Source organism: Peromyscus eremicus, chromosome 3 (assembly GCF_949786415.1).
Source record: "Peromyscus eremicus chromosome 3, PerEre_H2_v1, whole genome shotgun sequence".
Taxonomy (NCBI): Eukaryota; Metazoa; Chordata; class Mammalia; order Rodentia; family Cricetidae; genus Peromyscus; species Peromyscus eremicus.
In genome coordinates, this window is record NC_081418.1 from 18,678,284 (window position 1) to 18,750,372 (window position 72,089).

Sequence of the window (72,089 nt, forward strand, 5' to 3'; positions counted from 1 at the left end):
TAATGGGAGGCACTGTACCAGGGATAAGTCAGAGGTATGTGGAGTGATGATATCCAGGGTCCGTGGTGGGCTGTAATGGGAGGCACTGTACCAGGGATAAGTCAGAGGTATGTGGAGTGATGATATCCAGGGTCCGTGGTGGGCTGTAATGGGAGGTACTGTACCAGGGATAAGTCAGAAGGTATGTGGAGTGATGATATCCAGGGTCCATGGTGGGCTGTAATGGGAGGCACTGTACCAGGGATAAGTCAGAAGGTATGTGGAGTGGTGATATCCAGGGCCCATGGTGGGCTGTAATGGGAGGCACTGTACCAGGGATAAGTCAGAAGGTATGTGGAGTGATGATATCCAGGGTCCGTGGTGGGCTGTAATGGGAGGCACTGTACCAGGGATAAGTCAGAGGTATGTGGAGTGATGATATCCAGGGTCCGTGGTGGGCTGTAATGGGAGGCACTGTACCAGGGATAAGTCAGAGGTATGTGGAGTGATGATATCCAGGGTCCGTGGTGGGCTGTAATGGGAGGCACTGTACCAGGGATAAGTCAGAGGTATGTGGAGTGGTGATATCCAGGGTCCATGGTGGGCTGTAATGGGAGGTACTGTACCAGGGATAAGTCAGAAGGTATGTGGAGTGATGATATCCAGGGTCCATGGTGGGCTGTAATGGGAGATACTGTACCAAGGATAAGTCAGAAGGTATGTGGAGTGGTGATATCCAGGGCCCATGGTGGGCTGTAATGGGAGGCACTGTACCAGGGATAAGTCAGAGGTATGTGGAGTGATGATATCCAGGGCCCGTGGTGGGCTGTAATGGGAGGCACTGTACCAGGGATAAGTCAGAGGTATGTGGAGTGGTGATATCCAGGGTCCGTGGTGGGCTGTAATGGGAGGCACTGTACCAGGGATAAGTCAGAGGTATGTGGAGTGATGATATCCAGGGTCCGTGGTGGGCTGTAATGGGAGGCACTGTACCAGGGATAAGTCAGAGGTATGTGGAGTGGTGATATCCAGGGTCCGTGGTGGGCTGTAATGGGAGGCACTGTACCAGGGATAAGTCAGAGGTATGTGGAGTGGTGATATCCAGGGTCCGTGGTGGGCTGTAATGGGAGGCACTGTACCAGGGATAAGTCAGAGGTATGTGGAGTGATGATATCCAGGGTCCATGGTGGGCTGTAATGGGAGGCACTGTACCAGGGATAAGTCAGAGGTATGTGGAGTGGTGATATCCAGGGCCCATGGTGGGCTGTAATGGGAGGCACTGTACCAGGGATAAGTCAGAGGTATGTGGAGTGATGATATCCAGGGTCCGTGGTGGGCTGTAATGGGAGGTACTGTACCAGGGATAAGTCAGAGGTATGTGGAGTTGCTGAGGCTGTCACCAGACTCAACAGCATCAGCTTCAGCTTTCGTTCCCATCAGTCAACCTGCTTGAAGAGAGGAAGTATGTCTTTAGGCATCCATTTTCCCATGTAAGCCTTGCTACCCAAATGATAACGTGAATTGATGAAAAGTGTCTTCTTTTGACATTACAATTACTGCCAGTAAGGAACAACTAATAACATTTCCAGATATTCCGCTTATAATCAATATAACCAAAGAGAATCAAGAATAGAATCAAGTGGTGCAAGAGGAGCGGAGGAAAAAAAAAAAAACACTATTCGGCCAGTGGTGGCGCATGCCTTTAATCCCAGCACTCAGGAGGCAGAGCCAGGCGGATCTCTGTGAGTTCGAGGCCAGCCTGGACTACAGAGTGAGTTCCAGGAGAGGTGCAAAGCTACACAGAGAAACCCTGTCTCAAAAAACCAAAAAAAAAAAAAAAAACCCCACTATTCAAGAGCAGAGAGTTTCAATTAAGAGGCATCAGCATGGTGGCTGTAACTATATATTTACTTATATTTTATAGTGTGTTATCTATTTCAGCATAACTGAAAGAGAAGATGTGAAATGTTATACATGTGAGTGCACAGTGCGTATGTACTAATGTGTGTGTGCAGATATATGTGTGTGTAAAACCGTGTTGAGAGCAGAGAACAACCTGTTCTTTAGGTACCAAACAACATTGTTTTGGAGGCAGGGTCTCTCACTGACCTGGAACTGGCCAAGCAGACTAGGTTGGCTGGTCAGTGAGCCTCAGGGACGTGCCTCTCTGCCACCCAGCACGGGGATGACAAACTTGTGCCACCATCCCCTGAGTTTTGTATGTGAGTTCTAGAGATCAAACTCTGTCTTCATTTTTGCAAGTCAAACACTGTATGGACTGAACCATCACCTCAGCCTCTTAAATGTTTTTATCATTAAGAAATGCTACATAATGAGTTGATGGTTATGTTAACTAACCTGCTTTGATCATTTCACGGTAAACATACATATTGAAACATATTGTAAACATCATATGCCATTATTGCATACAATGTGGGGCATGCTGGGAAACCTCGGACCTCAGACATACTTAGCACATACCTGATGCTCCCATCTTTGTGTCACAACCATATAATTAGATTTTCAATTTTTTTGAAGTTTTAGAAACAATTTTTTTAAACAAGCATCAAATAAATCAATAAATTTTAAAAAATTAGTGCAACTAGGTGTGGAGGAGATTTGGGGAGTTATAGAAACAGAGAAAAGTAATTGCCCTCTTTACTGGCCACCCCCATTCTTTCTTGTACTGTTCAGATCTACTCTCCACGATGCTATCGAAGTGATTTGTCTTGATCCAAGTATAACTGTAAAGTCATTCCTCAGTACTAGCAGTTTTCAACATGTTGTCTGATCATAATCGCCTGCTGGCTTTGTTAGAGCATAGATTACTGATGACCCAGAGTTCCTAATTTGCTGGGTCTGACATGGGACATGGACATTCGTGTTTTAACGAATTCTAAGGTGATGTCAATAACACTGGTCCAGGGACCACACTTGAAGAATCACAGCAGTAGTGAGAGGTTTTATCTCTCACAGCACTCATTTTTCTCCTTACAAAAGAATAGATATTCTTCAGGTTTTTGCAAGGGTTGAATATTTCAAAACATCCTATGCAAATGTTCAGTGCTGTTTTAGTTTAAAGGAAAGGGCCAAAGCCATTTGGTTAACACATCTACCATGAACTGGCTAGTCTCTTGCCCTCTCCTGGTTTCTCATTTATAAAATGTATCAATTTGTGTAATCAACACTATTGAATGACATCTGCATTTACAGACCCTTGTTAGAAACATGGCAGGAACAAGTCTTAACTATATATCCTGTATCTACAGTGATTTGGAAGATGTTGGAGTTACCCTCCAACCTTCAAGCATCTGTTCTTCATACATTTGTCTTAACAAAATAAAAGGTCAATAACATGTTAGGAAATAATTAGATGCTACTTTTCAGAACTAGCTTGATTGTGTGTGTGTGTGTGTGTGTGTGTGTGTGTGTGTGTATTAGTGTGTGTGTGTGAGTTAAATACTAAAAAAAAAAATCACTGACAGAAAACAGCTAGTATTTATATTGAACTCTATATTCTCCAGTTGTGTCCTGTCAAGTCATTCATTCTTTATTGGATAAATGTTAGTTGAATATCTTTAACTTAGAGGACACTTTGCTAGATCTAAGAATAGGTGAGTGAATTAAATGGGCAATTTTGTGTAATAAAAGAAGCCAAGCAATGAACAATTTATCCTTTCAATTAATCAATCAAGCAGGCTTGTGGTAGATAATAGGTACTAAATATTAGAAGAATGAAGAATCTTAGGAATGTGCAGTGCTGTGGGGAGTTGGCTCATCATGGCATATCAAGGAAGTTTGAGTCTCAGTATTTTCCCTCCTAAAATTGGAAATAACAAAACATACTCCACCAAGATTTAAATAATGATTGTTGATGGCTTCAGATAATTTAAAATTTCTACCACCGTACAGCACTTAGCATACAACATAATGGGTAGTTGTGTTGTTCATTATTAATTGGAATTTTAGACTTTAACAAGCTCATTGGTACTATCATTTAATTTGCTAGTTATTTTCAATAAAATGTGATTATAAGAACACTAAATGTGTGATAGCACATAAAATTAAATCCTTATAACTCTTTTTCTATGTATAATATATTAACCACAGAATATATATCTTCACTCATTCATGATTAAATCAATCAATTATTAACATTTAGACTCTTTCTTGCAACTGCAATAAAAGTCTCATTTTTTTCCCCAGACACTTGAAAAGAATTTTAAAATTAAGAGTCTGGAAATCAAGCCAACCAAAGTTCTTGTAAGTCAGAGAGGACATCCAGAATGCATCAGCATTCTGGGACTCTTCAATTGAAGAATGGCCCAGGAACTGGGTGAAGAAAGACAATCAGTATCTTCTCAAAAAAGAGGTGGGCTTAATTGAAAGTTAAAATTGGTGAGTCCCAGTGCATCCTTCTGAGTTATGGGGCTGAGTATAGTCAATAACAAGACACTGCAAAACAATAATTTCCATACCATCTGTGGACAAGCACACTCAGACATCAGCGTAAATAAAGAAGTAGTGTCTACTCCATATTTCTAAGCTTGAAAAATGAGGCACTGCAGATGAAACTGGAATCTATAAGAGGTGAGATAAATTTTTCTGTCTACTCATTTGAAAGAGATTTCACGAGAAACACTTGATTATTCATTCAGTACCAACTTGGAAAAAAAATCCATATGCACTTAAATGTCCCGTGCCTCAACACCAGAAAGCAAATGAGATTGTGTGAAGAAGCTGAAGGTTTCCCTGGAAGACTTTAAAGTGGGGTTTAGCATCAGAATTACACAGCTACTCCTGGTGATCTTATTCTACACAAGGATAATCCCCTTGCATTTTAACCCAACATTACCCTTAGACTACACCTGGTCCCCTCCAGCCACTGATGTAACTAAAATTCTATAGCTCATGGCTTATTGTCTCACTTCTCTCGCACTCCCGTTCTCCACCCTGAATTCCATTCCAGGAAAGCTCCTTCACCAATATCCTACAAGATGATGGTTTATATATTTCTGTAACCTTGATCTGGCCTCTCAGACAAATAAGAAACTTTTTCTCTTTTCCACCCCAACAACCTGTGTCCTGTAACCTCTGTGACAGAGACATCCTGGATCTCCTCCACCCAATGCAGTGAAGGCACGTCTTCCTCTTTATTCCTTTCCTTCAGTGTTGGAGCTTGGCATCCTTTTTCCCACTATTCTCCGATTTCCATATGCATATACAATCTACAGGATTTCCTACCAGGATATCAGGAATCTGATGACTCCTTGACCTATAAATCAAGACCAACATGAAATGTGTGCTTCAGACATATCTGTGAGACCTAGCCATTTGCATAGTCCATAGCTGGATGAGTCTGTATACGAACTGACCTGTTTGTCCTCTTCTCCCTCACCCTAATCATCCTCTTCTCAAATGTTCCCAATTAAATGGACCCTCACTTCAGCAGTTTCCATAGCCAGAAACCTGCTGGTGCTTCTTGAGTCCCCCTCCCTCCACCTCCGTTTCCACAATCAAACATCAGAGCAGTTTCCTTCCACCTGTCAAGTATTCCTGTAGTTCAATATCTACTCTCAATTCTAACAGCACTACCCGAGTCCAGGCTCCTCCAATTTCCTTCAAATTACTCCTCACTGGTTTCCCATCTCTACTTTGTTCTCCTAATCATCCCTTCAGCATGCAGCCAAAGTCCTTGCTTTTAAAACATTCTTTGATGGCATACTTTCTCCACTCAAAATCATCCATCCATATGCTCTCACAAGACTGAGAAAAACATGACAACCCAACAGCTTAAAAGTCCATTTTCATATGGCAGCTGTAAATCTGCCATCCTTAGCCCTGACTCCTTCCTCTCCTCTCACCTTCAGCCCTCACAGTCTCATCATGCAAAATAAAATGCCTCAGACTGCCAACATTTGTAGAGCTTCTGTAGCCTCTCCTTTTGTTTTCAGGCAGGACCTTGCTGTGTATCCCAGACTGGCCTTTGAATGTGAGACGCTCTTACCTTCACCTTCCAAGTGCTAAGATCATAGAGGTTAACCTCCATGCTGGTTCTCTATCCTCCTTATGAAATGTCTTTACATGGAGGCTTGATAAGGTACTGCAGCCCCAGAGAAGCCTAACTTGATTCTACCACCTAGATCTAGAGCTCCCATAAACTCAGAACTATTGTTCCCCGTATGTTTTCTATCCTCCAGCAGACCCACAAGCCCTCAGAGGGCAGTGCCTGGTCATTCCTTTTCTAGTGCTTCCAATTTTCCAGTGCCTAGCACAATCCTAGGCACTGCCTGAGTAAATGCAGCTCCAGTTCTACTTAGATATTCAATGAAAACTGAATATCCTACTTGACATGATAGATACCAGGAATCTCCAGGCCTTCCAAATAAATGTAACAGCAGAAGGAAGGCAGCCATCAGGCCTACTCAGTTCCCACCAGTTGCTGAAAGCTTGGGAGAGCTTTTCTCTCCTGTGAAAATGATACAGGGATATGAATACAGGTGTCAGTGGTCTAGCAGCAAAGTCATGGAAGGCTCTGATGATTCCCTGCTCCTTTTCCCACTTACTCCATCTTGGTTTCTTCCCTCTCCCTACATACCATCTGGACCTGGACAGTCAGTTCAGTTCAGCTGTTTGCCTCAGCTCTTCCAGTTCCCTCAGCCCCACTCCCAAACCCCAACTATAACAACAAAGAACTGACTTAAAAGATTTGTTATTTTAATGTACCAAGTATTTAGACAATGTTAAAGGCAAGCATTAGAGAATGTTAGAGGGAGTGCTTCCTTTTAGACAAAGACTTCATGAACTATAATCTGTCCCCAAAAGATGATCACTAAGAAGACCATCCAAATTATCCACAAAATGGCTAGAATTTTAGCCTGTCTCACACACACACATGAGAGAGAGAGAAAGAGAGACAGAGACAGACAGAGACACAGACTGTCTGGGGGCTGGAGAGGTGGAGGGAGAGAGAGAAACTGCTCTTTCCTCACTCTGGCTGCTCTGTCTAGGGCTTTCCACCAAGTGCTGACACAGCCTGCCACATCAGCAGGGAGGGAGCCCTGCAGCATTTGGTATTTGCATCAGTTTCCAGGAATGCTTTACAAGTTATCAGCTCACTCTCCGGCCCTGGGTGGAGGTATTTATATACTTGTGTTTGAAACCTGGTTTCTCTAATTCTCAAAAATCCACCTAGGACCTTTTTCTTTCTTTTCTTTATTTTTTTTTTCTAAAAAGGAAAATATAATCAAACTTTCAAAGGATGTTCTATTCTTGAGACTATTTTGACAATCACAGAAAACCACAGAGCAAAATGGAATGTTTAAGGTCTTCGGTAGCTATGGGAAAGCAAGTGATTCGGCCAAGATGACCCTAAAGAAAGTTACCCGATAACTTCCCTGAAGGACATTTAAGGAGTTTCCTTCATAAACCTGTTTTCTTACCCGAGTCTTTGGTTCAGAATTAGTATCTGATTTTCAGGAACAGAAGACAGAGGCACAAGTGACAGCAGGTAGAAACAAGCGAGCACACTGGCAAAAATGCTAACTTGTGCTTCTGATTAATGCAGAAAAAAATCAGATGTGGGGTTTGGAAGTTTTGCTTTCCTTGGTATGCTTTCAGAAATCTTTCACTCCACGTTATTTCAGAAACACATCCCAACTTGCCTCTCAAATCAATGTTTTTAATTGGATTAAAATAACTTTATTGAAATTTTTAGTTATTCTTTTCTTCTATTTCTAACATCTTCCTTTTAAATTTAGAAAGAGAAGCCCGTTCGCTATACCCGGCCCCTGGTTTATAGCAGCTGCTGGAGGAGTCAACCTACTTAGGCAGAAATTCTTCCTCACCAGGAAGCAGAAAAGGAGGGGGTAGGGAAAGAAAGGAGAAGGTTCCCAAGGAGCCCACCCATTTCTGCTTCATGGAGATAAAACTGGCCTAAAGATGCTGCTTGGGGCATGACTTCTGGAGCAGAATGAGACTCTGAATAGGTCTCTGCTGCCTCATGAGGGATGCTTGACAGGCCAAAAGCAGTCTGGGGCCCCCAGGAGCTTGGAAGACGTTCTAAGAGGCTTGGGGAAGGAGCACTGAGCTTGTCATAGCCACCATCCTGGACAGCCAAGGTCCCCTACTCCAGTGCTTCAGAATCAAAGTCTCATCCCAGGGAGGTGGGAGGGGAGTCTCCGGAGAGTTCACATCTGTCTGGAGAGGGCAGTGGGGATGTTAAGGAAAAGACTGTGTATACCCTAGGTGCCAAATAAAAAGTTTTAGCACTCATTTCCACATTTTCTCCTAAACAGAAGGAGGACAGGTGTGAGGATGAAGGCAGAAAGGTGTGTGAAAGAGGTCATGAATGGGCAGCAAGGGGGGCGGGGGGGGGGGCGGCTGGGTTTTCACTGATTTGTTATCTGGTCCAGGCTCAGAGTCCCGGTGATCCTGCAAAGGGTCTGTGAACAGGGCTGGAACTTGGAAGGGAAGGACTTCCCGGAGACTTGACCAAACCAAATTTAAGAGTGCAAAACATATCCGCTGGAGGGAAATGTCCACTGGTGCCTGCTCCCCTCCATCAACAGGAGAAAGAGGAGGGGGGTGGAGAGAGAGAGAGAGAGAGAGAGAGAGAGAGAGAGAGAGAGAGAGAGAGAGAGAGAGAGAGAGAGAGAGAGAGAGAGAGAGTGAGTTGGGCCCGCAGGCCCCAAAGCTGGAGAAAAGCTGGGGCGGGGGCAGGGTGGAGTCAGCCTGGGAGGGCAGCTCTAGATCACGCCACGCTGTCGCCCTCCTTCCCTCACGCCCCAGCCCCCTCCAGGGTGCAGATGGCCCACAGGGCACAAGGTGAGGCAGGACTGGACAGCTCCTGCTTTTTCATCTTAGGGCTCCAGGTCCCTTGACACCTGCCCCGCTGCCCAGAGATCTGTAAAGTGCCCACGTAGGTGTCCTAAAGTGGTTCCAAACTTGGCAAGAGCCGGAGAGGGCGGGTGGCTGGGGAGGGCGGAGGTATGCAGACAGAGTCAGACTTTCCCCTCGAAAGCCTCAAAAGTGTCCACGTCCTCAAAAAGAATGGAACCAATTTAAGAAGCCCCGTGGCCACGTCCCTCCCTCCTCGGCTCCCTCCCCTGCGCCCCCGCAGTCTCCTCCCAGCACTGTGGCCCGGGCCCCTGGCCCCAGCCCTCCCATTGGTGGAGACGTTTTTGGAGGCACCCACCGATCGGAGAAACTTTTGCCATATAAATAGAGCAGGTCTGGGCTTTATTATTTTAGCACCACGGCAGCAGGAGGTTTCGGCTAAGTTGGAGGGACCAGTCACGATTGCATGCCTGCGCTCGCCAGGTGATACCTCCGCTGGTGACCCAGGGGCTCTGCGACACAAGGAGTCTGCATGTCTAAGTGGTAGACATGCTCAGCTTTGTGGATACGCGGACTCTGTTGCTGCTTGCAGTAACTTCGTGCCTAGCAACATGCCAATGTAAGTGTCTTCCGCTTGTTGGGGGGGAGATGAAGCAGAGAGGCTAGCTAGATGGGTACCCTGATCTGTCAAGGGGAAACTTCTCCCATTTCCATATACAGCTTGTGAGGATGCTCTCTGGCCTGTGGGGAAACGCCCGGGCGAAGAGAAACAAGGAAAGTACTTTAAAAGACTGGAAACATAGAAGGCCTGACTGTTGCCAAGAGTTGGGAAAGTTTTCCCTTAAAACCAGACAGCTGGCCTGGATCTCCAGGTTGTTGATGCTCACAAGGAGGCAAAGAATTTTGCCTCAAGATAAGACAAACACTACTGACAGTGAAAGAATCAGAGGACTCCACTCTTCGGTCCCCAGAACTGTGCTCATGGCCACCTTGTGAACCTTGAGGCCTAGTTTAGAAAGCCCTTTAATGTAACAATACAAAACTCACCCGTCTCCATTTTCTTGTGGGCGTCAGAGTTGGTCTGGATGACGTTGATGGAGATAATGATGAAAAGGCGCCCCCTGGAGGGGGTAAGGTGAAAGTACAGGGACCGGGCCTTAAGCTAATGGACTTTCCAGTTAAAGACTCCCTTGGTCCATAGAGTGGTTGACACTTCTGGGCCATATGTGGAGGTCTCAGTCAGAGTATCTGGAGAAGTGGGGTGTCTAGGCTTCTACTTTGGTCTTTTGATTAGTTAAATTAGCTTCCCAGTTCATTGCATGGTCATAGAAATGGTCATTTTTAGCTACAATCAACTCTTGTTTAGTTAGCCCTCAACATGTTCCCACCAGTACTCAGACATGAAAACAGCAGATTTGGGAAATATCAACCTTGGCCTGAAATTCGAGAGCCTGGAATTCTTCCCATAAGTATCTTACTCATTTGCCGTGTGGCTTCAAACAAACCAACTGGGCCTTTTTCTAAAATGTGGGATGGAAATTAAATGTGCCAACTTCAAGACCACTTTCCGTTTCTAGCTTGTGTGACTAGACTTTGATGTCGAAAGAATGAAGAAAATCAGTCGGGTTTCATCTTGAAAATGGCTGCCTAATTTAACTAGACAAAGCTGTTGGCTTGATGAGGGTTGAGAGATGCCTGGCCACACCCAGCACTTCAAAAGCTAGCCCCACCCACATGCCACGTGTCTACCATTGCCTGATTTCTGATGCATGTATGTTCCCTCCATTCACTTTCATGTACCCACTGAGGATACGAAGGAGGAACTGCATTGAACACGTTAGTGTTACAAGTTAGCTTTATATGAAAACAGAGAGTAGAAGTGTGGACTCCCACAGAAAAATACGATAGACCTTGGGAAGGTGGAGATGTGATTGTCAACGTCCAACCACTGTGTGGAAAAAAGGTTGCCCAACACACATTGTTCAAAATGGTTCATAACTGAGTAATTAAAAAGCAAGTCTCCAAAGGCCGTAAGGCTGTAAGACTTCTGTTTATCAGTTCAAGCAAACTGTTCTTCCTCTGATGGACACAATAAACTAAACATAGCATTTATCTAATTTAACAGTAATTCTCATCAATTGCCCATAAATGTTAATGTTGGAGGCAGTGTACCCTCCCAAATGGTGACCATTGCAACAGATATTCTCATTCCAAATGACATACTTCTTGACCACCAAACTCCAGCAATTTTTAGGGGTGAATCATCCTGGAGCAAGTCTGACCACAATTATAGACCACATTAATCTATAATTATTATACTGTAGGAAGGTAATCCAATCTTTAACGTCGTATAGCAATTGTAGCAAGAAGGTATTTTTTTCATTATTTTTCAAGATCTTTTCAAGTTTTCTCTTTATACAAAATGATCCCTCTTAGGTAACAAATTCGATGCACGTTAATCAAATGACCTTACCTAATTTAAGTGAACTACTTAAAGCAAAAATCAGATTCCTGAATCAATTTGCTTTCATGTATGCAAATTAGACCTTTGGGGGAAAGGACTAAGTCACTTCAATGTTTTATGAAAAACCAACTCTGCTTTAGGGTGCATACTCTCCTAAGTGTTCTTAGATTCTTATGTATTAAAGGTGATCTAAACCATGAATTATTTCCTCATCAATCAATTGGCGTGAGAGACAGTGATTCATCTACGCCACTTCCCCCATAATTGCTGAGCATTAGAAATATCCTCCAGACACATTAATATTTCACAGCATTTATAAAATAGTAAATAATTAAGCATTTAATTCAAAATATATTTACATATTAAAACTGTAAACAAATCACCCTGCTGCTCCCTGGTATGTTTTTGACCTGAATAATTTGGAAGTCTTTAGGACATTCTTGAGAAGAAATAGAAGGGGTATTTTAATCAGGTTATTCAATCTTATAAACCAGTGTATCATTTGTTAATTACTGCTACTGATAATGAGATGATATCACAATTATTTCTTATTTTCTTCTTTCCTCTACAGCTTTACAAGCGGTGAGTAAAACTATTTTCAGAAAAATATGATGTTCATACTTTGATTGTCTTGATCACAGTAGTTAGTGTATTTTCTAGAAAGGGGAATTGGACAGTTTGGTTTCCCAAGGAAATTGTGAAAGGGTATAGTAGTCCAAACCTTTCTGGCTTCTACTGAAATACCCACCCCATTTTCCAAAGTGGGTGGCGCTACTAAGTAAGGCTGGTCTCATAAAATACCCATAGGGAGCAGAGAGTAATTGGGCCAGTTGAAGCTTGGGTTTCAGCATCAGCTACTCTGAGCACAAGATCTCACTGAGCTAAAGAGTTTCTTTCTTTCTTTTTTTTTTGTAATTTCTTTGGATTCATTTGCAAAGAATTAGGAATAAATTTTTAGCACATGAATTAAAATTGCAATATAACTATAAGTATATATATATATGGTTTTGTAGATAACATTTTGTTTATTTGTAAAATTTTACATTTTATTTCAAAATGTTAGATTAAGATAATAGAAAGAGAATGATGTAGTGACATCCATAGATATATTTGTATATAATATCAAAATATTAATCACCTTTAATCTATGGATACATACATAATTCTTCCCATAAAAGTCATTTACCTTCTCTAGGGATCTTCAAGAAAGGTAAGAGTCTAATATGTCTCCATAAATACCTGATATTACCAGAATGATTTACATTTGAATATGAATTATAGAAATAAAATACTTTAAGATTTTACCCATGAAAATATGTATTCACCAAACTATAAACTAAAATAATGTTAATGTTTGATGTAATGAAGTTTTGTTATCTTCCAGAAGCATCTCTAATTGCGTTTATGTCATATAAATTGATGATTTACGTACTACTACTAAAAGACTTTCTAAATATTTGTTTATATTCTGATGGGAGAATGAATATTATATTAATTATTAATAGTAAATCAAAGTTTACTTTAAAGATCTGACCTGTAAGTGTGCAGTAAAAATGTAACAACATGGTTGTTTTATCTATAACAACCATTTTACTAAAAATGCAATGGATAATATTGATTTGACCACTAGCAACTATAGCAGCCTCTAGTCCTATAATTTGGAAAAAAAATTACATACAGTTTTAACAAAAACAATGCACTGTAATCTATTGTTTTATACCAGGTCTTTTGGCTGTTGTTTAATAAGACTTTAGTGAGATCAGTCTGAACAACTAATTATTTTCCAAATAAGTTTGCCTGTTCGCTGTAAATTACTTAGACATGTGTCCTTTCTCTGTTTTTGTCTTCCTTTAGGGCCCCACTGGAGATAGAGGACCACGTGGAGAAAGGGTATGTAATTTTTGAACCATTAAAGGGCTTTGGCCCATATTTGAATAACTATGTATTGGAAGCTACAGAAGACTGACAATGTGTAAGAATATTATGTATTCAGATAATTATACCACCTTTTAAGTAGATAATGTCCTACAGAAGAAGTAAATGAACATTATTATATATAATCAATATCCTTTTTCAGTCAAGATTACCCTTTCATAAAAAGAAACACTATTATAGGCAGCCCAATTCTTTGCAAGCCTATCTTTCTTATTTTAATTTGACCTGCCCAATACATGTATAATGAAAATGTATCCCCTACCACATAAATCTCTTCATAACATGTTTTGTTCCTTTTGAAAAAAAACAACAACAACAAAAAGATCTTTGTATAGATTGGAATTAATTGTGGAGCGGTCGGCAGCAACATGTTTTTCTGTCTCTATTCATACATGTACAAGCCAGGCTGCTATTCTATTTGCTAATTCTTTGCCACATTTCTTTGATATGTGTAACTACATGATTTTGCATGGTTTGCATTATATAACGTTTTTACCAAAACACAAATAACAGTATCTTGTATCTGTCATGAAATGTGGACTTACACACATTCTACTCAAAATATTAGTTGTATAATTATATCAGTTAATTATCCTAACAACATGAATAGAGTTAAAGCAGTGTTCCTATCCTGTGATAAAATGATCTAATCAGTTAAGCTACTCTTCACAAATCACATACTGAAACAATTAATCTTCACAAGAGTCAGAAACTAGCATCAACCTACAAAGTGTCTCATTATATACCGTGAAACATGTGACATTCACAGAATCAGTTCCATTATGAATTAATATTCAGTGTCTACCCTGTGTTAGCTACTACTTGTTATTTTCACACATCAATCATTAAAGGTCCTTCTAAATTAAACCTATGTTGAATGTCAATCAATGACAGATACAGCGTATTATATTTCCACCCATTCACATCGACAAGTCTAAACAACTGACCTTAGCATATGTGTTCTTAGGTCTCTTTTCACACACTATACAGGTTTTGACAGGGCTATTCTAACCCTGCCCTAATTCCCTTTGTTTATGACAGGGTCCAGCAGGTCCCCGAGGCAGAGATGGTGCAAACGGTCCTGATGGCCCTCCTGGTCCCCCTGGCCCCCCTGGTCCCCCTGGTATCCCTGGTCTTGGTGGGGTAAGGTTTCTTAAGTAGTTTTTTAACTTATTTCTGACTTTAGTGTCTTGCTCTGTTAGAAAAATGTTAATTGTGAAATTTATTTTTAGCAGTTAAGGAAAAAATCTTCTACTTGGAAATTCGTATATTTTATCTCATTTCTTTAATTTCTTCGCTCAAGGTTCTGCTTTGCCTGTCCTCTTTTTGAGGCCTTGTCAATTACAGGCTGGGTCTTTGTGTTCACTGAAGTTAGCTGCAGCCATCAGCACCATTATTTAATTTGGGGATTTAATATCTTTTATCAGTAAGGCACAAATGAGAGGTGTTGCATTATTAAAGAGTTTGATTAGGCTGAATTACATAAGTGAAGCCCCTGATCTTAAGCAATTTCACAAACAACCGACGCTCTTTATTCTCCTTGGCTTGGAGTCTGCTGAACCAACATTCAAAGCGGTCTTAGGTTTAATTTGCTTGAAACTAATTTAAGAAAAGTACATTTCCCTTCTTCATTAATATCTTCTTCTAGCTTTATGTCTTTGACAATGGTATGAGTGCCAAATGGCCTCACGGCAGGAAGGAAAACATAGCTGCTTAATTGGTTAGCACTAGGAATCAGAATTCTGATTCTAATACCCAACTGTATGCCAGTAAAATAAGACCTTTCTCTCCCAAAGATCTTATTATGATTGCTTATCTACTGAGTGTATTAAAAAGCACCTTCTTTAATACAACTACCACTCCAAGGGAGATCTTTAACAGGGAAGTTATTACTGTGAACTATTTTTTAAAAGCTTAATCTTCTAAGGGGCATTTTAATTTTCCTATAACTTGAAGACTCTTTATATCCTTTTCTGAAACTCCAGCCAGAACAAAGAAGTGTCTTAGTGGCTTGTGGGCTAAGGCAGCAGCTGCCAGTACAGCCTGTTCCCCTGAACTCTGCTTCAGTTGTGAGGGTTCTGGGGGATTGTAAAGGTTTAGGAAGCCATTCCTCCTCACTCTAGAGGTAGGTGACAGCTGGGGGACTCTACTGAATTCTAAGTCATTTCTACTTAAAACATGACTCTCTTTTAACGCTACCAGGAAATTTATTAAAAGCAGAATGGAAAATAGAAGTGTATGACCATGGACATTTATACGTGTGTGTGTGTGTGTGTGTGTGTGTTTTATCTCCTCCAGAACTTTGGTGCCCAGTATTCTGACAAAGGAGTTTCATCTGGCCCTGGACCAATGGTATGCTAGTGTCTTTTTATCCTAGAAGGGGAAAAAAAGCTTGTATAGAAATTTGATGTTAAACTCCACAATGATAGTTAACACTCCATACTTAGATCAAATGAAAACAATTCCTTTTTCTACACTTAGATATCAAAATTCAAGTCAAGGTTAGGAGTTTCAATTTTCTCTACAAACATGTCTTATAAAAAGGTCAGCTTTTTGTGTCTAAGAAATAATCTTTGGACATACTGACCATAACTCAGGCAGATCAGTTCAATCAAAAGATTAACATCTACAAGTTTTTCTGTGTCTTTCCACATTCCTTAAACTGTGAAGCAGCACTGAGAAGCAGGGACTGACTATGCTCCATGAACCTGTTGGGAAGGGCCATCAAGTTCTGCTTCAACCCTTTCATCTTGTGACTGGAGAGTCTGGGGCTTTCTTCCCAAAATCACTCAAGTCGTTAAGGACAGACTTAACTATAGGCAAGATGCTTGAGAGACAACATATGGCTCATGTAGTCCTTGAATAGAACATGTCCTTTATCACAAGTATTTAAGAGGTGCCCCCAACAGGTTCAGAACTACACTATTCTTAATTTACTACTAAATTGATTTACTCAGCCAGCAGCAAATGACCTCACCCTCTGGCTCACCCTCAAGAACTTAATGATATAAAAAGTGTTTCTTTTTTTCCATTCTGATGAAAATTCTTTTTCTTGTCTAGTTATTAAAATCCAATATAGAAGAGAATGAGTCGGATGTAGCATTTATGTCATCAGCACACATCCTGTCATTTTTGTAACGATTTATGACCTAGCGAACAAATGAAGCTTCTACCAAACTATCACTGAGATGTAATAGGGAAAAAACAGACATAATCATGAAAAATATATAATAGTTTATAAGAGAGAATGAAAATGTCCCAGAAATAAAAACATTAGATTGATATTTAATATGCAAGCACACAACTTGGTGATTCTAATTATGTTTTCCAAAGGCATTTATCTGTTAGTTATCATGGTCTTTAAAATACAACTTTTACCTGGGCCCTACATCAGTGCTCTATCGTCACAAGACAGTCTTCTGAAGCTAATGGGCCGAAATAAACTAATGTACTATAAGGGCAAGACAATATTTTCTGTAAATTAAAACTCTCACTCGCGAAATAATGTAGCTTTAATTGATGACTTCCAATTTCCTGATTTTCCCGGTAATTTAAAATGTTCATATCTGAAATGAAAGATGTAAGCATTCTTTTGGCTTTGTTTATATTGGACATTTGAAATGAGTTGTTTCTTGCTAATGCTGGACATTACTCAGCTATAAAGTAGAACCCATTTCTCAAGAAGAGACAATGGGAAATAGAGCAGAAGTAGATGTCACTTCATTTTAAAAATTAAAATGGTGGACAAAAGCTGGAAGAAATTAATATGGATTACAGATTCTCTTGTCTTTAAAGCCTCTCTCTGGGGAGAATCAAGCAAAATATTTCACTTTAAAATATCAGTGACATATAATTTAAGTTTGTACATCTACACACTTCCACAGACATATGCAATCAACAGATATGTGTTTAACAAATAGAGAGGATAGGCAGCAATAAAGTGTTAAAATAATTTTCCATGTTGGAAAATCAATAACTACAAAACCCCATAGGGTCCTTTTCTGAATTAATCATAGTTCATCTTACAGCCTCCACAAAATAAAATATCCTTTATGTAAATGAAGTTGTTGCAAATACAGGGAAAGATGAATAAATATAATTAACAATTCATGATGTCAAAGAAAATTATACTTAATGGATACCTAAAAAATATTTTTATTGAAAAGCGACAGCTTCTTTTTAACACGGAAGCAATTTCTAAAATAAAATAAATAATTTTCATAATTAAAATAATGTGCTTCTTTAAATAAAATACATATTGTCTCACTACAGTCACTTAATAAAGTGGCTAAGCTCACTGCAGAATCCTCATGGTTGATATATTATGAACAAATTACTCAAAACTTGTGCAGGACGTATTTTGAGCTGTAGAGGAATGGGTCCTACAGTTAGAGGATACAATACAATACACAGGCATTGATTACTACAGCGGCTAAAGAAAAGCACATTTAGCTCAAAAGCTCATAATATTCTGTTTTACTTTACATTTGTGTTCCTGAAGAAAAAGGAAAACAAACTACTGTCATTTGTGTTATGTTTTCAATATCCTATGATAGATTCTTCCAATAGGCTGCCTCAATAATAATTGATTTTTCCTTCATCCCTCATTACATCCACTTTTGCTTGACATTTTCATCAGTCACCAACAGCCCTGAAAGGAGCTTTACGGTTATAATAAACCTCCTTTTAATCATTAAGAAGGACTTTTGATCCTTTTCAATTTGTGCCCCTGTGGCAATAGAAGTATCAATTTCTTAACTAAGTATGACATGGAGAGATGACATAGGACGAAGGGAACTAACTGAAACGATTTGTCAGCCATTATATCTTCTGTTCTGGTGCGAAGATCAATTCACCTCACTGCCCCGAACACTCTCCGGATGCCCAATTTCTCACAGCTTGAGGAACTTGTGGCTTCCCCCATACAATTCTCACAGAGTCCTGAAGATTTGGTTGGTAAAAAAAAAGAAGTGACGGACAAGAAAGGGTGCGGGTACAGGAAATTTGGGTTCTTAAATGCTTCTTTGGGAGGGAGGAAAAAAAACTATGAAATAACACTAGGATGGTTTTGCTCATCTGTCCATTGAAAACAGCCAGCAGCTCAGCAGTACTGTTTCTAAATCTAGTTTTCCCAGTTCAGCTAACGCTACTCCAAACAAGGACCTGAGTTCTTAGTACTAACGATGTGTATACTCTTGGCAGGGCTTAATGGGACCCAGAGGCCCTCCTGGTGCTGTTGGAGCCCCTGTAAGTACCAAAATCTTACAATCATTCTTACATAAAATACAAGGCTAAGCATTACTCTCATGAGATGGGGATGCTGCTCAATGACAAAGTACTTGTCTATCATGTGCAATGATCTGAGCTTGATTTCACAACTTCCAAATAAGTAAATAAATGTTCCTTCTCCCCTACCTTAGGGCCCTCAAGGTTTCCAAGGACCTGCTGGTGAGCCTGGCGAACCTGGTCAAACGGTGAGAACATTTTCTCCCTGTGTGAAAAAAAAAGTCTTTGCTGGGAGGTTTGTAAACACAGTCTTCACCTCACAATGTGTCTCCATTTCCTTAGGGTCCTGCAGGTTCTCGTGGTCCAGCTGGTCCTCCTGGCAAGGCTGGTGAGGATGTAAGTGTTTATTCTCAAGCTCTTCCAAAACAACTTTTTAATACTCCCATCTCAACAGAAGCATGTAAATCCAAATTAAGTTCCATGCTGAAGGCTCAATATACTTAACATGAGCCTCCCCATATGGGAAATATTACTTTAATGAAATACTAATTAACTTGCTTGTACTTGAGAGATATGATTGTTAATTAAACATGCATTTGAGCCCACAGTCTTGGGTGTACCTTTCTTCCTCACGGTTTGCCAAGTAAAGGCTGACCCTATGCTGCTTTCACGTTTTAGGGTCACCCTGGGAAACCTGGACGACCCGGCGAGAGAGGAGTTGTTGGACCACAGGTGAGGTCATTGACAACAATGTGTAGTCCAGAGTCAGTTGTAAGGGAGCATGCATGGTGGTACAGATGCCACTCACACTTGTGGCATGGATTAAAGGCAAGGGAAAGAACCAAGGAAAGAATGCAAACATATTGTTTGTGCCAGTCGATCAGACTATGAAAAGCTAAACTACGTTTTCTATAAATGCCGCCATCTTGGTTACTCATGTCATAGCTATTGCTTTGTGACTCCATGCTTACAACACACCAGCCTTTGATTCCAAACTTGAGCTTTGAGGAGAGAATTGATTTGGAAAGAGGAAAGCATTGCCTTTTAACTTCTAAGAAAAACCTTATTCACTTGGTTCTGAATTGTCTTTTTTCCCAGGGTGCTCGTGGTTTCCCCGGAACTCCTGGACTTCCCGGCTTCAAAGGCATTCGGGTGAGGACAGTCTCCGTCCACAAGAGAAAAAAAATGCTGATGGGGGTGGGGTGGGGGCGGGAAGAACTCCATTGTGTTTACATTCCTGGGAACAGATCCTAGTTTCCACGGCTCTGAATTTTGAAACTGCTAGAAATTAAAGGGGAGCCAAAACTCACCAAAAACTGAGATTGATGCAGAAAAACTGGGTAAATTACAGATTATTTTTAAGTAGTTAGAAGTATCTGAAAACCATAAAATGGTTAGGAGGACAAGGATGTAAGGAAGCTTGTCCAGCATCCTTCCCTCTTACCTGCATGCAGATGAAGTGACTGACCCAGGTTGGTGGAACCAGCTCACTTGAGCTGGGACATTGGACTCTGTTCTAATTTAGCAGCCAAAGGATCTGTCCAGGAGACATAATAATTGCCAAGATGGAAATTACAGCATTTTAAAAGTGCCCATTGCCTTTCAGGGACACAATGGTCTGGATGGATTGAAGGGACAGCCCGGTGCACAGGGTGTGAAGGTAAATACTGAGTTTGGGACACTGTTTATAAGCAATTCCTTTAAGTCTATCATTACTATCAAAAAGGCTGTTTTACTGATGACAACCCGCATTTCAAAAAATATCTTGTCTCCTCATCTATCCTTCAAATCCCTCAGTGGTAGAACACTGAGATCCTATGACAAAAGGCCAATTACTAATACTTATTTAACTTAATGTTTATTTAAATAATCAAATGAAAACTAGTGTTACTATTTTCTTCCCCCATCTCCTTTCCTCCTCTTGCAATGTCACTCGATCTCTGTAGCCAAAACAAAGGTAAATAAACATATGATCAAGTATTAGAGCATAGTGTGCTACTTTAAAGTGTAAATCCTCCCTTGCCTTGCACTAATTAGGTATGTACATTCATGTCACAATACATTTTTCAACCTCTTTCCTCTGATTTATCTGTGCACACTCAAAAAAATTTTAATTAGGTAATTAAAGTCTCAGAAGTGTGTTATCTCTGGGCTTAGCCTCTTCTCTGACAGCGTTTCCAACCATAAAACGTTCTCTTTCCTATTAAGGAGATAATGTGATATTAAAGTGAATACCAACGTAATTACAAATTAATGAGTAACGAATGCTAGCGGGGCCAGAGACGGACATGAATATGGAGAATCTGGTCTAGCTTCCCAGATGCCACACAAGTGGATAAGGTCAAACCCATTCTCCCACGAGCCCAGTACTATAGCTCAGACTACTAATCACAACAAGGTAAAATGTTAGAGCTGAAAGGTATGTTGTAGGTGTCCTCATTTTGTGGATGGGGAAAACTGAGGTCAGGTAGAGCTGGTGACTTGCCCAAAGTCATTCCTCTAGTGGTTAGAAAGGCAAACTCAAGAAATCCCATGCCAATCGTTCCTGAAGAACATTCTTCCCAGGGAATCTTAGACCTACAGCTGGGGAAACGGCTCAGTGGTAGGGCGCTTGCTTAGCATGTGCCAAGTCTTGGGTTTATTCCTCAGCATCTCTCTCTCTAAACTAGAATATCTTGAAGAAAAGTTCTTTTTCATCCCCCCAAATAGGAAACTACCCACCACTGCCTAGCACTCCCAATCAGAACCAAATTCAATGGCTCTAAAAACTATTATGATGCTTAGACTCTCCATATGTCTTAATGAAAATGATAACACTGAGCGTTCCAATATCATTCAAATATCTTTGAGAAAGGTAAATTTGGTTGTACAGAAAGAAAGAAAATGTATCCTTTGTCTTCTCTTTTTAAATAATATTCCTACTCTCTGGAGCTGCTTCCAAATGTATAGAATGTAAAGAGAAAATTGGAGAGGAGTACAACCGAATAATCACAACCTTTTGCATATTTAAATAGAACTCTTATATTTAAAAAAAAAAAAAAAAACCAGCTGGGCGGTGGTGGCGCACGCCTTTAATCCCAGCTTTGGGAGGCAGAGCCAGGTGGATCTCTGTGAGTTTGAGGCCAGCCTGGGCTACCAAGTGAGTCCCAGGAAAGGCGCAAAGCTACACAGAGAAACCCTGTCTCGAAAAACAAAACAAAACAAAACAAAACAAAACCATGTGTATGAGATCATTGAGAAACAATCTATATGTATAAAAAGGTGTTTTAAAATGTATGAAAGGCTCAAACTGACATAATAGGGTAAAAACTGCACAATCTAAATATACATACATATATATATATATATATATATATATATATATATATATATATATATATATTGGTATATATAATGAACACAGACTCAATTTTTCTTCTGCATGTAGGGTGAACCTGGTGCCCCTGGTGAAAACGGAACTCCAGGGCAAGCGGTAAGTATTGATCAGTTCACTGGAAACCCAAATGTGCACTCTCTGCATCTTGAAATGTCTTTCAAGTTTTTGCTAATTACCGTTTCCCTTGGCATTGTATCCTTGATATTTTTCTTACGTCCCTCTGCATATTCAACTTTTACCTGGTGTTAGAACGAGACTTGTATTTTTAGTGAATTGTTGTAAGTGTTAGAAACTGAGCAAAGTTACATGCTGCCTGTGACTTTATAAGATTCTGGATTTTCCTAACAGTATTTCTGCTTCTAGGGAGCCCGTGGGCTTCCTGGAGAGAGAGGACGAGTCGGAGCCCCTGGTCCAGCTGTAAGTGGTCCAGCTTTTTTCTTCTTTTTAAGTCTTCTTACAACACTGTCTAATGCCAGCTGCTCGACCTCCACCTGACTGTCCATCTTTTCTTCCTTCATAGGGTGCCCGTGGGAGTGATGGCAGTGTTGGTCCTGTTGGCCCTGCTGTAAGTTCTGACACTGGGGTGCTGAAAGGCTTGAAAGTGTGGGGCGGGAGCTATCTTCCCTAACTTTTATAAAGTGATATAATTTTGAACACTTTTGCCAAATGTTCCCTGAGGTCTTTGGCAGTCTCCATTTATAAGTAGCAGAGGCTATTTCAAATTCCTGGAGCTACTGAATGATGCATAAAGTAAAACTCATCCTATGTTTGGAAACCTCGAAGTCTCTCCTTAATAGAACTAACTTCCTGGTTGCTTTCCTCATCTACTTCAGGGAAATTTCTGCTTCGATTTCAGGGTCCCATTGGATCTGCTGGCCCTCCTGGTTTTCCAGGTGCTCCTGGTCCCAAGGTAAAAACACTGATTGCTGTCACCACCTTGATAGATTCTTTAGCATAATATGAAATATCAGTACTGTTTGCAGGAAGAGAGACAATTCCATAGCAATTCCCTAAATCAGCCTCACCCTCTTAAACGGGAACAAAAGAGTTTTCTCAGTCTAAGTTTGCAACACACCTCTCTGTTCCTGCACACTGTGTAAAGACAGAGCAGCAACCTGGCAACTGACTCCCTGTAGAATGTGCTTCCCAGGTTAGGGGGGCCTGAGTGGAAACCACTTACGTAGAGACCGAGTCACAGCTGAGGGAGGGATAATGCCAGAAGCCTGAGCTAAGCTTGCAAATTAGAAAGTCAACCCTAAACTTTGTGATAATAAGCCAGACAAGCTAAGTAGTTGCTATCCTGCAGAAATTCCCTAAAATTTGGTGCTATACTAACAGAGATGTGCTGTGTCGTTTATTGACTGCTAATTCCCCGCTGTTACTTCCATTCTTAGGGTGAACTTGGGCCTGTTGGTAACCCTGGCCCTTCTGGTCCTGCTGGTCCCCGTGGTGAAGTGGGTCTTCCAGGTCTTTCTGGCCCCGTTGGACCTCCTGTAAGTAGTCATTGACCTTAACGTCCTTGAGCAGAAAGACTGAAGGTGGGCTCAGAAAAGGTAAGAAATGCTCTAATTCAGTGATTTTTTGTTTCCTTTTCCTTTTACCCCTCACCTCCCTGCAGGGCAACCCTGGAGCAAATGGCCTCACTGGTGCTAAGGGTGCTGCTGTGAGTACAACTGGAGAATTGACCTTTGCTGCTCTGGGTTAGAGGCCCTTACCTAAGGCTGCCTCTGCAGCCGGCTTCCTCCTGACGGATGTTGGGTTTTTTTCCCCCCCACAGGGCCTCCCTGGCGTTGCTGGGGCTCCTGGTCTCCCTGGACCCCGTGGCATTCCTGGCCCCGTTGGTGCTGCTGGTGCTACTGGTGCCAGAGGCCTTGTTGTAAGTGGTCGCCACCAGGATGTTTATATCCTGAGATACTAGCTTTAGTGTTTTATATGTTCCTTGACTTTTTCTCGAAATTTTTTGTCTTCCTTCTGTAACGTTTTGCAAAAGTTTGTATTTCTTGTGTAGCTGCCTTGTGTTCCTGCATAGTCCCTCTGCACACACTCTCTGTCACCTTCCTTCTGCTAGCTTAGAAGCTTGTAAAAAAAAAAAAAAGGTAGATGAGGTCAAGACCATGTGTGAATCTTAACCGTTCAATACCATTTTCCTACGTATGGATTTTTCAGATGACTTTAGCTTAAACGTCCCAAGAGACTTGTCTGTTGGAGACTGTTGACACACTTCTGTCATTTGACCATTGTTTCTCTCGGATCTTAGGGTGAACCCGGTCCAGCTGGCTCCAAAGGAGAGACTGGTAACAAGGGCGAGCCTGTAAGTGGTTTCATAATCACAATTGTGTTCCTTGAGCCTCATCAGTTTTCAATCCAATTTCAGTTGCTAAATGTGATATAAAAATATTTTTCTACTCTTCTTATTCTTTTTTTATTGAATAGGGTTCTGCTGGAGCCCAAGGTCCTCCTGGTCCCAGTGGTGAAGAAGGAAAGAGAGGGTCCCCTGGTGAACCTGGATCTGCAGGCCCTGGAGGGCCTCCAGGGCTGAGAGTAAGTTCTGAATACTCCAGACAGACACAGCAAGACCATCATGCCTCCCCTTGGCTGGGAATTGGTCAGAATTTCTGTGTGTATTTCCTAGACGAAAGAGCATCTGCCTTCCATCTGTTTTATTAAATTAGTGACTCTCAGTTTGGTATGTTATTAAATTGGTCTGGAAACAATGTTGACCTATTTTTGCCAGTTGCTCATCTGTGCATTCCCTTGGCGTTTGGGTAAGACGCCTTGGCTTGGTGTGCAGTGATATCTTCCTCTTAGAAGAAATCATGCCTTGTGTTCGTAAACTCTACCCTGTGGGGTTCAAAGGTTTCTCTAATCCCCCACGTCCTTTCCTACAGGGCAGCCCTGGATCTCGTGGTCTTCCTGGAGCTGATGGCAGAGCTGGTGTTATGGTAAGTTGGCCTTCACTCATTTACCAGGAAGGACCTTGACAATGCTGGTGCACATGACGTCCTCAGCATTACATTACCAGCCCCCTTATTCAGCCCCTCTCCTATTAACAGGGCCCTCCTGGCAATCGTGGTTCAAGTGGTCCTGCCGGAGTCCGAGGTCCTAATGGAGATGCTGGTCGCCCTGGGGAGCCTGGTCTCATGGGTCCCAGAGTAAGTTTCAGATAAATCCTCATAAAGTCCTGTCTGGAATCGGTGCCTTCTTTAAAGGGCTTCTGAACACTGATGGTAACAACAAAAACCTCGTAAAGTAAGCTTATTAGTAGACTTGTTGATGTTTACTTTTTTATTTTACTTTATCAAAGCCCCATAGAAGTTTCTGAGTGTTTGGCTAGCTCATAGGTGTCCTGTGCATTACTTGAATCAGTGACTATGAAGGTTTTGGAAAACTAGATCTATTTTAAAATATTCAAATTAGTTTGGTTCTCTTATCAGCACATATCTTTTATCTTATTTTGTGACTTTTCTATAAGGTAGTCATGAAATGTATTAAGGCTATACATTATTAGTTTATTAGATTCATAAGTGAAACCATTTTTCCAGCAATCATAAAATGCTCTAATGTGTTCAGCATCATACCAGCTATAGAAGAGTGACATTTTGATCCAGATATACTCAAATCCATAGAAATGGAATCATTTTTTTTTGCTCCATTATCTCTTATGGGTGAATATCAACTGTAATTTCATACCATAAACAAGTAATAGGGAACATCAAATATAGTAATAAAAAAAATCCACCTTGGAAATTGCTTACCAAAAGTATTAGTTGTTTTTTCTCTTCCTATCATGGAGTGAATAGCATGATACATTTTGCCCATACTGTATGTTGCTTAACAGTTTCTTCTGATGCCTATAAATGGATCAGTTGCACAGAAATAAAATACAAAGGAAAACACACAAAAAAAATAGAAGAAAGATTTCAGAGTTCTTTTCGTAGTTTCCAGCAAGGCTAATATTGATAATGATTCACCCTCGGCAACAGACAAGAAGTGAGGAGATAGTGCTGTGTGAGATTTCAATTAATTTGAGCCTGGAGTGTGGGAGCTGAAGTACCAATATGAAAGGACCCTCCTTCATTTTACAGGGTCTTCCTGGGTCTCCTGGAAATGTTGGCCCAGCTGGTAAAGAAGGACCTGTAGTAAGTATTGCTCATTTTCCATTACATTTTCAAGAACACTTATTGCACCCTCATCAAGTCTATTTTTGTGCCTTATTTATCCATGAATACATTGAAAATAAATATCAGCCACCTCTACATCATCTGGGAACAGAAGGTAATAGATTCTAATTAGTGAGTCTAAATGGATGCAGGACCGAAAGCAGAGAAGGGATAAGGAACCATGACTGGAGAAATTGAAGCTGGTGACAGGGGGATAGAAAGGGAAGGAAGGGGGCAAATTGCATACATATGAGATTGAACTGCCTGTCTCTGCACTGACATCCTATTAAGAACAAGGAAATGGAGTCATAATTTATTGACACCTTATAGGGGAAGTTTCGTGCATTCAGCAAACTACCCTGTTCCATCATGTGAAAACATCCTAAGCAGGAAACCATAGGGATGATAAGTAGACTTTAAACTCTGGTTTCAGGGTCTCCCTGGCATTGACGGCAGACCTGGCCCAATTGGCCCCGCTGGAGCAAGAGGTGAAGCTGGCAACATTGGATTCCCTGGACCCAAAGGCCCATCTGTAAGGATCATGACTTCCCTCCCTCAATACCTCTTTACCCACATCTCAGCCACAGTCTCACATTTCTCTCCTGGTCCTCGGCAGTTTACCTCAAGGCAGATCCTTTCAACACAAGAAAGCTGTAGAGCACTCATTGCTTGAAAGCCTTACCTCCACTGTGGCCTCATACCCTGCTGGAAACCTACCTGAGTTGCACACCTCCACAAACAGAGTCCTTTCCGTACAGAGCTTCACAGTGTTGGAGCATGCCTTGGATAATAAATTCAAAGCTGAGAAATGTCAGAAAAATACACAAACAAGCAACAAAATCAACATTTCAAAATTGTCAGGGAACATTGGACGTATAATCTTTTCGTGTTCTGTTTATTGCACCAGCATTTTCTTCTTGCCTTCTATCCCTCCAACCCCTCCACTGTATCTGCCTCTGACTTGGTCCCCTCTTGAGATCATGGCATATATATATATGAAATTATATATGTGTGTGTACTTTTTTAATAGGGTGATCCTGGCAAAGCTGGAGATAAAGGTCATCCTGGTCTTGCTGGTGCTCGGGTAGGTATTAATTTCTACAGAGAAATCGCCCCCCAAAAGTGCTTTGTTTGAGGCTGCCTTCTGCTATCACTGTTACTTTCCAAAGTGGCACCCTAAAGGTCCTTTTACCATGCTCAAATGTCTTTATTTTTAACTACATGGAAAAGGCAGTGAACTATAACAAATCAGAACATATTGTTCAAAGATACAGATGCATCTGGTCTTTCTCGTATTCATATTAGGATTAAGAGGTTATGAATACGTGCTGATATTCTCTGTCCTTTGTAAACTGCCTCCTATCTGTGGACTTCTCTTAAACTACATCAAAAGTCAATAGGCACCATTTAGAACTTGGTGAAACTTACAATGGGTTGCTTTAATCCTAAAAATGATAAACTAGTCTTGAGGAATTAGCTTTCAAAGTGCTTTGAAGCATATTAGGCTGCCTGACTTGTGTGTAACCACCGGCCTTTCTATTTTATTCAGGGTGCTCCAGGTCCTGATGGAAACAACGGTGCTCAGGGACCTCCTGGACCCCAGGTGTGTACTTCTCCCTACTCCTTTCTAAAGCAAAGTAAGCCTTGTCCTTCAGAGCAGCTATTCTTTCCATAGTTACGGCAGCAAATTGACATCAGAGCTATCTCTTCCATCACTTACAACAATACTATCTGACTTTGTTTTATGGGACTATTGTTTCTTGAAATTAACTCTGGCCTTCCTACGTATGTGGTAACTAACAACGTAATAGGATACTCTGATTAAAAATAAAACATCATAACCATTATAGCTATGCTAATATGCATAGACAAATGAGTAGTTTTTCCTTCACATAACTGGACTCATGAATTTGGCTTCAGACTCACAATACCAACACATTTTTATGATGCCAGTAGGGCAGGCATTAACATCAATGCTGTCTCTTCTGTCACTTTCAGGGTGTCCAAGGTGGCAAAGGTGAACAGGGTCCTGCTGGTCCTCCAGGCTTCCAGGTGAGTCAACGAACATGCAAGACTCTGACTTCGACCTCACTGCTCCACCTAATTCACTGTGACATCACCACCACCAACCACCACCACCCAGAATGTATCTTCAGAACTCAAGCAAAAGCCACAGTTATTCAAAACAAACTTTTCTGGAGTAGTTTAACAAGACATAATAGTGTTCATGCTCATGATGTTATTCCCCTTACAAGCCCAGTTATTAGCATTAAGATGGCCATAGTATTGAGATTTCCATGTCTCTTCATTTAGGGTCTGCCTGGTCCCTCAGGTACCGCCGGAGAAGCTGGCAAACCAGGAGAAAGGGTGAGTAAATTACGTGATGATGGCTTGACCAAGTCTTAGCATTGCCTTCTTTTTAAATTCCCTTTTGCCATGTAATTACAATACGAAAATTTTATACTTCGCACACTAATTATAGCAGTCTACATTGTTGGTGTTGAACAAGGGAATGAAACAACTTATTTATATTTTGTTCAAATTGCCTTATTTTATGGACTGACTGAAACATCACAATATGAAAGCAAAACCTATTGAATATTTCATGTAATAGCCTTACTTTTTGTGTGTTCTTTGCTATATTAAAATACAAATTATTTCCTTCTCCATAGTGGAAACGTAAATGCACTGATTTTCCATCAAACCAGAGCCTGAAAAAAATTGCTTTTAATGTTTTTCTTGGCATTCAAACATTACACTGCTATCCACAATCAGAGCATGAGTTCTGAGTCATTTTCTCTAATTGTGATGAATGTGCCTCAATTTAGTTACATTCTGTGGCCTGGTCTCCTTTGTCAACAGTGGGCCACATTAGAGAGACAGCTGGTCAGTAATAAAAGAGATTCACATGGGTATACAATTAACTAGGTAATGTACAGAATATGATAATTTCTATTAAGAAGGCAGTCGGTTATATAGCTAAAATGTTCAATGCCTGGCTGTGTTTGTTACTACTTATCACATTATCAAAGGAGCTAGCCTGCTTTGTCACTTTTTAAAAAGATAGTAAGCTGAATAATGGGAAATGAGTTTTCTGACAGCAGATCTGGCTCGGACACATCTTTGATAGTAGTGCCAGTCTCTTTTTGTGTCTTTCTATCGAGGCAAACATTTTGTTATATAGTCTAGCCTGTATACCAAGCATTTATGTGAGTAGAGCCCATATAGCTTTATTTTGTAATTCAGAATATTTTAATACCTTAGCCACAAGTGACTGTAGGGACCACACATAGATTTCATGATTTACTTACTGTCCTGTTTTTACCTAGGGTCTTCAAGGTGAATTTGGTCTCCCTGGTCCTGCTGGCCCAAGAGTAAGTGTTACTTGGTTAAATTTCATTAATTTTTGACAACATGTTTTTTAAAAGAAGTAGTGCTTGTCCCTAATACCACTGATGACCTTCCTTAAAGGACATTCCTAACCTCCTCTGTAGATACCATTGGGCTTCTAAATTAATAGTGAAAATTTCTCATTAGTTGCTGGTATTTCCTATTCAATGACCTATGGTTACAAGAAACATAAATGAACAAATATATGCTATAATAAATTACTTAGACAAATGTGATGCACTTATTACAGCTGCTGATTTTGAGCAAAGAAAAGTAATACTAAGATGAATATTTATAGGATGTGTAGGTGTTGGGATTCTAAAGCTAAATTCATGAGTCCAGTTTTATGAATGAAAAACTACTTGTCTATGCATATTAGCATAACTAGAATGATTGGATAGTTTTTTTTTAACAAAATTATCCCATTATGTTGTTAGTTATCACATACCTAGGAAGCCAGAAGTTAATGAAAAGAAAAAATAGTGCCATAGAACAAAGTTAGAGCAAGGTCCTTTGATATAATTGCAATGTGAAACTATGGGATAAATATTCAGGACTATAAAATGTTATGTTGTGGTGATGTTTAGATTGCAAAGTCAGAGGTTCTCAGCTAAATAGACACAAATGAACACACACACACACACACACACACACACACACACACACACACATATATGACCTCTGTTGACTATCCTGTTACATCATTACTACACAAGGTTGTAGAGGGGCAGTAATATGAAAATATAATCTTATCTGTTTATGACATGGCCATTCAACTAAAACTCCATGATCTTCCCTTCTGACTACTAAGCATGACTGACATCTGATTTTGCCTGTGAGTGTAGCACAGAAAAGACCATCCCCTTAAAAGTAAATGGATTCTAAAAGTTGACTATAACATTTCCAAAGCAACAAACTGTGGAATCGCAGTCCCAGAACATCAGAAGTATATGATATCGTAAACATTATCTCACGCCTTCCCTTCATTATAGGAGGAGAAAAATGAGAAGTGAAAAAAACGTTAATTTGCTAAAATATGCAGAATTCAATCTAAAACTCTAAGCAAATAAGAATGTGTCAGAAGGTGCCTGACTTCTTTCTCATCAGAAAGAGAACGACTTCTGATTGCTGTCTTATAGGGAGAACGTGGTCCCCCAGGTGAGAGTGGAGCTGCGGGCCCTTCTGGTCCTGTTGGAAGCCGTGGTCCCTCTGGAGCCCCAGGGCCTGATGGAAATAAGGTAAAGCTATACTCTATAGATAGATGGAATGGGCCCATATGTTCAAGAATAAGTAGATCCAACGGAAGAGTGATTGTTTTTGAAAGTTTTTATTTTTTCTAGTTGTGTGGTGATTTCAGTTAATATTATTTATTCCAAAAGAAAACTTGGAGAGGGAGGAAAATCTTGGTTCTAGAAGTCAGCAATGAATAGTACGGTTTTGCCATTTTCTGATTACACTGTTTATGCTTTTGTTTAAATCTAGAGCCATCCTTTACTTTTTTAGAAAATAGTTTTTGCTTTATCAACATCCAACCCACCCCATACAGTAAAATTGCTAAAAAATAGTCTAAATTTTAATAATAAAATTTATAATGATTTAAGTTTTTACTCCAAAGGCACAGGTCTAGAAGTTTATGTTCCAAAGCAGATTTCTAGTTTAGGTTTTTAAAAAGATAAGATTACAAATCTCTGAAAACCAGGGGTCTTGTAAGTCTCCCAGTTCTTACCTTCAAGGGGGAAAAATATAAAGAGTAGTTTCAAAAAGCTATTTCATTACGTGGAAGAGTATAGAGGGGAAAATGGAAACAACATAAGAGGGAAGAGAAGAAAGGACCATGGTGACATCCAGCGATGCTTTCAAAGGGATCTATTCATCTCAGTAGCTAGCCAACAGGTTTTACGTGTAGAGAATTGTGAAGCTTAATATAAAAATGGAACCCACGGCCCTACTCTTATGGAGACAATCATCTCCCAGTTGATGAGGTCTCTTTCCATGCCACTTGCCTGGGCTAAGAGACTTATCATTGAAAAGGTTGTGGGCAAACAGTTCTCAATCTCTCCTTTCCATTGTCCTGTCTTCTTCTTTTCCGTGTCTGTCTTCCTTAAGAGGACAAGATGCAGGCCGTAGAAGAATGCCAGTCGCCCACTCTCCGCCCTCTTCTCTTCAGTCATTGTGGCGTTGATAGCGGCCCCCTGTTCCCCTTCTTCCTTTCAACGGCACTCCTTTGTGACTCTACACAGCCAAGAATGCCAGCTATTAAATGTTTCAATTGGAATTCTTCAAGAGTTTGCGTCTTGGCTTTCTTCTTTTGCTGCTGAAATAATTGATTTCACATGGTTTTGATTCCAGGGTGAAGCTGGTGCGGTCGGTGCTCCAGGCACTGCTGGTGCCTCCGGTCCTGGTGGTCTTCCAGGAGAGAGGGGTGCTGCTGGTGTACCTGGAGGCAAGGGAGAAAAGGTACCGCTTTCGGACCTTGATACATAGCGTCCATGAACTCCAAGGAAGAAGGCTGTGCAAGGATGCCAAGTTGTTCACCATCCTTAGCAGGTGGTCCAGTAGCATCTTGACATCTGTGTGCATTCCCCTCTGCCACCTAGCACCTACTCGTGTCTAAACTCACTAATCTGGCAAAATTCCTTGCTACCATGGAATTTCACGCAAGCAGATGGTGTTGAGTAATACATGAGGCTCATTTTAATGCCACTAACAATAATGCCTCATCCTGCCCTAATTAATGGAGGAAGCTACATTGAACAGCTGTCAAGCGTGCTATGGCATTCGTTATATTGTGAGAGTGACCAGGCACCACGGCCCACTGCCATGTTGCCTTGTTACTCCAGCCTCATCAATTTGAAACTTGCTTCATTATGAATCAGAGGGATATTTATTTTATAATCTTCGATAATAATCTGAAAGGGCACTTAAAAGATGAGTTTCATACTGTTTTCCTCATTCAGTGTTCTACAGAGTGGTAGGAAATTGAAAACACTAAAATCCTTAAATGATGGCAGACATAGAAACTTCTATAAAAGCTTTTACAGTTCATTTCCACTCAAAAATTTAGTCGGAAAGCAAAAAACGTGGCCCTTGCTTTGTACTTTCAGGGTGAAACCGGTCTCAGAGGTGAAATTGGAAATTCTGGCAGAGATGGTGCTCGTGTGAGTAGAACTTTGTTTTTAATGTTCGTTTGTGCTTAAATTCTGTTTTTATGTTTTACTCAGTTTGAATTCAGCAAATTTCCAAGGTAGAACTACAAAATAATTCAATTTTAGTAAGATTGCAATCCATTACTTCTTAGGTCACTAGTAATATCATTTTACATACTCCAAAAGAAAATTTAAACATGATACGCCTTGAAAATCACATCCTGACTTCCTTTCAACTGTCTTTCACATTCATTATGCTAACTCCAAGCTGCACACCCAGAGCTGTAGGTTCAGAAGAACACTGATTGCTTGTTTTAAGTGATAATAAGGCTTTTAGAGAAGCAACATTTTCTTACATTTTAAAAAGCCACAGCCCCCAACAGTGCCCTAGGCTTCACTTTTCTGCCCTAAGATTTGATCTAAGGGCAGCTTCAGAGATGAGCTGTGACTACCATAGGGGTCACAGATGACCCTGAGGAAGTATAATTATCTTCCCTGAACTGCCAGCACTGTGGAACTTCCTCCTTAGTTTGCTCTTAGTCACCTCTTCCTGCAAGGTGATAACCACTGCAACACATTCCTGGTATCCTTTGTCTTGAGTCACGTAGTTCCTGCAGTTCCAAACAAGGCTACTTATTTGCCTCCCTCCAGGGAATGTCGCAAGAGTGACAGAATTCAGAGCTCCCAAATCCTGCTCCTCTCTGGCCTTTCACATTTCCATGACCTTTGTCGGCTCTTTCCTCAGCTGTTCTGTAGGCCTTGCTTCCTGAGCTAACTTCTGGGGGACCGTGGTAAACAGCACCAACATGAATCCAGAGCCTTCTTTTTCTGTTACTGTTACAAACGTGTGTGTGTGTGTGTGTGTGTGTGTGAGAGAGAGAGACAGAGACAGAGACAGGGAGACAGAGATAGAGACAGAGAGATGGAGAGAGAGACAGAGACAGAGACAGTGAGACATACAGAGACAGACAGACAGAGACAGACAGACAGAGAGACACAGAGAGAGACAGAGACAGAGAGAGACAGAGATAGAGACAGGAAGACAGAGATAGAGACAGAGAGATGGAGAGAGAGACAGAGACAGAGACAGGGAGACACACAGAGAGAGACAGACAGAGGGACACAGAGACACAGAGACAGACAGAGACAGAGACAGACAGAGAGACAGAGATAGAGACAGAGAGATGGAGAGAGAGACAGAGAGAGAGAGAGAGAGAGAGAGAGAGAGAGAGATTGTGCATGTGCCTATTGAGTGGATATGTGCCTGTATAATAGCTAAATGTGGAGATCAGAGGACAAGAGATGAGTGTTGCTTGTCTCCTTCTTACGTGGTCATCAGGCTTGACTGCAAACACCTACTGAATCATCTTGCTGGGCCTTGGGAGCTTTCTTGATGTCCTACCATAGTATGCAGTGCGGGTGTTTGACACTTCATGAGGAGCAGGACAGAGTTCAGTCTGGATGCTGTGTGTTGTTTTCAGTAAGATTTGCTTCCTTTTTGCTTCTAGGGTGCTCCTGGTGCTGTAGGTGCTCCTGGTCCTGCTGGAGCCACAGGGGACCGGGTAAGCATGCATTCGAACTTAATTGTATACATTTTCCCTGAGTTGTAGTTCTCTGAGCTGATAGAACTATCTGAAATCCCCTGCTTGCCCTGGTCCCAAAGAGCCTCAGCTATTCATTTTTATAGCTGGGTCTAAAGCACACTTATTAAAAAAAAAAAAAAAAAAAAAAAAAAAAAAACTGGCTGGTGTGAAGACAGCAGCAAGAAACAAATGCTGCTCTTTGGTGTTTGCTTCCGAGGCCTATGGGTATGCCAGCTGTCTGATCTATACCATGATCCCTATCATTTCTTTTAAAGACTTTCCCTGTTGCCCATTAACAATATCCTAATGCACTAAGCCTTCTCAAAGCCTTCAATTGTAAAAAGGGAAAAAAATCAATAAAATACATAGTGTACCCATTTCACATCGAACAGTCCATTTAAAATAGACCTTATTTATTGTATTGCGAAGATTGCAGCAAATAGATCAGTCCTGTGTCCATCTAAAAATTAAAATGTCCTCCTCCTGGTATTATGGGGACTGATTTATAGTGTTTCTGCAAGTGAACAACAAATACCACTCCACCTTTTAAAATGAATCCAGCCTTAAGCAGAGGAAAAATTCACCTCATTTTAGTCTCTAAAATGTGCATTAGTCTCTTCCAAAGTAACTGCAAACTCTAAAATGGCCTGTCTGCTGCTCTTTTCTCCTCTCGTCATCTATGTGAGGTGCATTAAACAACTTATCTCTGGCCTTTGGTCCATTACAGGGTGAAGCTGGTGCTGCCGGTCCTTCTGGCCCAGCTGGTCCTCGAGGTAGCCCTGTAAGTAGAGATCAGAGCTTTCTGGATACTCAGATTTCATGGTTTACACACATTCATGAAACTGCGAATGTAACAACATCTTTCCCTTCCACCTAGGGTGAACGTGGTGAGGTTGGTCCTGCTGGCCCCAATGGATTCGCTGGACCTGCTGTGAGTATCCCTTACGGCAGATTAATCTGCCAACACCACAGTGAGTTGGAAGGCCGGTGCTCACTGCTCTTCTTCCCACAGGGTGCTGCTGGCCAACCTGGTGCTAAAGGAGAGAAGGGAACCAAAGGGCCTAAGGGTGAAAATGGTGTCGTTGGGCCTACGGGGCCTGTTGGAGCTGCTGGGCCATCTGTAAGTTAAATTCTCTACTGTCCAACGTACTCCAGCATTTTTGTAATCCAATACATGCCCATTAGGTGCCCACTGCCTACTAAGCATTCCAGATAAAACACCTTATTTTTAAAACTTCACATTTAAACACCACTTGAAAGTTTTGTAAATATCTTGTTTTCATGCTTAGTAATCTATAGTTAATACTAAGAAAAGAACATTTACTTCATGTGACATAGATAATTGTGTTTTGGTTCTAAATTTTCTTCAAGGATGGAGGAAATAGATGAGAATGATCTGTCTGAAAACAAGAGCAACATTTGTACGAGTTACTTGTTTTATGATTTCATGCCACTTTCTTTCCTTGCATTTAGGGTCCAAATGGTCCACCTGGTCCTATCGGAAGTCGCGGTGATGGAGGGCCCCCGGTGAGTGTTTACAATTGACTCGTCACTTTTCTTTCTTAGCTACATACTAGTGACAATTTGAAAGTTTGAAGATCTTGATAAATTTGAGCGGTGGTAAGGGGATGCTTGAGAGTCATGTTCATTCTAGTCAGAAAACGTATGAAGTTAAACGGTACTGAGATTAGAGTCAGCTACGTGGGCATTAACTCAACCCCCGAAGCAACTTAGGGCTGCAGATGGTACTACTATCTCACTCAAGGGAATGAGCACAAACCCAGGTAGTTTAATTGGGAAATAAATAATTTCTTTCCTACCTTTTATCCTCTTGTTAATGTCTCACTTCTTCTGACTGACCCTCCCCATCCTTGCCCTGGCTCATTTTTATACTTCTGTCTATAAACAGCACTGCTTTTTCTAGTATCCTTTCCCTTCTACCCAGCCAAGCGGTCAATAGATATTCACATTTCATAATGAAAATATCTTCTGCTCTCCCCTATCACTATCAGATAACCTGTTAGCATTTGAAAAAACATCACCAATCTTAATGTAAACTATGGGCATTACAACTATTTGCATACTGGTAAACCAGGACCCTAGTTGAGTGGCCCCCTACCTGAAGCTAAGTGCTACCTCTTCTGTGGTCCATCTCTAGTCCCATGATGATTTTCCAAAGAGAAAATGTTTATCTTATCCTAATTCTTGGAGTTGATTTGACCGTGGAGTTTTAATGTGCTTGATTCTTAGGGTATGACTGGCTTCCCTGGTGCTGCTGGACGGACTGGTCCCCCTGGACCCAGTGTAAGTACATCACTCCAAGTATATATCTTCATTTACACTTACCATAAGACCTGACCTCTAGTAGGAAATTAGAAAAAAACTATTAAAACAAATTATTAATATTTGCTAATGCTTTCCTGATTTAAAATTATCTTTGATGAATGATGAAGGCAAAATCATTACAAATTATATTTTAAAATATCAATTTTAGTAGCTGCTATTCATGTAAATACCTGCACCCTTTGGAATGCACAATTTCTTTTTAAAAGGAAAAAAACCAGAATCTTTGGTCCCATATCTGATATTTCTGTATCTAATTACCCTTTATAGCTACCATTCTGCCTCCATTCTCAAGCTGTAATTGTTCCTGAATTTAAAGGTGGTTTGGCCTCTAATTTAATTTTCATTCAGTCCCTCCTGTCAGGACTCAAGAGAATTTAATTAATTATCAAGGATTAAGTATTCCAGTTAAGGTTTCAGGGGGAAAAATATAGCAAAGATGTTGATTTCTTGGAATCTTTTACAGATTCATAACAGAAAAATCCTCACTCCTTGTAGGCATTTAATTAAACCTAGTCAAGAGCATATGCAGTTCCTCAGTTATGAACAGAATGCCAGAGTTGGCTTTGCTTAAGAAGAAAAGGGCAGAGTCTACAGGAATCCAAAGTCCCCTTCATTTACATCTAAGACTTAAATCTCTTCTTGGTTCTGATTCCAGTATACCAGGGTCCAAGTGACATAACATTAATTGCCTTAATCACTACTGACTCTGCCTCATCAATTTGCCTTGTTATAGACAGGAATTGCTTCTATCTATGAGAGTCTTAAAATTTCCAAAAATGGCTGGGATATTATTTTTCTGAGTGACATTGTTTGATTCCTAATATCTAGGAGCTGCACAGCTCTGCTCCAGGTCTGTAACAAATAGAAAATAAATAACTTTGTATATTTGATCACAGGGTATTACTGGCCCTCCTGGTCCCCCTGGTGCTGCCGGTAAAGAAGGGGTCCGTGGTCCTCGTGGTGACCAAGGTCCAGTTGGTCGAACTGGAGAAACGGGTGCATCCGGCCCCCCTGGATTTACTGGTGAAAAGGGTCCCTCTGGAGAACCTGGTACTGCAGTAAGTGATTTCAAATTCCTTGTTCTCAATACTTCAGTTGAGTTGGAATAAAGCCCCTTTACAAATCCTCAAGTGGAATATATCTACTAGTGAGTAATGCAGGCTCTCAAGTTGAGCTCGGTTGAGCCAGGAAATCTGTCCAGCACACAATAAGGTGTCATGGTGTTAGCAGACGCCCTGAAAGTACAAAATAAGAATGACGGAGGATGAGGAAATGCAGCTTCTCTACAGCAGCCCTTCCTTTCTCCTCTCAGGGGACCCAAGAATTAGAACAGAATCCTATTGCTGTGGCCATCCTTCTGTCAATTAATCAGACTTCGTAAGCTGCTGATTTAAACATTCCTGGTTCAGAGTCACTGCTGCTCTGCAAGGTGCCCATATCAGACCTTAGAAGTCAAGGTCAAAATTTGCTTCCCTGCATAGAGTCTATAAAAATTAAAGCCAGGTGGCAGTGGCACACACCTTTAACCCCAGCACTCGGGAGGCAGAGGCAGGCAGATCTCTGTGAGTTCAAGGCCAGCCTAATCTACAGAACGAGATCCAGGACAGGCACCAAAACTACACAGAGAAACCCTGTCTTGAAAAAAAAAAAAACTCTGTGAATGGCTCCCTTACTCTCAACTACACACACACACACACACACACACACACACACACACACACACACACCAAAATGTGAACTTACGGTGATCTTCAGAGAAAAGACATCCAAGGAGTCACTGGCTGTTCCTAAACGCAGGATTCTTCGTTTTCACAATCCTTGAGCTAATCTGTATTAGGAGATAGAGTCATACCAGTAATAACCAATAGGTTTTTTTTTCCTCTCATCTAGGGGCCCCCTGGCACCGCAGGTCCTCAAGGTTTTCTCGGTCCTCCTGGTATTCTGGGTCTCCCTGGCTCTAGAGGTGAACGTGGTCTGCCAGGTATTGCTGGTGCTCTGGTGAGTGTTTGACACCATTTTAGTTCTCATTAACATAATAAAAGATTTTAAAAGCTGCCACTTCAAATGTGACAGATTGATCACTGAATAACTCCACTTAAGATTTTTATTCATGGCATTTCCTTTATACAGATCACATGTCACTTATCTAGGAAGCTTGAATACCACCTTACTTAGACACACACCATAAAGACACAGTTTAACATTATGCAGAATGATTTTTGTTCTTTCTACATGCTTAAAAACGATATAAGCTCTAATTGCATTTACCTCTCTGCAATGTAAAAGGCTGGCATCGTTTATCCGGCAAGAAGAATGAGACTCTGAAAGTCCATGAATCATTCCATTTAACCCTATACACGACAGCAGCTAGGAACCATCTTTTATCCAGAAACTATCAACTACATGAATTAATTTTATGTGGGATGTTGGATGTCATCAGACCACCGCCTCCCTTGTACACAGCCACATCCACACAAATGACCCTCTAGGTGTAGAGACAGGGCAAGTATGATGCCCGTGGTGCTCACTACCATATTGTGGCCCATCTACATTCAATTTACCTTCTCTCTTAACTAGAATTCCCTGGGAGTTGTTTTGGGAGGGTGAGGTTAGCATTCTCTCTTATGATAGTGATGTTATTTTATCTTCTCTGCCACTCTAGGGTGAACCTGGTCCTCTGGGCATCGCAGGCCCTCCTGGGGCTCGTGGTCCCCCTGGTGCTGTGGGTAGCCCTGGAGTTAATGGTGCTCCTGGTGAAGCTGGTCGTGATGTGAGTGCAATGCTTGATTTGTAAATAAAACTAAGGAGAATTTCATTGTGTGTTAACTTCTAGTTGAGATGAGGCTTCATGCCCTGAGTTTCTAAACTAGATAATCTACTTCTCCAGATAGATTTTTCTTGGAGTAAAACTATGGGCATTACTTGGGTTTGAAAATGGCCTTTAACTAGCATAGTTTAAATTGGGGCCCACATATTTACAATACTTCTAAAAAATTGAACTGGGAGGTTCTTGCTCCTATTTTTTTAACTGTCTGAACACTGGGAATAAAGCAGAGTAGCAGAGACAGTGAGGCTAATGGACCACAGAACCTCACCAGGAGTCTTCATTTGCATGGTATTCTTCCTAGGGTAACCCTGGCAGCGATGGTGCCCCAGGTCGTGATGGTCAACCTGGACACAAGGTCTGTGTGCTTTTTCATCTTTCTCTAATTTGAGAGTGATTAACATACTGACAGATTAATGCTAAGCTTCACTTTTGCCTCTGGTAGGGAGAGCGTGGTTACCCTGGCAACATTGGTCCTACTGGTGCTGCAGGTGCACCTGGTCCTCACGGTTCTGTGGGTCCTGCTGGAAAACATGGAAACCGTGGTGAACCTGTAAGTATGTAAATGTTGTTACCCTTGTGGACTTCTCTCTGACTCCACATTTAGAGGCTGTGGGGCCATCAGGAGAAAGATCTTGGACCTAGCTGATGAGTTCTGTTTTTTTTTTTTTTTTTTTTTCTAATTCACAGGGTCCTGCTGGTTCTGTTGGTCCTGTTGGTGCTGTTGGTCCAAGAGGTCCTAGTGTATGTACATGGTGATAATTAACATTTAAGAATTAAGAAGAATAATTCCAAACCATCTGCTTAGACAATTGATGATATACAGGCTAGACTTTGGTATTTGAATCCATGCTGAGAAATGATTTAGATGACTTTATTTATCTTAAGTCTATTCTGCTTGTTTGTATTAGTTAGTCATAAGGATTTAGCCCTTTATGCGCTGCTCAGTTAAAGGAGATGGCCAGAGAACATGGCAGCCCAGTTAGACCTTTGTGTGCCTTAATTTTCCTTTGTAAATGAATTAAACACCCTTTGAAGAGAAGTGTTATTGTTTTGAAGGGGTAGAACCCATCTCTCTTTCTTTCTTTACAGGGTCCTCAAGGCATTCGAGGTGATAAGGGAGAACCTGGTGACAAAGGGTCCAGAGGTCTCCCTGGCTTAAAGGGACACAACGGATTACAGGGTCTTCCTGGTCTTTCTGTAAGCACACTCTGACCATTGTTCGTGAGTTCTAACTCACGAATCAGATATCCACTGCTAGCATCCTAAAACGCTCTGCCTCCCACAGCCATTCCAGTTCTCTAGCTAACTCCACCTCTCTCCAAGAGGAGAGAGGATGCTATTTCATATCCTAACACAAAGAGGTAAGGGTTAAAGGAGAAAGAAACATACATCTATTAAAATCTCCTGGCAACTGTGTCCTTCAACCCCACTTAAAATAAATATAATTAGAGGGATGACTAATACTGCACTGTTGAAATAGCTTGTGGAAAAAAAATAATTGAGCATAATAGATATAATGGGAGAAAAGAGCCCACTTTACATTTTCAATTTTCTCAATCCAGAGTCCATTGAAACTAAAGTTTTCCATTCAATTTGAGAAAAAAGCTATCTACTGACATGTGTTCTGAAAGTATGATTTTTCTCTGTTCTCTTTTTAAAGGGCCTACATGGTGATCAAGGTTCTCCTGGCCCCGTGGGTCCCGCTGGTCCCAGGGTAAGTGAATCCAAGTTAAAATTCATCTCTTGAACTAAAGAATTGTCCAGGCAATGAGCCCTGGGCTACTGTCACCTGTGGAGTTTTCCTCACTGACAAGCGCTTGGTACCCTTCTTCTATAGGGTCCTGCTGGTCCTTCTGGCCCTGCTGGCAAAGATGGTCGATCTGGACATCCTGGACCAGTCGGGCCTGCTGGCGTTCGTGGCTCTCAGGGTAGCCAAGGTCCCTCTGTAAGTATGACTTGGAGAGATAGCTTAGGGCATCCCCTGACCAAAGGAATGTTTTCTTCAGACTGTACTGAGGAGATTTCGATAGCTCATGGGAGTAGCTCCACCTCAGCTGCTCTTTGAGAAGTTTGTAAACAGTCTGTATGTGATGGGGTTGTTCAGTCCATCTCGGTGTCACTGAGACCAAGTTGTCTATTTTTATAAGCTTGTTTCTATGTCTCATTAGTAGGACGTGTTTTTACATGAAGTGCATGTTAAATTTTCCTGTCCTGGCTGCCTCTCCTGCCATCACCAGTTAAAACCCCCTCTCCCACTCCTACTTTCACAGGGTCCTCCTGGTCCCCCAGGTCCTCCTGGCCCTCCTGGTGTCAGTGGAGGTGGCTATGACTTTGGTTTTGATGGAGACTTCTACAGGGCTGACCAGCCTCGCTCCCAGCCTTCACTCAGACCCAAGGACTATGAAGTTGATGCAACTCTGAAGTCTCTCAATAACCAGATTGAGACCCTTCTCACTCCTGAAGGCTCTAGAAAGAACCCTGCCCGCACATGCCGGGACTTAAGACTCAGCCACCCAGAGTGGAACAGCGGTGGGTCAAAATAGTCAAACCACACTGATTGCTCCCACAGCTGAGCTTCCCAAAAATCCATTTCCATTGATGTTGAGAATGCAAATGTATTTGAGACCAAAAAAAAATCTACACTATCAAAAATCATACCCACTTAATGAAGCATCATTTTCTTCCCCCAGGCCACACCCACCCTTAAGTTTGTTGAGTGATTCATTTATTTCCTTGCAGTACTAGGGATTAAATAGAAGGTCTTAGACGTGCTAGGCAAGTGTCTCACACAGAGCTACATCCCCAAGCCACGTTTTACATTTTGTTTTGAGACAAGGTCTCATTAAGCTGTCTAGGCTGGCCTTGAATTCACTCTAGTCCCAGTAGGCCTTTAAGTTTTGATCCCCCTGCCTCAGCTGATGAAAACATCCCAGATTGGATATTTCATGAAGAAAAGGGAATTCTTAAATGCAGTCCCCTTCTTCCCATTAAATGTGGAATAGGTGATGTAACAGCACCATCAAGACATTTTTAAGGGAACCAGTATGAATGACAAATTATTATTAGAATCTACATTTTGTAGTAAGAAGTTTACCAGCTGCGTTTTCTTTTCTGAAAAGATTACTACTGGATTGACCCTAACCAAGGATGCACTATGGATGCCATCAAAGTCTACTGTGATTTCTCTACTGGTGAAACCTGCATCCAGGCCCAACCTGTAAACATCCCAGCCAAGAACTCATACAGCAGTGCCCGGGCCAACAAGCACATCTGGTTAGGAGAAACCATCAATGGTGGCAGCCAGGTATGAAATTCTCCAAATACTCCTCCTTTTAATAAATATGATTTTCTTGGGGTCATTTGCTTTTTAATTATTTGTGCTTTAATCCTTTACCCACATGGGCTTATTCAAAGAAACTGTACTTTGTACAGTTCCAATTCTATCGTAGATTGCACATTCAAACAATGGACACATCCATCTAATTCAATGTTATTATTCAAATTTGACTTAATGGGTAATCATTGGAGAAACGGCTGATGTCATTTCGTGTAGAGGTGCCCTGGCCAGCAGATACCCCCCAGCTGTGCATACGTATTTCAGAACATGAGCAGCTTTTCTGAATTTGTAATCAAACTTTTCCACCAATGTTACTGAATGACACTAAAATTCAGTACAGCACAGAAAACAGAATGAGATCTGACTCCGTCTCACAGTCGCTAATTCTAATGAAGGGACATTCACAGGAATGCATACCTGAGTCAGGAGCTCTTTTCTGATGACCTTGCCCTCACCGGGTAGATCTTATGACCCAAAGGCAACTGTAGTTTTAACAAGTGCGTTGGGTGTCCTTAAAAAGCACCCTTTTCCTAGGTTCCAGCTATGACTCCATTATTTCTCTTTATACAAGACTTTATTTATTGAGTTTTAATACGAGTCTTCCACTCAACTGGAGTTCTTACCTTCTTCTCTGTAGTTTGAATATAACATGGAAGGGGTAACCTCCAAGGAAATGGCAACTCAACTCGCCTTCATGCGCCTGCTAGCCAATCGTGCATCTCAAAACATCACCTACCACTGCAAGAACAGCATCGCATACCTGGATGAGGAGACTGGCCGCTTGGATAAGGCTGTGGTTCTGCAGGGTTCCAATGATGTCGAACTGGTTGCTGAGGGCAACAGCAGGTTCACCTACACTGTCCTTGTAGATGGCTGCTCCGTAAGTAAAGGACAATGTAGGGAGAGCATTGATTTTAGTAAATGGGGTGAGGGGGTTCAGGTTTGACTATTAAATGAACAGATGAATGAGAGACCTAGCTTTATTGGCCTTTCTTTTATAAACACATTTAAATTCATCCAACAATTCTCTGATAAATACAGAAACTATTATTAGATACTACCTTCTAAGCAACTCTGATATACTGAGCTGACTCCTATGTCCACATAGTCATTACTTTGCCTTCAACATTTAGAGATTAGCATATACCAGAATTTAAAGTTTCTTGAGATCTAAAAGGCTTCAATTACACCTTAGATGTAGTATGGCCTACATTCAATTTTTTGTAGAATGTTTCCTTTATAAAGAAAAGTATGTAACCTATTTTATATAATATGCTATAAGTAGAATAAAATTTTAAATGTAAAATTACTATATACCTACCCAGCTCTCTCTCTCTGCACACACACACACACACACACACACACACACACACACACACACACACCTTAAAAATGATATTATAGAAATGTCACTAGAATGTGTGTCCAAAATTGAACACTGATCATTTGAAACTGATCCTAAGTGGGAACCCTCCCCTGAAATAGACCCTTGACCCTGTAATGTCAACAGTGACATTGTTAATCAGGGACACACATCCTCAGAAAAGTGTGGACCTGCCGAACAGTGGCTCTCCTACACTCTGATGCTTAGATGTAAGTCAGACGCAGAGGTAATGTCACCTTATGCATTCTCTTCCTTCTCCATTTTTTTTAACAGAAAAAGATGAATGAGTGGGGCAAGACAATCATTGAATACAAAACAAATAAGCCATCTCGCCTGCCCTTCCTGGACATTGCACCTTTGGACATCGGTGGCGCTGACCAAGAATTCAGTGTAGACGTTGGCCCGGTCTGTTTCAAATAAGTGAACTCAACCTAAATTAAACAACCAAAAAACCCTGAAAATATTTCTCTTTGCCATTTCTTCCCTTTTTTTAAACTGAAAGCTGAATCCTTCCATGCCTTCTGTGCACCTACATCTTAAACTGTGGGCAAAAGAGAAGGACTGGTCAGAGCAGTGTGCAATATGATCCAATTAAGTCCCCTCCCTTGGCCCTTCTCCAAAATATTTGCGATGTGGTTTTGTTTTTGTTTTTGTTTTTTAATCTGACACCTGTTGTGGAAATTGTCAACCTTTGTAAGAAAACCAAAATAAAAATTTGAAAAATAAAATAAAAAAAAACCATGAACATTTGCACCACTTGTGGCTTCTGACTATCTTCCACAGAGGGAAGTTTAAAACCCAAACTTCCAAAGGTTTAAACTACCTCATGACACTTTCCTGTGAGTGTAGACCACCTCGATGGGAATCGACCCAGACAGACACGGACAGAGGTACTCGTTTTGATCTGCTTGTGATACAAAGGTGCTAATAGTATTTCAGCTACTTGAAGAATGTCAACGGTGCTAGAAGAGTTACAGAAGAAGTATTCTTCCATCTTGAGGTGTATTATTGGGTTTTTAAATTTTAACTTAGCAGTCCTATACCCCATCTTATTCCCAACTAAAGGTATGCAGATCATTTGCCCAACATTTTCTCTCTTTAGATTCAGCTTTTATTCTCTGCCAGTCTCATTTCATTCTTTTTCATAGTTCCAAAGAAGTCTTGTTTCTTGGACAAGCAGAAAAATTAAATTGTACCTATTTTGTATATGTGAGATGTTTAAATAAGTTGTGAAAAATGAAATAAAGCATGTTTGGTTTTCCAAAAGAAAATAATATTGAGTAAAATTCCTTGCTTCGATGGTCTTTGCAATGTGAATGTAGATCTCTGCCAGCCATTAGATCAAGGGTACCTCATGAGGAAGAAATTATACAAAATGGTAGACAGAGCAGAGAACAAGGAAGGACTCAGGAGACCTGAGCTCCAGTTTCTGTTGTGTTCCTTGGAGCTACATGACCTTCAGCCTTTGTGCCTGTGTTTCTGCTTCCAGACTGATAACACGGGGAAAATTTCTTTTCTGCACTCTAATGCATTTGTCCTACTTGAAATATGTGGTACCTAAGCAACAGGATATTGTTGATCTCTGTTTTCTATAAGCAAAGGTCCATATAAACCTTTGGTTTATTATCCACCAAGCATTTTGTAACCGTGGCTGAAAGTTGGTCTACGTACAATTAATATTATTAACTAAAACAGTTTCAAATATTCAGTAAAAATGCCACACACTTAAATATGATGCAACTGAGTACAATGCCTATTAAGAGATGATGTGTGTGCTGTCAATCATCATAGACAGTTGTGGATAATAGTACTAAGAACACCTACCTGCCAAATCAAGTTCATTTCCCTCCCCTGCACCTTTCAGTGACATCTTTAACACCCTTAAACATAGTAATGTGTCAAGTAAAATGTTAAGATTCATTTAGTACTTATTCCCTATTGCAGAATGTAATTGTTATTGTAATATTTGCCACCTGTTATAAGTCATTTCAAGATTCAATTAGTTTAAAAGCAAAAGACTGAACATGAGGAAAATTTTAACATTAACTCTAAAAAGTTAGAAAGGTCTACTAACCAAATGGGAACATCAAACTGAGGCCTTTCACCCACAAGAATCTGAGCACCGGGATGCCACCCAAGGTACAGGTGTACATTCCTCATCCACCAAGTCCAGGTCTTCTAAGGAGTCAGTGCCTGTACTTACCCTGTGAACTTCGGATTCTGTGCTGAGTAGAAAACCATTCCCTAAGGTCTCTACATGCCCTTGATGTCTCTAACATTCTATGTCTGATAAGAATGAGTCAATACACTCGATCACACAATATAAAGAAAACTATAAAGCCCCTGTCATCCAAATACCAGGACTCTGTTAAATTAGCAATTGAAATAGTAAGGGCAAAGGTACATGATACAATTGTTAGAAGTCTCTGTATTGAATATAATTATGGCTTCTGCTTGTGATCTGAGGAAGAAAACCAGCATTTCATGAGTACCAACTGTGGCTCAAGGACCGTGCTAGAATAGTCACATCTGAGCATCCTGCCAGCAGTGTCCAAGCTTGTGGTCTCCGAGTAAACACTCTGTCACCAACGCATCACAACATAAAAGGAGGAAACAAATAGATAACACATTGATAGACAATGATGAGAAAATGTTATGTTCAAGGTAATGATACAATAAGTAGTTGAAGTTTGGATATCCTAATAACAATTATGAGGCTGTCTAAACAAAAGAAAACCTGCTTTAAAAAGCCTGTCTTTACAGATACATTAAACATGTTCAGAACTCTCAGGACTGCCGTGGCTTTTAATTCCTACATTTTCCAAATTTGCTATAATACAGTCTTATGACCTCTATCATGTAGAACAAATGATCTCAAAAGAAATTAGTAGTCAACAAACCATAACAATCTTGATGGAAGTGTGGTCATCTCTAGGAATGAAGTGCCCACCTTCACACTCAGCTTCTTCTGGAGAGAACAAGGAGCGCTTTCCTGGTCTCTGGCATGTGCCAGTCCCTTTGAGAAATACTAGGAAGGACAATAAAGCTGAACCTGACAGCAATGTCCTCAAGGCCTGTACAGCCCAGTTGCTAAGCTGTATTTCAGCATGGATGGATGGATGGATAGTATTTTAGACAAGGTGCCATGTGAGGATAACAGGATAATTTATTAACACTATTAATAAATTAGAAGGCCTCTTGAGAGAACAATCTCAATCTCAAAGAAAACAAGCGTATTTGGACAACTGGTCTCTTTTGCAGATTTCATTTCACCCACCAGTACTTACCAACTCAATTGGTCCACTGTGAATATTCCTTGAGTCTGGGCTAAGAAAATAAGCATAGAATTATGTCCTGAAGATTTGACCTTTCCATGATCAATCTTTTCTTCCAGGCTAATCATCAGCTCTAACAGATTCTTCACATGACTTTTTCTGACCCTTTGCCAAATGAAGGTTAGCCACCTCTATCTCATGTAAATGTGCTAGAGAAGAGAATGATACATGAGAGGGGGGTCCTGGGAGGGGATATTAATCAAGTCATTGAAAATTCTAAAATCAATATACTTAATGTACTGGCAAAGAGTAGATGTCTGAGCAATGCTGGATGCAGTCATTATCTATAATGCTGAAAGACTTTTTCTAATGTTGTTCTACCTAGTATCACTGAAGAAGTTCAGAAATTGTATTACAGATAAGAAAAGTTGGAAATGTCATTCTGGGTCAGAACAACAATCCATCTAGATCTGTGGTTCTCAGCTTTCCCAAAGCTGTGACCCTTTAATACAGTTCATCATGTTGTGGTGACCCCAACCATAAAATTATTTTTGTTGCTATTTCATTACTGTAATTTTGCTACTATTATGAATCATGATGTAAATATTTGTGTTTTCCTATGGTCTTAGGTGACCCCTGGAAAAGGGTCATTCAACCCCCAAAGGGTCACAACCCACAGGTTGAGAACTGCTGATCTAGGGGAAGGCTTTGCCTGTGACCGTGGCACCAGAAAAAAAATTGGGAGAAAATGGTTGGCACATCTCTTGAAACCAGCCTTAAAACTCCTGTTTAATAACCCAAGTATAAATCTTCTTTGTACATAGATGTATCTAAACCATTCCAGAGCCCTCTATCTGTTTTGAAATATTTTCTTATTACAGTACTAATAGGAAAGAGCCTATGTTGAGTTTCTAGCTTGGCTCCCTGACCCTCTGATAATGTAACTAAAATGTGTTTCTAGCCCTGTGGCTGGACTGGCCAGGGACTCAACAATTCTGTACCATCAGGGGGCGCCAGTAACTGCAGCAATGATGGGACTGTAGACAGCCCCAAACCACTGGCTTCTCCCTGCAGGTCAGGAAAATGAGCAGGTAATTTGTGGTCAAGAACCTAGATTTGACAGCCTGGAGGCCTTTGGGAAGCCTCTTTAGTTAGGAGAAGATGGGGTTAACATTCTGGCTTTTGGGGGGCTGGAGAGGTGATGCAGAGGTTGAGAGCACTGGATGCTCTGCTAGAGGTCCTGAATTCAATTCCCAGCAACAATATGGTGTCTCACAACCATCTATAATTAGTTCTGATACCCTCTTCTGGCGTGCAGACAGAACACTGTATACATAATAAACAAACAAACAAACAAACAAACAAACACTCTGGCTTTTGGACACTTGCATTGGCACATCTACTCTACCCGTGTCACAGAACTCTGGGAAACCCAGTAAGCACTCATGGAGGTCTGTGTAAAGTGCAGGCGACGCCACTTGACTTCCAGTCACTCTCATGAGCATCTTCACTTAATTTCTTACTCCTGGACCTCCAATTTAGGGAGAGTCTTGAATTTTAAATTCAATTAGCGCTGCTCCTTTACTCAGAACCATGTGGCTTCCAATGTCTTACACAGAACGTGTTTCTTCACCTGAGGTCTGAGGTAGCCAACCAGGACCACCCAAATTAGAGTTTCCCTTTTGTCCTTCACTTCCCTGGAGTGAGATCTTTGTTCTGAACCCAGACAGGCTTAATCAAACCAGCCTCAAACTCTGTCACATAAAAATGAACCTATCGCTAGAACCTCTGTAAAGAAAAGTGAAGAATGGTCAATCATTATTATATCCCTTTTAGGTAAAATAAAAATTTGTTCAATATTTAACTTTAAACAAACATATTTAATCTACAAAAAGACTGCAATGTTGTAAGAACCATGCTGGTAGTTTATGCCTAACACGAGGAGGAGGAGGAGGAGGAGGAGGAGGAGGAGGAGGAGGAGGAGGAGGAGGAGGAGAGAGAAGAAGAAGAAGAAGAAGAAGAAGAAGAAGAAGAAGAAGAAGAAGAAGAAGAAGAAGAAGAAGAAGAAGAAGAAGAAGAAGAAGAAGAAGAAGAAGGGGAAAAAAAGAGGCAAGAACACCAAGGGCATTCTGTTTTTTATAAGACAATAATTGCTTCCCAGGGATGTTCAAATGTCTCTTAACCTAGCCTCCTCATCCTACTGCTCCTAAACAATACTATTATTATGAGTCCACGAAAAAAGTCAGTTTTGGCCAGAATTAATGATCTTGATGGAATCTAGAAGGACAAATTTCAAACTGAAAATGACCAAGTATTAAATTCATAAATACAAAAATGTGTCTTATCATTGAAGTGAGGGCTGTTTTCGAGTGTAGTGTTTCTCATGGTGACCAGCCTCTTAATTAACTATTAAGAAGGTGAAAAGAAAACAGAAGCAATCTTTTTCGAATGGACTCTGTTAACGGGAGGCAAGAAAGAATCACGGACAAAGACACTACCGAGTCGAGGGACTTTACCCACAGGACGGCACTTCAAGCCCACTGCTCCCCCTGCTGGCTGGATCATAGAATACCCCAATGCGCACATTTGAATGGAAACTCGGTTCCCACAAGAGAAACAAAAGTTTTCTTCAGTTCCTGTCCCAGATGCACCTTCCTTGTCCAGTTTCCCTTTCTGGTCTACTTCCATGCGTTTCTTTCCCCCTCTAACTCCTTCCTACGCCCTCTTTCAGTAGCCAACTCTATCTATTGTCAGTATTTCTCCCATGGAACTGATAAGCAGTCACAAAGTGGCAGAGGTAAGTCCCAAGGACAACAGCCTTCTAGGTGTAGAGCTGACCAACTCTACAGAAGTTGCCCCAAGTTGTGGTGAGTTGAAGTCAGCAACCAACCTCTGAAGATTTAAACAAGGGGAAGGGGTAGGGGTGTGTGTGGGGGGGGGGGGTAAGCTGCAAAGGTTATTTTGAACAGGAGAGAATGTTGAAAAACAAAACAAAACCAAGGGCTTGAGGCAGAGCCGTGTGCATTTTCTTCCTCTCTGTGATATTCCTCTGTAAAAAGCTGGCATGCTGATATACACAGTGATGGTGGCGGCACTGTGAGGTTAAGACAGAGCATCACAGAGCTGCTTGTCAGGTTGGTAAAGACTAGGCACTCCACCATCAGGACCACTGTGCATCAGCCCCACAAGGGCTGAATCTTCCCCTAAAGACCTTCAATTCCACCATCAAAATTAGTAATCACCTTTCCATGGGTACCATCCTCTCAGGTCATAGTGAGATGAAATGATAACATGTCTGGATTTCAATTACACATCAATTTCTGCTACTATAGAGACCTGCTAATTCCTAAACCCTCCCAAATCTGCTAAGTTCTGTGCCAACATCTAAGAAAAGTATACTTGGCTTTTATTAACAGTTTCAGATATTAAATATATAAAAATATACTACCCATCCCTTCTTCACAATTTAAAAAAATTTTTTAAAGTAAAATGTCTGACAGAAAGAGGGACTTGCTGTAAACTGACTGCTGCTATGTACTATTGGGCACATTCAGTTTTGAAAAGAAGGCTCCCAAATGTAGACACAGCTTTTGTGCTTACTGGGGACTAGCTTGCACACAACGAACTATAACTCACATGTCTACCAAAAGACGGACACTTAAGCTTTTACAATTTGATTTTTTTCTAAAACTGTGGCAGAGGAGATACTAACTCAAGTGTTATCAGCATTAGAAGTAATCATAATTATTAAACTCCTGTCCTCAGGGAACTCTCTTGGCTTATATGAATTTACTCAAGGGCTTTAAACACCATTAAATCACCTATAATCACTGGTGCTTTGCATGGCTATATGGGTAATGTTATAAATGTATCCACTTCAAAGAAACATAGATGATTTGATTATAATTATTTCCATCATGCTTTTTCGATCACTGATTATAGATCTAACTTTCCCTTACAATACAGAGGTCTGGAATAATTTCTAAACCGTTATCAATGTAACTAAATTAAAATTTCCATTTACTATTTTGCTCATCACCATAAGATTTGTTTCTAATCAAATGAACCTTCAAAAAAAAAAAAAGAACTGCCTCAGATAATATCTACAAAATGTATCATTTTACAAGTTTCTCCAGATTGCTCACAATGAATATTTACTCTCAGTTACTGCTTAAAGTGATATATTAAAATTTTAAGGTCCACATGCTTTCTTAGATTTTCCTTCAGCTAAAATATCACAATAACAGCCACCTGAACACTATAAATTCTAAGAGGGAACCTCAATTCTTCTGCCTGGAGCGGGAGAGGGCTATCTATCACAAACGGCGCTAACTCCACTAAATCCTTTGAAGCTTTGAAGAGAGAAAGGCAAATTGATGCCCAAAAGGTGTGCTTTCTCACCAACGCACAAATCAAACTATGTGCTTTTTAAGATTTGCAGGGTTACCAGACCGTTCTCTATTCTCACCGCTGTGAGGAATTTGCAACTTGAGACTAATTCAGTAAAATAGATTGATAGATTTTGGGGGGTGGTTTAAAAAAATCTCTAGTCTCCTTTTCAGGTTAGAAAAAATGCAAATGGTTTCCTGCCCTATATCACAAATATTATGATTTAATTGATCCAAAATGTTGTTTTGAAAAGTCCCTTTGTCAGTTATAATTTGCAAGCTATCTTGACAAAATTAGTCTGAATCCACAGGGCTCTGGAATCACCCTTCAACTCACTGGCAAAGTCAGACATCTGCAGATATGCCTTTTCCCATAGCAGTATGGAATATTTTGCAACACTTTTCCAGACCCCACCAAATACTGTCCAAACCAGAATTTCTGGAGTGAGCCCAGGATACCTGCATTGTTAATTAATGTACTAAGGTAATTCTCACGTACTATCAAAGTCTGGGATCCATGCTGGCATGTTGTTGTCCCCAGGTTCTTAAATGATCCTGTGTCACTCTCCCCAAAACACTTAGGACTGCTCTCAAATTGTGGACTCTCTAAGCGGCTTTTAAAAAGGAGATGGAACAGCTCATTGAACATGTGAGCAATTAATTTTGGAACAGTTGCAGTATTACAAATGTGATTACTTATTGCAAACCCAATTAATCCAGTCAGGAGGAATGTTAATTACAAAGGAGTATGAAAATTAGCATGAGTGCATGACTAAGTACCTAAATTGAAGCTTATTACATTGTCTGTCTGGTAATTTACTTTCAGAGTTCTTCTTCAGGAAGTCTCATGTATGTTCGTGCGCGTGAACGATAAGGTAACATTAGTCCTCACTCCAGGCTTGATTAAGTCATGTTGGGAAAATCCCAATTAGGAAACTCACAGCTTTAGAGATGGCTACCTTGGCAGTTTTGAAAGAATTACTGAAATTTACATCCAAGGATGTGTTCATTTACATCAAATATTTAGAAGTAATATTTTTTATTCAAATAATGGTCTTGAAAATACATGGCTAGCTAATAGCTATTTGGAATTAGCATAATCATCCTTATCTTGATCCACTTGCAACACAACACTCAGTAACAAGACCTCAGGAGAAGCCATGACTCCTATCCCCCTCCCAAATCCAGAGGTCCCGTCTTTTCACTCAAAACCCTTGAAATGGCTAAAATCAACTCACAAAGTGACTCCAAGAAATGAGGAAAAGGCAGGAGATAGCCAAGAAAACGACTTACAAAGCGAATCAGGGCTTAATTGATTTTTTTTTAATGAAATGAAACAAAGCTCAAAACAGTAATCTCATTTCTTGTATGAGCAATGAAATACCAATCAAAATGAATCCAGACATAATAGAAAGCAATGGGGAAGGCCGCCAAGCTCCCATGAAACCAGCCCTCCAATGGAAAGAGACAAATTTCCTAAGTCTGTGTGTTGATGACCATCCCTGCCAGGCGTGAGTGTAAATCAAGAGGAAAAGTTTAGCCACGTTGAATCATTTAAGGTTGGGAGAGGAGACTGGCAGGGGACAGTGGAGCCACTGATGAGAAGGTGTACCAGTGGTGACTGTCAACCTCCACACCAAAGGTCCCTGAGCGGCACTAGGCTTGGGTTATTTCTTAAACTACAGAATAATTTGGAATCATTCCATTAATTTCCCTCTCTGCTTAGGTGAGAAAAAGCTCCCTGATGTTGAATAAAACAAAAATAGTTTTAAAGTGAATGGAATATCGACTACAAGGAAACATTCAAGCAAGCAGAAACAAGAACCAACCTTTGAAATGGTTGCAAAGATAAAAACACCCGGAGAAAGAGCATTTTTTCGGAGATAATTCTCCCTGGGTGTTTGTCATTCCTTCATTTACGGCAAGCAGGGGCAGCACTGACGACATTTGTCCCTCACTATCTGCTCAAAGATGTTTAGATAGTGATAGAGAAAAGCCTTGGGAGACAGAGATAGGGCTCGTCTCCAGAGCAAAGGACAGTGACTGTCCAGTTCATCAAAGATAACGTCTCCCTTCAAGACACGCCAGACAGGCCTGCTCAGAGCACATTGTAAAAAACAGATTCCAAAGTGAGGTGTTACTCAACTGCGGCACGTCCACTTGGGTTACTCAACGTTGTCCCCACGGAACATGGGGGCTCAGAATCCTAAAGCAAGCAAAAAGCTCACATTCCTTGTCTTCATGAAATCAAGTCCTTCATCTCGGTGACCTCTGAAGTCACATGTCTATGCCAGCATTTATTAAACTGTGGCAGGCTAATATCTTAGTGTTAGAAGTCGAGAAAATGTCAGGCCTTTCACAGTTTTTACAAACATTTCAGGGAAGAATTCAGCTCAGAATGAAGCTGCCTCTGCTCTGTATTACTGTCTTTCAAGTTGCCTAGCAACTTGCTGGTCACCATCGATCTGACAATCTGTAGCCACTGACAACCATGTAGAAAAGTGTGATTCAACCATATGCTTCAGGAGACTGCTTGATTTACCTTCGTTGCCTAACAACTAAATGCAGACATTAGTGTGTTCAAGGATTTGATGGTGAGCTATTGTTAAGTGAAAGAACTGGCCATGAAAATGTACAGTGGTATGTTCATAGAGTTACACTAACTGATATCCAAATCCATATCCAATGTTTGCTTAGAATCATTCTGTTTCATCAGGTTTATTGAACTATAGATAACAGAGACCCACTTGAGGGACTTCCAGTGACAGAACATGCATAGGGAAGTGAGCTGAGGACATCCTGCTGAGCCTGGGCCTGAGGCATGGCTGGATCTCTGCTTCAGGTGTGTAATGGAGTTTCAGAGATCTCCTCAGCAGGAACTTGCAGCTTCCAGCCCTTTCTTCTACAAGCTCCACCTTTAATCTGATTCATCTGCCTTCTGTGTATTTGCTCTTTACAATTTGCTATTAGTTGATAATTTACCCCTCTTCTAATTCCCGTGAAGAGGATTCTGTCTCAGCTCACAAAACCTCAGGAGCCCCTAGACTGGTGCCTTTCTGAGTAGACATCCCTTCATGAAAGTCCACGGGTTACCAAGCATGGCTGCCTGGGCATCAGATGCCGTGGGGAAGGCAAGGCTATGAAAGCCCGAGGTGAGCTCACTAGTACCAGCTCTGTTACAAAAACCACAATGTTCTAAATAAAACAGAAACACCACTGAATTCAGATATGTTATATGTGGCTCTCTGCTGCCTCTGTGCCCTTCTCACGCTCTCCTCACCTCTTCCTTCTCCTGAAAAATGCACATCTGTCTTCACAGATGTGAATCTTCTATCTTCTCATAAAGTCTGAAAATACGGACAAGTCTTAGACAGCAATTTTTTTAAGAGCTTCCAGTAAGGCGGGCACAAAGAATATGGAACAACATGAGAAAAGGGAATGCTGAAATACGAAAACAGAAATGTACTACTTTAGTAAAGTAATAGAACAAGCCAGGATAGCGGGGAACCCTTGTAATTCCAGCACTTTGTGCACTGAGGCAGGAGGATGGCAAGTTCAAGGTCAGCTTGGCTTCATTAATGATACCATTTTAAACAAAAATATGGAAAGAAAGCAGAGAGAATAACAGAGAAGAACAAGGAAAGGACAGAGAAAGGAAAGGAGGAAGAGAGCGAAGGAGAAAGGAAAGGCGGGAAGAAAGGACAGAAAACATCATTCATATGGCTATCTTTCTTTTAAAGAAAATAGTCCTGTCAAGAATTTAGGAAAAGGTGCTTTTGTATACAATTATTAAAAATAATTTTTTTGGAGAGGAAATTATAAGGAAAGAGCCTTTAAAGTGTTTCTACTACTAACAGGCTCTATTTCACACCTACAGATTTATGTGGTACATCTTTGCTTTTCCTAAGGCTTTTTGCTCACAGGGAGGGCCCACATGAAGAGCTTGGCATGAAGCAATGTGACTCCAACTTCCCTTCGGCCCCTCAGACCAGAGCAGTCCCAGTTGAGGGCCAGCACAGCTGTCCAAGGGCATCCTACACTTGGAAGGCGAGCCGTGCATGTCCACAGAAACAGCATATGAATCACAGACATCTTCTAACTTTGGGAAATGCCAAGGCTATTTGTAGCACAAAGCCAACAGAAAGAGCCAGAACACCCCAGCTCTCAACCCTCACCCCACCACCCCAGCAAATACACTCTAAACTGTGACTGAGTACTCGTCAAATACTCTGAACAGGTAAAATGATGGCAAATGATCTGAAAAATAAGAAGAAAGCCAAAAGGTTATATTTTTTTAATTCACATTTTCTTGCTCTGCTTCCCTCAAAGACAAACCCTAATGCGTTGCCATAGGTCACCATTCACCTTCCTGTATGTTCCCAGCAATAGAGAGGTAAATGTGTCTCAGTGAACGACTGTGCAACAGCCTCAAGCATGTGTGGAAAAATAAGATCTGACCCTAGCATCATGTCTCAGGGCAGTTGTCATGGCTTTATTTATACCAACCTTTTGGAAATTAGCCCAATGCCTAATAATAGTGGACTGGTTAAAGTAGATGTGGAGAAGCCATATGATGGATGCCAAGACGGTTATTTTGAATGTTCTCAAAGTATAGTTAATGATGTGGGAAAAATTAATAACCATGTTGTAAAATAAAGTAGAGTACAATGGGACTGTTTCATGTGCAGACGCTCCATTTTCAGACCAGCACACAGTAAGGAAAAAATATCTTATCCAGTTAGTCAATGTTACACTTGAAAATCTCAGACTAAATTCCAAATGCCAAGACTTCTACATGATTCCCCTTCTTGCATTGGATAGCTGCTTCTGTGAATGAGCAGCAGAAACAACTTGGTTTGGAATTAGGGATATTACAAATAAATATATTATATTTATATTTATATTTATTTATATTTATGTATGTGTGTTTCCTATCATAGTCACTGGAATAAAATACACATACTATGACATACACGGAAAGTGGAATTGATTTGGAAAATACCAAATTTCTAAGCCCACCTCATGCTTATTCTAGAGCACACATTCAGTAGCAAAATAAAAGGAGAATTTTTAAATGAAAGTAGAATTTTAAAAATTTATTTAAATCATCTCTTGTACACAGCATATGTGTGAATGGTGTGTAGTGATTATCTGTATAACTCATTATATGCAATGTAAGTTCACAACACTGTTTGATGTAGATATGCATAAAAACTCAGAAAGCATATGTTCAAAAACATTTATATCCATCATCACTAACGACACAATGGATACTGCCAGACAATGAGTTCTTTTATCTTTCTGTAGCCTTTAGAATCATTAAATGAATATATATTACTTTCATTATAAAGAAAAATGGTTGTTTTTAAATAGCATTCACAAAACATTGATATCTTTAACATTAAGCTTAATTTTACTATAAATGCTTAATATGTAGTTTTTAAGGAACCAATTCTCTATCAAAAGAAAAATGGTGTAATTAAAATTTTACTGCTCAACAAAGACAAAAGATAAGAACGCATCTGTGGTATAGGATGTTTTAGTGGGATGGTATTATTCTACCTTAGCGAGACAGAACTTTAGAAAGAATAGAACAAAACACAGGAAAATCTCCATTCATGGAATTGGACATTAAAGTGTCCTTGTTGAGGCTAAAAAAAAATTGTATCTAGGTGTAAGTTATGTAATAGACCCATGGAGGCTATAGAAAACTGCTTCAGGGGGCCCTTTCTAGGCTTCCATAAATTCCTACCCTTGAGGTGCCTCCCTAAAATACCATTAAGACACGCATCACTGCAATACTTTTGCTTCCATTCATAAAAGATACATAGATGCATTCACATAAGGGGACATTTCTTGCTGAAACACCTAAGTCACTCTCGTAGGTCCACTTCCATGGTTGAGGAAAACAAATGCTCATATGAGAAGGACTTAAATGACAGGTCAGTTAAAATTCTCCCTTGACTGTGCAAAATCACTAGTGGCGGGACCATTGTGTCAGACGTGCCACGAAGATTAAGTTCTAAGAGTGAGTTTTAAATTATCAGCCTTAAGCTGAATTAACAAACTGAGCAAAGACATGGTTCAAGTAGAATTGAAAGGTTCTGCAGAAACCAGCCTGTTTGGAGCCATTAACAACACAGCGACAAAGAAACAATATCTTATCAGAAAGCGGTGGAGGTTGTGGGAAATTAATAGAGACTGCTAGACCCGATCTTGGTGTAGAATTACATGGAAGGGATTAGGAAGTGAGGGGAAGGTAATTAAGTAGAAAGAACAGCCGGAAAGAACCGAAAAGCAAAAGATCAGATGGTCCCAAAGTTGAGCCCCTCACCATCTGTTGGCAATCATCAAAATTTATTTGATCTTATTGCATATTTACTCTGCAAAGGAAAAAAAATAAACCTTTTTCTAATGAAAGAAAGAATAAGTGAGGTGAAAGGAGAATGTCATTATACCCGAGCTCATTAGTGGAGCAAGGAAAATCTCTCCCATTGCAACAGGACAAATACAATTAATACAACCTAATTGTTTCCGTCTTTGTCCCTGTCCCTGATATCCGCTCCACTAAAAGGTTCTTATGTTTTCCTGGCCTTTTGTGATGACGTCGGGGGGCTCTGTCTGTCATTTTATTGTCATTGTTTATTATGTGTTTGTCTATACAATCTGCCCTTATGAAATTTCTGGGTGACAATGTGTATCCATCATGAAAGTAGGTCAATCTGCCACTTAGGTTTCCCCCACCTAATTGGCATCAACACCTGTGATCTCATTATCAGCTAAGGGTTGGTCGCTGCACTACGTGATTTTCTGAGGCAGAAAACTCAATTCTTTGCTTTCCTTCTGGCCCTCATATCCCATCAAATCCCACACTCTCCTGTTTTTCTTATCTTCTTTGTTGTAAATATTTGGTGGCTTCTCTCCCTTCCCCCAGCCCCCAGGTCTTGTTCAACTTTCCTTTCTGGCTTTGATGTTCATAAGGACTGTTTTTCTCCCTCACCCCTTCAGATCCATCTTCCATTACCCATCCAGAGAAAACACAAAAACACAAATCTGATCTTTCAAACCCCTTTTAAAATATTTGTTTCCAGGGCATAGACAGGATAATCTCAAAAGACTTCTGCATGATAAAACAAAGCAAAACAGCATTCAGCCCCACCACAGCCCCTGCCTATGAATAAGTGAGGTGAAAGGAGAATGTCATTATACCCGAGCTCATTAGTGGAGCAAGGAAAATCACCCCCCCACACTCCTCTTCCTCACCTCAGAGTCTACACCCTCCAATCAAACCAGAGTCATTTATAAAGCAACTACTAATAAATAATTAAGTAATTTTTATCACAATCAGCTCCTGACATGCCTCAGGGGTGACTATTCCCATGTGTTCTTAAGCTCTGTGCTGTGCATTAGTATTTAAAAATTAGCTGCATTGGTTAGAGACAGTGGCTAAGCCTCCCAGGGAAGGCAGAGCAGCCCATGCACCCAGCTGTCACAGAGGCTCATCAATATAGAAGTCTTCAGATTGCTCAGCCGCATCTCTGTATCTCTGCATACATATTAGTGTTGCCCACTAGTCAAGCCAAGCGGGGTGCAGCTGCACAGAGAGCTGTAGGCTTTCCTTTATTAAAAAATGATTGAGACAGTGTCATTCTTTGTCTAATATTATCTTTCACATCCCTAGCAACACGTTTAACATGCCGGATATTTGAAAGCTTTTATCAGAAAACACTGGCTCCCTGGAGTCAAAGGTGTTGCCTAATTTAGTTTTCGAGTTGCTTGAGAAAAATAAATTTATGTTTCTATTACCGTTGCATTTATATTTGTATTGTTGATAGACTATTTAACAGTCCCCATAATCAATAACATTACTGCCAAAGCATGAGGTTTGTTAATAAGAGACTCTCACATATTCCTTATTGTTTATTTTCTCTAGCTTTTCATTCACGAGAAATTGCCGTCTCTTGATTAAAAAAAAAAAATGGATCATGGGATGTCACACGAAGCAGTGGCTCCTTGAACATGGTATCCATTTCTTGTTGGGGATTTACATATCTTGACAAGGACCGATACTCATAGCACTCCATCACCTCCTACCACTCTGAGGAATGTGCAGATTCGAATGCGTATGCATGAACAGGTCTGCCTGCCTATTGGTTATTGCACTAAACGCCACTAAGAAAGATGCTCGCATATCTAGAGTGTTCTACAGAGGAGATGAAGTGATCATCACTTGTAGAAAGTAAACTGCACTTCCCAGTGTTTTCCTTTGTAGAAAAGTAGACAAAAGCTACTTTATATGTCATTGCTAGTACTATGTTTTAACAGCTTGACTGGAACGTCACTAACACAATAGACTACAGATGTTTAATATATACAATCTTGATATAGCTATGGATGCTATTATTTCTAAATAAAGAGTTAGAAATGAGCAAAGAAAACTTCTCTACGTTCAGAGAGAGAGAGAGAGTAAAGTCATACACCCTGGTTGGCTGTGAAGTGAGATGTGTTTTTCAAATGCTGTCAGGCCTTTTGCAGAGTTGTCCTCTTCGTCTCGTCAGTTGGCCTGCAAAAGTTATTTTCTCGTTTGTTTCATGGGTGATGTTCACACAAGGAATTTTTCCTTTGCATTTTCCTTAACATTTTTGCTTTGCTTAAACATTCATGCGTGCACTTTTATTCATCTAATTTGTAACTGGTCACATCTGAAAAGTGTTTGGGACGTGATACGAGGTAAGAGGCATCCTTGTGTAGGTTGATGTGGTGTCTTGGTCACATCATAAATTCTTATGCGTGTATTTGGATTTTGATTTGTGTTAGGGGAGTGACAAAAACTGCAGTTCACTCCTGGGCTTTCTTCCTTGCCTCTGTCTCCTCAATGTGGCTCTGATTTAAGGTTGTGTGCTTTTGTTCTTACACATCATAAAGCACCATTATTAAAGGCTTGCATTTTGACTTACACACACACATTCAGCCCTTGCTCCTCCTAAGGTGTTGCAAGCTTTCCATAGCAGGCATGCACAAGTCACAGTCAGAAGGAGGCAATAACGCCGCTTTCACCTTAGAACTAGGCAGCAACCACTGATGCAGCACTGTGGCCCTTTTAATTTTGCAACTACTAAGCTTGTAGAGGTTCAGGGAGATGTAAACACAACTCTTTGAATGGTTTTCTAACAGTGACTGTTTCACTCTTTCAGCCAAGCTCCTAACTGTGAAATTCTTTATTGTTCCAGAGGAGTTTGAAATCAGTCTTTGAAAAAAATTTCAACATGCAAATTTGCACTCTGAAAACATAAAGCTCCCTCACCCCCCAACCCCAATTACTCATTTAAATGGAAATGCTCTATTTTCACCAGCGGGTGGCAACCTCAACTTATACAGCTCCATCTTTTCAATGGAGCCCCTTCATGCCAAGAAAATGACTTCAAATGTCGGACACCCCAACTCCAGCCGCTGCTGTTCCCTTCAGTTGTGATTACAAACTGAAAAGGTAAAACCTGAAGGACTAATCACAGCTAAATCACACTCCACAGGAAAATTACCACCACCAAATGCGGCTGCGAGCTTAGCCTTTAACGACTAGACTGCGTGTCTGTGTGTGTGTGTGTGTGTGTGTGTGTGTGTGTGTGAGAGAGAGAGAGAGAGAGAGAGAGAGAGAGAGAGAGAGAGAGATACAATAACAATTAACGGGAAAGGTAGGCCATGAATTTGAAAGACAGAAAGGAAGGGTACATGGGAGACTTTGGAAGAAGGGAAGGGAAAGGAGAAGTATAATTACATTATAATCTCAAAAGAAGAGAAAGAAAAAGAAAAAGACCATGCGTCTCACATGCTTCTAAACCCAGTATTACATATTTCCAGGGAAGACTGAGAAGAAAGTTCACAACAAGTCTCCTGCAATTTTGACTGTTACTTAAAAGCAAAGTGCATGGTGATGCGGGAGATCATTGTGGCGAGCAAACAGCACATTTGAACTGACAGGAAAGTGCCCAACACCCTTAGTTGTGCAACATTGCCGTTCAAGGCACTAGGAGTAATCAAGAGCTTGCAGGAACAGAAGCAGCCTCATGGGCAATACCTGAAAAGGACTGTGTGAAATAGCCCTTTCCACCCATTTTAGAAGCAAAAACAAAGATAAAATTAAACTAATTGTTTGTGTTTTTAAGAGCACAGGTCTATAATACCAAACATCAGATCATGAAGACAACAATGTGGGACATTTTCAGGGACAATTTGATCTGTATACTTATATATTCAGTCTCCAAGACAAATACAACAGACACAGGGCATTGGGGGTGGGGAGTGGGGAGCACTTGAAATGAACTGAATGGCAGTCCCTTGATCAACCTAAAATCTCAAAGCCAGAGCAGACTAAAGAGCAGGGACTGGACAGAGTTCATCCTCAAATCTCCCATGAAGCCCAGGGCTTTGTGTCCACTCCATGTACCCAGTGCTCTGAAGTTGGCCCTGCGGCTAACCAGTCTATCAGTCCCTCTTGTTTTGATTGAGGCTGAGAGAACAGAGCAAAAAATCAAAAGTTGGGTAGAACTAATGGTAGGGCATACCTTCAAGCTTAGCTGAGTCAAGGTGAAGGAGAAAACTACTTAGGCAGAAAACAATGGCAAAGGTGATAAAAAAAACTGATGAAGAAACTAAGCTATCCAAACTACACAAACAAGGGCCACTGGGTAGGAAGTACCTCAAAAGCAAGGGCCACTGGGTAAGAAGTACCTCAAAAGCAAGGGCCACTGGGTAGGAAGTACCTCAAAGGCAAGGGCCACTGAGTAGGAAGTACCTCAAAGGCAAGGGCCATTGAGTAGGAAGTACCTCAAAGGTAAGGGCCACTGAGTAGGAAGTACCTCAAAGGCAAGGGCCATTGAGTAGGAAGTACCTCAAAGGCAAGGGCCGCTGAGTAGGAAGTACCTCAAAAGCAAGGGCCACTAGGTAAGAAGTACCTCAAAAGCAAGGGCCACTGGGTAGGAAGTACCTCAAAGGCAAGGGCCATTGAGTAGGAAGTACCTCAAAGGCAAGGGCCACTGAGTAGGAAGTACCTCAAAAGCAAGGGCCACTGAGTAGGAAGTACCTCAAAAGCAAAAGCCACTGGGTAAGAAGTACCTCAAAAGCAAGGGCCACTGAGTAGGAAGTACCTCAAAGGCAAGGGCCATTGAGTAGGAAGTACCTCAAAAGCAAGGGCCACTGGGTAAGAAGTACCTCAAAAGCAAGGGCCACTGGGTAGGAAGTACCTCAAAGGCAAAGGCCACTGAGTAGGAAGTACCTCAAAGGCAAGGGCCACTGAGTAGGAAGTACCTCAAAAGCAAGGGCCACTGGGTAAGAAGTACCTCAAAAGCAAGGGCCACTGGGTAGGAAGTATCTCAAAGGCAAGGGCCATTGAGTAGGAAGTACCTCAAAGGCAAGGGCCATTGAGTAGGAAGTACCTCAAAAGCAAGGGCCACTGGGTAAGAAGTACCTCAAAAGCAAGGGCCACTGGGTAGGAAGTACCTCAAAGGCAAGGGCCATTGAGTAGGAAGTACCTCAAAGGCAAGGGCCACTGAGTAGGAAGTACCTCAAAAGCAAGGGCCACTGAGTAGGAAGTACCTCAAAAGCAAAAGCCACTGGGTAAGAAGTACCTCAAAGGCAAGGGCCATTGAGTAGGAAGTACCTCAAAGGCAAGGGCCACTGAGTAGGAAGTACCTCAAAAGCAAGGGCCACTGGGTAAGAAGTACCTCAAAAGCAAGGGCCACTGGGTAGGAAGTACCTCAAAGGCAAGGGCCACTGAGTAAGAAGTACCTCAAAGGCAAGGGCCACTGAGTAGGAAGTACCTCAAAAGCAAGGGCCACTGGGTAAGAAGTACCTCAAAAGCAAGGGCCACTGGGTAGGAAGTACCTCAAAGGCAAGGGCCGCTGAGTAGGAAGTACCTCAAAGGCAAGGGCCGCTGAGTAGGAAGTACCTCAAAGGCAAGGGCCGCTGAGTAGGAAGTACCTCAGAGCAGCCTCCAGGTCTCTGAAGCTCAACTGCAAAGAGAAGTCTGAAAGTGCAAAGGAAGACTTGTTTACACAGCATCCACTGGGACTCCACAGTGACATTGCCTGCATCCCTACTGTTTTTCACATCTCACAGGGTAGCTAAGCCCTCCCGTTAGAACCACCCTCTTCTGCCGGTCTCTTGTCAGCAGAGCCAGTACGAACACAGAGAGTTTCAGGATGAAAAACAGCATTCAAGCAATGAAGACTCATCTAGGACTTCCATAAGTTGAATATTTTTCTTCATTTGTAGAGCACCTAACCTGGAGTGGTAGCACATGCCTTTGATCCCAGCACTTGGGAGGCAGATCTCTGAGTTTGAGGGTGGCCTGGTTTACAGAGTAAATTCCAGGCATCTAGGGCTACATAGAGAGACACTGCTCAAAATAAATAAATAAATAACCATACACACACACACACACACACACACACACACACAACACATATATATGGCCTAATTCCTTGAGCTTTTTAAATATTAACCTGGAACTTGAGTAAATATTGACTAGAAGTCAATTTAGTTGTGAACTGTGCTAACATGGGCAGTCTACTCTCTCAAACACTATTTAAGCCACAGTCAGCAATCTAGGGAGTTAAGATTGCCTCAGTAAACAGTGATAAAGAAACTAATACATGATTGAGTGCCAGCATGAGCTTTACAGATGCCAAGAGCTTTAGGAGTTTGGAGTCGAGGAGTGGTAGTGGCCAACAAGAGGGCTTAGCAGCTAACATTCACAGAGCGTTCCCTTGGTGCCAAACCTGGCCCGTATCCTCCAATGCATGAGCTCACTTCATCCTCACATCAACTCTGTGAGCTAGACACTATTATTATCTCTGCTTCACACAGGAGGAAACTGAGGCTTAGAAATGTTAAGAGAACTTATTTAAAAGAACACAGTGAGTTACTGGGGATGTGTGCGTCATGAACTCAGGCAGCCTAACTCCAGAACTCTGCATTTTAGAATCTCTGCTATGTGTGCACAGAGCACAGCTGCGGCCCCTTCCATCTCAGTCATGCCTGAGAAATCAGAGGTGCCTCATTTAGCTTGGTTCATGGTGGATGCTCTCTGATCTGCAGGGACCGGCACTTCCCAGCTCCCTTTTTATGTGAAACCAGGCAAACTGGCCCTAATGAAACCGTCTGAAGCTTTGTCACATCTGAGTCCACTGCAATCAGGAGTCTGGAGCTCCTGGTGACAGGTTAGGGCTCCGTGAAAATGAGCAGCGGAAATGTCAAAACAACCCGTAACAGGAGATTTTTGAAAAGGGGTGATATTACAATGCATTTAATTCAGAAAGAGTAATGCGGATCAGTCAAAACTATCTGCATCCTTCTCATTCAAACAACTGGCAAAAGAGGAAGCATTCTATGCAGAAAGCATTCTGGTAAATACCAGGCTGATCACAGCAGGGTCTGGGGAGATATTACTTGAGATTTTTTTTTATACTTAAATTTTAAACTCTAAGCACGTGAGTTTATGGTGAGGAGTCAGAGATGAGTATGCAAAGTTCTACAGAGAGCAACAGAAGGAAATAATATCACAAGAAAAAGTCTCACCCAAGTTAGTTGAGATCTTTATGCTAACTAGAGACCAATTATCTTAGACATGTTAAACTAATCTTCACAATCTCAAGAAGAAAGTTCTCTGAGAAATGCAAAGGGAATTTCAGCTATGGAAACAAAATACCTAGCCCTTGTATATTGCTCAGAATGGGAAAAAGAAAACCTGTCTCAAAGAAAAAAAAAAAAAAAAAAAAAAAAACACTAGATTTGTCCACAAGCATGTGAGCTCCAGTTACACTAGTGAAAAGTGAAGGAAACTATCACGAAAAAAGTGATTTTTTTTTGTGTCCTTCAGTAAACAAACTTAAACATTTCTTTAGAGAAGTGCTATATTTAAGGAGCCAAATTCTGCCTCAAAGAGAAGCAGCTGGCCATGAAATGCGATCTCCCAGTTGGATGAAGGATAAACAAAGTTGAGTTCCTTCGTGCAGAACATGCAAGGAAGACAGAAAACATTTTGGCCCGGGATTTGCCGTGAGCAGGTGTGAGCAGCCAGCGTGATGGCTGCCAAGTCCCTATTTATTCCCCTAGCAGGACAGGAAGGAGGACGCTGGTGCCTTTAGGTCACTCGCACACATGTGCCCAGAAGTAGATGTACTTCGAGGCAGCTAGGTTATATCTATGAGCAGAAACATGGTGAAGAAATACCCCCAGGACCACACTGCTCCCCAGAAAACATGGATCTAAAATGTGCTCTCCGGAAAGTTCTCTCCACATACACATCCCAGATACTGCCCCGTGGGCTGATTTACGCCCTTAAGAACCTTTAATACCTTTAAGGCAGACTACACCTTTTGTTTATTATTGCAACAGCTGGAGAGGAGCCTTGACTCCCAAGCAACATTACAGCCCCCTTAGGACAATGCAGTTCCAGCCTGTGTGTGCTGGAAGAGGGCTGCTAGGCAAAGGCCAAGATCACTACTGGTTAAGAAGGCCAGCAGCTGCTTGTATCCGTGGACTTACTCAGTTACCCTATTTTTGTTATTTGTGCTAAGACCTCAGAGGAAAGGTGTCACAAGCCAACGTCAAGGCCGGATTGTTACACTACAATCCTATTTTACATCATTGAATGTCACTGGGTGGACCAGTAAACAAGAGCAATAGAGATCTGATTTAAAAAAAAATAAAATAAAAATAAAGAAAGAGTCTTCTATGTGCAGGATTTATGGGAAAACCCATGTCCTTTAGCTTATGCCTAGTATGGTGGCACACCAGATGTTTTAACTTCTATTTACCTTCCAATCAGTCAAGTGGAGCAATGTAGTTACAATGTTGCAGGTCATCAAAATAAATTAAAACAATCAGCTGCATTTGAACCAATTAAGGAAACAATTACTTTTTCGACTTTACTTCATACATCTCTTTCTTTTCTTTTTTCTTTTTTTCCTGCTTGACCCTAAATAAAAGTTCTTACAGAAATGAACAGAAAAGAGTAAAGACAGAAAACTGAGACTTTTGAACCTCTTTCTAATTTGACTATTTTTGTAACAAAATAGACATCTTCCAATTTTTACAGCTACAAGCAAACATGCCCAAAAAACCTGGTTTCTGTATCTTCCAAAACCAGTCATGTCTGAGACATTTTACTGCCCTTAGTTCCCACCATCTGTCTCCTTCTTAGGGACTGAGTCTCAGCAGCTTCCCAGAGAGCTATCTCTCCACACCTCTGCTCTAATCTATGTTTTCGGGTGCCACCTCATTCTGTCTCTGACTAATAAGGGTCAATATCAACCAAGAGTCTGGATCGGGAACCACATGGCCCAAGTTTGTTCCCAGGATTCGTGTGAAACTTCAGAGAAGAAACACTTTCTCCCCTTTCCTCTGGATTGGAACCTTAGAGAAGTTATTTCTAGGTCTAGCCTAAGACTGATGCCAATCCAGGGAAGAGCAGGCTGGAAAGAAGTGGCCCAATTTGATCGCTTCCGTACCTCTGAGGACTATGCCTTTGTCAGCATATCAGACACCCAACACCACCATACTTCCTTGACTCTATAAGCATTCCTTTCATGCTTCATGCCCAAAAATCTCTGAGGATTAAATCATGATGTAGCTGTCACTGCTTGTGCATGAATATATCCAAGTAGAGAAAGAGCCTTGCTGTTGAGGGGTTACCCTGGACTAGCTTGCACTGCACATCATGTGTTTGCACAGGGGCTTGAATTCAGAACTAAAAGACTTTCAAAAGGGTTGCACCATGAAGATCTACTAAAATGAAATATTTTTATTGTCGTAGCAGAAGCTAAGGGTTACCTGCCAGATGCCAGAAAATGCAACTAAAGGCATTAGGAATTGCCAAACTTTTAAAAATAGATTACATCTTAAAGCTGGAAGAGATTAGCAAAAGTGATACATGTTTATAAAGAGCCATAGTTAGACTTCTAAATACATATCTGTCAAAAATTGTTGGCTGGCTTTCAAGAGAAACTGTTTAACATCCAGAAATATTTAATTGAATCAAATATGAAAAGAAAGTGTATACTTTAAGCAAATAAGAGAGGAGGTTGAAAATTCCAGGGCTCCCCCATGTTATAGAATCAATGTACTGTAATCATACTGAAAGTTAGTCTTCTAGGAAATACGCTTTTCATACAGTGTTACATATGACTACCTATGGATGAAAAGAATTTGGAATCAGACATCAAATAAGATGAGTTAAATGTATACATGTTGAAGCCAGAGGCAGAAAATGTCAATGCTTCCACAGGCACTAAGGTTCAGACTAAACACATATGTCTTCTTTCCATACCAAATAAGAGACAGAAAGGGGAGGAGGGGAAGAAACTTCATGATATGAAGCTGTGAACCTGTGAGGTATCCCTAAAAGAAAGACTGGCAGCCACTGCAATTAGCCAAGACCGTAGCCATAAATTTAGGAGTTGCTGTGTGACGAACCATCATAATTGAAAGTCATTATAAGCAGGAAATCCCTGGGACCTTTTTATCTGGAGTATGTCACAGTCACAGCTACTATGTTAAGGAGTCAGCACAGGCATCCTGAAAGACGATACTGCCCGAATTACAGCTGTGCCTTGTTGTAGAAGAACTGCATTACTGCCACATGGAGTGGAATTGGATTCTGGAATGAAACAGCCACAGCTCCAGCCAAATGCAGGGGAATTCTGTCATAGAGAAAAATGTCCAAATAAGATTTTGCGATCCATGGCAACAACATGAAAGATTGTCAATAAACTCAGTCCACCACCTCACAGGAATGAACGTACACCCATGAAGTGAGTTAATGGGAACGATCTCAAAGTGCATTGGCTGCTATGGGGAAAACAAAGCAAAGAATTCAATCAAGTACATAAACCAAGAACAAAGTGCTTGTGAAATGCGAACAAGAGGTGACATGGACGCTCAGCTCAACTTCCTAGACATTCAAAAGATGCTCACTCTGACACACAGTTTAGTGGGGAGGCCGCTGCAGGCACTATATTCGCTGAATTGGGAATACAGTGCTGATGAATTCCTTCAGAACTCAAGTCAGAGCTAACGAAGCATCAACTACTGGGAAATTTTAAGAATATAGTAAGCAAATTCAATCCTGCTCTCTGACTTAAAGAATTTCTATAAATAAAAAGACAAAACTGAATATCAATGGCAAAAAAAATAGCAACAAAGACTTTCCTGCTAAAGAAAAATTGGTGTACTTCCTTAACCCAGATGATATGTTCACTGGGAAAAAAGGTCAAAGCTAAAGTATGATTTCCAAACATGGAGAAAATTTTTCTATTGCTTTTCTTCCTTTTATCTTACTTTCTTTAGAGATGGCATCATGGGAAAAGGCAGGAGAGAACTCAGGACACGAGGGCTGTGGAGCTATGGGATCAGCGACGGACTGAAGAGGGGGGCAGTGAAGAGGGATTTCAAGTAGACATGGGAACAGAGCAGGGGGTGGGCATGGAGAGGAGATGCAGCCATTGACCAAAGGGAGAGCCACTGTGACCATGAGATTAGAGGATTGAGGAAAGAAGTGTATGTATGAAGGGAGCTGGATTTCCCCATGTTTGAAGGGTGAGTAGCAATATCCAAAAGGGGAATGGAGAAAAAGTTCTGAATTGACTCATTACAATTGTGCATGTGAATGCATCTGTATACACTCAAATGAGTACACATGTACACATATATACATATATATATGTATGTATGTATATGGAATCTCTGTGTGTACACGTATTTATACAAGCCTGCATTTCTTAGGTTCATCCATTGAAAGAATCTAGAAAATGTAGACTCTAATAATTATGATCACAAGTAAACAGCCTGATTGGAGTTTCAAACTTACATATTCAATTGAAAGGAACCAAAGACATTGAAGAAATGGCTAATTCCTGGTGTGGAGTGAGAAAGCAAAGTGTGGAATAAGCCTGGAGTATTGCAGTATGACAGAAAGTATGAAAAACTCCCGTAAATAAGTACATCTAAACATCACACTAGTCAGCTTCAACAAGAATCAAGTTGGCAAATTCTGAACAATTTAAATATTAAAATGATGATAGAAGTCAATTGTAACTGGACTGAATACAGATATTCATACATAAACAAATGAAAAAGAAACATTATTCTTTAGGAAAATACTTTTGATAAAAGTCAAAAGATAGCAATAAAGAAATTCTCATTTGATAATTATTTATAGATAACTATACAAAATTATATTTTAAATTTATATTAAAAATATAATTATTAGTAAATATGGCTGCCATGGTGGTTGACTTAGTCTCCATAAACAAGTACATATACACACATATGCACCTGTATATATGCAAGCACATATGAGTGTACACACACATACACACAAACAATAAATAAGCAAATAGAATTTGTTCTAACAAAACTTTATTAATTGGCATAAGTATATATTTTCTTGAATGCTGATGGAACTTTTATGAACATCTTATTGGTTCCTTCATTAATAGGTAGTTAGAATAAAATCTTATCATTTAACTACTTCCATGAGATTCATAATTTTACATTTTTTAGAAGTTTACTTTCAATACAAACTGCCTTACCAGAATAAATAAAATAAAATAAATATGTATGAGAATAACATTTCTAATAAACAAAATATCTACTAATAACCACATAACTTACAGTGTCCCAGCTCTAATTAAGTGGTAAAGAAAAGTTCAAACCCTACTGCTTTCCTCTAGGCCACCAGGTAACCTCTGAAGTGTCCTTAGTATTTCGTAGAATGGCATAATGAAGAAGGGTGATTATTTCCTCTTATTTCCAGTTTAAGGGAAAAAATTAATGTGATAAAAAAAGTGAGGAAAACCTAGATTTTTAAGCAATATAATTAATGACAAGTGATAAGAATCATAATAAATTGAAATCCTCACTGAGAAGATAGAAATAATTCTAAACATAGTAACTACAATAAATATGAATGAGAAAAATATTCAAGTTACTTTTAAATTAATCAAGCTCTGTTTACAGAAAAAAAAAAACACTGAGTGCTGTTAAGTAACACAATGTGCACGTTAAACAAAAGGACACAGGCAGAGTTTGAAACAGAAAGAGTGTAGTATAAACAGAGCTCTCATAATGTCACTAAGAAAAACAAGAGATTAAGAATGAAACGGAAAGGAAGAGCAGAAAGAGGAAGTGAAAGGGGAGGACAGAATGGGGAGGAAAGGGAGAGGGAAAAGGGGGAGCGACAGGACTAAAGGAGAAGGCAAAGGGAGAAGGGCGAGAAGGTGGGCTGGGCTGGAGGTAAGTCCTAGGTGCTTGCCTACCAGGCCTGAGGCAGTGATTGCTTCCCACTGTCACACGAACCAGGTATGGTGGGGTAATCCTCTGATTCCAACATGTAAAGGTGGAAGCAGAAATGTTAGGAGATCAAAGCAGACAAACAAACAAACAAAAAGCCACAAAGAAGCAAAAAACAAAACAAAACCCAAACCCCAAAGCAAAATAAAAAACCACCAACCAAATAAACAACCCTCAAAATTCTTATTTATACTAAGCTATTTATTCTCAGAGTACTAATCACATCATCTATACTTATTTGAAATCTTACTCTGTTTACAGCTTACTCTGTTTCATCCAAGACAAGTACCTTTGACTATATAGTGAATTGGAGAGCAGTCTGAGCTACCAGAGATCCTGTCAAGACAAAGAAAGGAAGTGAGAGGAGGGAGGGGGGGGAATAAAATAAAAAAGAGTTAAAGAAAAAGATTTCATTCTTATGAAAGTCATGTATTCATTAATACAACACTTATGAAAGAGAAAATAAACTTGAGAATTCCAGGAAGAAACTGACGGTTTAGAGAGGGTTCTTTAAGGTACTTGTCTTAGACGAAACAGAGTAAGCGGTAAACACAGTAAGATTTCAAATAAATATAGATGATGTGATTAGTACTCTGAGAATAAATAGCTTAATATAAATAAAAATTTGGGGGGTTGTTTATTTGGTTGGTTGTTTTTTTTTGTTTTGTTTTGGGTTTGGGTTTTGGTTTGGTTTGGTTTGTTTTTGTTTCTTTGTGGCTTTTTGTTTGTTTGTCTGAAACAAAGTTTCATTGTGTAGTCCTAGCTGTCCTGGAACTCACTCTGTAGACCAGGCTGGTCTCGAACTCAGAGATCCATCTGTCTTTGCCTCCTGAGTGCTGGAATGAAAGGCATCCACCACCACCGCCCAGCTTAAGTAAGAATTTTTGTAATAGCCAACTATATGTTACCTACAAAGAAGCTTCAATAGATTTTAAAGACCTGACATTATGCTCATCATACTCACAGCACAATGAAATTACATATACAACTTCAGATATAGTTAAAATTTGTTAAATAAAAAATAGGAGTGACCTCTGAAACATCTATATTTTGAGTCTCTATAATAAAATTATCTATTAAATAGA

At 40.7% G+C, this 72,089-nt stretch overlaps 1 protein-coding gene and 1 long non-coding RNA gene across 2 annotated transcripts; one reads left to right on the plus strand and one right to left on the minus strand.

Annotated features, from left to right (window-relative positions):
• The first annotated feature begins 9,111 nt into the window (after positions 1-9,111).
• Positions 9,112-45,265, plus strand: Col1a2 (collagen type I alpha 2 chain). Its single transcript, XM_059257344.1, has 52 exons — positions 9,112-9,436; positions 11,853-11,863; positions 12,477-12,491; positions 13,136-13,171; positions 14,258-14,359; positions 15,515-15,568; positions 18,419-18,463; positions 18,637-18,690; positions 18,785-18,838; positions 19,121-19,174; positions 19,541-19,594; positions 20,049-20,102; positions 21,870-21,914; positions 22,182-22,235; positions 22,339-22,383; positions 22,675-22,728; positions 23,213-23,311; positions 23,437-23,481; positions 23,596-23,694; positions 24,076-24,129; positions 24,252-24,359; positions 24,707-24,760; positions 24,872-24,970; positions 25,904-25,957; positions 26,412-26,510; positions 27,009-27,062; positions 27,528-27,581; positions 27,977-28,030; positions 28,292-28,345; positions 29,308-29,352; positions 30,508-30,606; positions 31,718-31,825; positions 32,473-32,526; positions 34,023-34,076; positions 34,825-34,878; positions 34,975-35,028; positions 35,110-35,217; positions 35,571-35,624; positions 36,348-36,401; positions 37,340-37,501; positions 38,334-38,441; positions 39,106-39,213; positions 39,572-39,625; positions 39,713-39,820; positions 39,958-40,011; positions 40,360-40,467; positions 40,931-40,984; positions 41,108-41,215; positions 41,541-41,799; positions 42,390-42,574; positions 43,245-43,487; positions 44,265-45,265. The coding sequence occupies exons 1-52, from the start codon at positions 9,367-9,369 to the stop codon at positions 44,409-44,411; spliced, it is 4,110 nt and encodes a 1,369-aa protein (XP_059113327.1). The 5' UTR covers positions 9,112-9,366; the 3' UTR covers positions 44,412-45,265.
• Positions 16,520-27,870, minus strand: LOC131906656 (uncharacterized). Its single transcript, XR_009378173.1, has 4 exons — positions 26,696-27,870; positions 18,632-18,707; positions 18,019-18,157; positions 16,520-16,782 (listed from the first exon to the last, which is right to left on the minus strand). It is a non-coding gene; the product is annotated as an uncharacterized LOC131906656 (long non-coding RNA).
• Positions 45,266-72,089: the final 26,824 nt, after the last annotated feature.

Coding starts and splice junctions, on each gene's coding strand:
- Col1a2 (XM_059257344.1), top strand. CDS start 9,367: ATGCTCAGCTTTGTGGATACGCGGACTCTGTTGCTGCTTGCAGTAACT. Junction 34,879..34,974: donor CTGGTCCTCGAGGTAGCCCT/GTAAGTAGAGAT, acceptor CCTTCCACCTAG/GGTGAACGTGGTGAGGTTGG. Junction 42,575..43,244: donor CCATCAATGGTGGCAGCCAG/GTATGAAATTCT, acceptor TCTTCTCTGTAG/TTTGAATATAACATGGAAGG.